Source organism: Littorina saxatilis, linkage group LG10, assembly GCF_037325665.1.
Source record: "Littorina saxatilis isolate snail1 linkage group LG10, US_GU_Lsax_2.0, whole genome shotgun sequence".
Classification (NCBI taxonomy): domain Eukaryota; kingdom Metazoa; phylum Mollusca; class Gastropoda; order Littorinimorpha; family Littorinidae; genus Littorina; species Littorina saxatilis.
Window position 1 is genome coordinate 43,255,894 of NC_090254.1, and position 65,000 is coordinate 43,320,893.

The window sequence follows — 65,000 nt, forward strand, 5'->3', positions numbered from 1 at the left end:
AGTTCCAGAAGATGTAGACGTTCTAAGTATGATTGATGGTTGGAGTCTATTTTGGGGTCATCATGTGTATGGGAATACAATACAATTTAAATAAATACAGTTTACGCAAACGATGTTGTGATCCGTTCATGATATATAAGAGAGAGAGAGAGAGAGAGAGAGAGAGAGAGAGAGAGAGAGAGAGAGAGAGAGAGAGAGAGAGAGAGAGAGAGAGAGAGAGAGAGAGAGAACACCTGAAGATTATTTGCACACTACCAGTTATCTCTGTCTCTCTGTGTCTCACTGTCTGTCTGTCTGTCTGTCTCTCTCTCTCTCTCTCTCTGTCTGTGTCTCTCTGTCTCTGTCTGTCTGTCTGTCTGTCTGTCTGTCTGTCTGTCTCTCTCTCTCTCTCTCTCTCTCTCTCTCTCTCTCCGTCTGTCTCCGTCTGTCTCCCTTTTTGCCTGAATGTGTGTCTTTCTCTCTGACCTATTGCCCGTCTGTCTCCCTACCGGCACGGTTGGCCTAGTGGTAAGGCGTCCGCCCCGTGATCGGGAGGTCGTGGGTTCAAACCCCGGCCGGGTCATACCTAAGACTTTAAAATTGGCAATCTAGTGGCTGCTCCGCCTGGCGTCTGGCATTATGGGGTTAGTGCTAGGACTGGTTGGTCCGGTGTCAGAATAATGTGACTGGGTGAGACATGAAGCCTGTGCTGCGACTTCTGTCTGGTGTGTGGCGCACGTTATATGTCAAAGCAGCACCGCCCTGATATGGCCCTTCGTGGTCGGCTGGGCGTTAAGCAAACAAACAAACAAATCTGTCTGCCTGCCTATCTCTTTCTCTCTAACACCCCCCCCCCCCTCACTCTCCTTCTCCATGCTTTGCCTCTGCCCCTTTCTCTCCTCCTCCTTTTTTTTGACACCCCTATTCCCGCCCCCACCCCCACTCCCTCTCTGCCCAGTTGTAGTTTAGCACACCTCACATAGTCTTGACCTCGCAAAGTAGGGAGGCGCGGACATAAAAATGGCGTATTGTCCACAATCATGTTACGGGACAATCCGGACTGATGAATGCAACTGGAAGCGTCCCTCCGGGAGCTACACCGGCCCCTAGACTGATTGGTACATGACCTTTGGTCCTCATAATGAGGACAGTGGAATATTCCCCTTCCCCGCTTTTAAGATCCCCCCCCTCCCTCCCAAATGCTAGACTCCCTCCGCTTAAAGACCGTGTTTTCTCAGATTTTCTGTTCAAGACCTGTAGACCTAGGGGAAGGGCTCCTAATATGGACCGGCTCCTAATATGGACCACCACCAACTAACGGCGCTAGAGCGCTCAAAAAAGTTTTATTCGCTGTATTCACCCTCTTTGGATAACTTGCACATGTCAAAACAGTTGCAGAAACACAAATCTCAAAACCGTTAGGCTTTTTCTCTTTTTTCACTTTTGGCAGCGTTCACTCTAAATTTGCCGCCTAAAACGGACTCCTTTCTGTCTACAGCCAAAGCTTTTATCAAACAGAAATGGCTATATATGACAGCTAAAACCGTATTTGTTACATTTTAGCAGTGTTGACCCCGAGTTTCTACTGCAAACAAAAAATAATAGCAAAATCTCAAAGTATGTGCGAGTCCCCTAATATGGACCACCTTCAACAAATCGAAGAAAATAAAAGCTAAAGGCTATTTTCATTAATTCATTAAGAAGCTTGCTGGTAATAACCTATAACTAGCCCTCGAGATTTAAAAAAAATGCAACGAAAAGTCTTCTTTTCGTGGAAGTTGATAATTTCACTTATTTTCACTCTGTTTTTGATAAGCTTCTTTAGTTTCCTGGTGTGCTTCAAATAATGCTCTCATCAACCCGAAACAGATAAATCTAGAGCATATTTTAATTAGGCTGACTTGTACACTAAGTTGTATCATGTTATTTTGAAATATAGGGGGCTTTTTACAGTGATTCGTGAAGGCTGCTTCACTGGTCCATATTAGGCGCCCAGGCTCCTAATATGGACCCTTTGTGATTTTTTCTGTATTTAATTTTTGCTGAATGTGTATCAAATCTATTTTACTCTAACGGTTAACCTAAGAAAGAAGGACTACCAAGCACAAAATGAAACTTCTTTGCACGAAAACAAGCTAGTTATCAGCAATAAACAAAAAGTGGTCCATATTAGGGGCCCTTCCCCTACATGGCTTCCTATGTGACACCAGTTTTACACGAGTTGTGTTTTTAAATATTTGAAAACACAACGAGTGTAAAAGTGGTATCATAGAGGAAGCCGTGTAGTATTCTTTATAGCCTACATACAGTACTTGCGTGTCTATTGCTCCAAACGTCCCTCAATCGAAGCGCCCAGATTGAAGACGCTTCAAATGGAACCTGGATCTCTCCGAAAGCCTCGCTCGTTTAATCTTTGATCTCAAAGCGAAGAGAGTTACTCTAAAAAGCATATCGCGATGTGTTCAAAGAATGACGTTTGTGTCGGTGACTCGGTATCACGGGCAGTGGAAAATCAGGTCCCTGCCAAACACGACCTTTTCACATGCACTGTGGAGTGAACGGTATTGTTACGACATGAGTGGTATGTCACACGTATGTGGTATAAGTACATTTACCCCCATTTTAAAGACTTCCTCCGTTTGAAGGCCGTGTTTTCTCAGGTTTCTGTTCAAGACCTAGGTAAATTTACCTTGTTTTCTCAGATTTTCTGTTTTTCGTTCTTCGTTCATGTGCGAAAACTCGCACGTTCACTCATGTTTTTGCACGAGTGAGTTTTTATTTTACGTGCATGGCCGTTTTTCCCCGCAATTCAGGCAGCATACGCCGCTTTCGAGGGAAGCATGCTGGATTATATTTGTGTTTCTCAGTATAACCCACCGAACTATAACATGGATTACAGGATTGTTTTCGTGCGCACTTGGTCTTGTGCTTGCGTGTACACACGAAGGTGGATAATGCACTAGCAGGTCTGCACATAAGTTGATCTGGGATATCGAAACAATCATAGCTCCTCCCTCAACCCACCTGGCGGCTGCGGCCGGTGTAACTCGAGAATATTACTCCCACGAGATTTTTACTCCGGAGTAAACATTTCGTACAAAAAGTTACTCCCTTTACGAAACAAAGCACTCCCCCATTGCACGAGAAAATTACTCCCCAAGACAGGTGAGTTCTGAGTAAACATTTCGTACAAAATTGTTACTCCCCTGACGAATAAATAACGAATAAGTTACTTCACCCCAACACGAGCAATTTAACTTCCCATGACAGGTGTACGAAATTTTTACTCCCTTGTCCCCTGTTAGTCTTGGTGGTGGAAGGGGTGGAAGGAGGGTAGCGCGACATTCGTGTGCGCGAGATCACTTATTGGCATTATCCCTTCGCCCGCATCCCATTTTTGCGTACGAGATTTTTACTGGAAGTAAAAAAAATGGGGAGTAAAAATTTCGTGGAGGAAGTAATTTTGTTTGTGCCTTGGGGAGTTATTTTCTCGTACGAAAAGTGTACTTGGAGTAAGAATTTCGTACGAAATATTTACTCCGGAGGAAATTTTTCGTGGAGTAAAAATTGCGTGTTACACCGGGATTTGAACTCACGACCTTCCGATTATGAGGCCGATGTTTATTCACAAGGCCACTGCGCCCGTCAGATTTTCTGTTCAAAACCTCTGTTCATTTACCCACATGAAGACTCTCTCCTTTCCAAGACATGCTTTTCACAGATTTTTGAGTTCTTAAAGGAGATGGGGGTTTCCTTTTTACCCCAATTGTTCTGGTGACATTCTTCTGATAGTGTGGGAGCTACGCTGTCCCTTTCGCTTTGATTGTATATATTGCTCGCTTCATTGCAGGAACTACGCCACGAAGGTATCCCTGTTCCTTTGATTCTACGTTTTGCTTGCTCTTTTTAATGTTACTAATTTATTCAGATGTGAAACTTGTGCAAAAGTAGAATACCCCATACTCATGTTCCAGCCAATTTTCTTTTTAATCAGGGTTTAACTTTATCTTTTCTTTTCATTTCTCTCCTTAGTAATCATTAAACTTACATAAAAAACATCTTTTGAAAATCTAGTATTTTTTTCAAATACTTTTTGATTCAGGCGTGGAGTGGTGGTATGTTTTCTGTCAAAATCGGTAAGGGTGATGGGGAAGAGGATGCACTACAGTTTTAAAATGTTGCCCGTTAAGTGGTATGCATGTTTTGACTGTGTTTAAAGGCACAGTAAGCCTCCCGTAAACCACCACAGAGCTCACCGAGCGTCTACATACAGTACAGGCCTACTTCCATTTGAACGCTCACCGAACGGGAACATCCTGGCTGCTTTCTGTCGAGCGTGAGAAATTTTCAAAGAATTTATTTTCGTGGACTTGCTCCTCTACAACAATGGCGCCTCGTTTTGGTGCTGGTCGGCTGTTATGAATATTCAACTTACCAGAAATCACGCCCGGACAGTAAGCCTCCCGTAAACCATCACAGATACTGTCAGGCTTTTACACACAGTACAAACACCCTTCCATTTGAACGCTCACCAAACGGGAACATCCTAGGTGCCCTACGTAAAGAGCGAGCAATTTTTAAAGAATTAATTTTGCAGATTGTCTCGAACACTTTTTGGACCCATCCTGAACTCAAGTCAAAAATGAGTTACTTCCCTTCGGGTCTCATTCTATCGATGTAAACTGGCGATAGCCGTGGATCGATGATTATCAGAATGTTTTTGGACCGTGGTGCGTTTTTGCGCTAGACCTAACTTTTAAAATCTAAATAATAAATTGACAGCTTGTTACACAAACATTCTTTAATCATAAAAGAATTCTTTTTTCATCAAGAAAAGATCAGTATAATTCGAAGTGGTGAAAGTTTGAAAAAAGAAAAGCCCGGAAGCAGGGTCACGCAAGGGTCGTAGCAGACGACGGTTTATGCATATCGCCGTTCCTCTCAACAGTCAAAAGCCATCGCTAGAGTTCTTGTGAACCACAGCCGTTTGTTTCGTGCATAAAAACGTGCTATTGTAGATAAGCTCACATCGAGTCGCATTCAAATGACTAACTGACGACTTCATTGTGAAAAAGGGAAACTGGATCACACGGGTTCACGATGGCTCAGGGGTAAGATAAACCACGCAAAAATAAATTCTTTGAAAATTGTTCGCTCTTTACGGAGGGCACCTAGGATGTTCTCAATCGGTGAGTGTTTAAATGAAAGGGTGTTTGTACTGTGTGTAAAAGCCTGACCGTATCTGTGATGGTTTACGGGAGGCTTACTGTGCCTTTAAAATGATACTCAAACGCAGATCAATGGGACAACATTTTTGGAAATTTTGTATCACTCTTAGATCGTCATTTCATGTTTTTCCGTGTTTCATGCTTGGAATTTAGTTTCAAGAGTTGGTACAAAGTTGTCGTTTTTTTTATCTCAAGTTTACGAACAAAGTAACTGTTTTTGAGTGTTTTCTATATTGATTCTCTATCCCTCGTCTTCAGTTGTAATTATCTGAATGCTGTATTCGTTTTCATATCCACGACATAATCTCTGAATAATTTTCTTCCGTAGTGGTTTTGTGGAGTTTCAGCCGTTATCTACGAAATTAGCACATTAAGCTCTGATCTATTTGTTCTTTATGGACGCAGCATTCCTTGAACTTAGAGAAATCCCTTTTAATGAAAGTTTACCACGTTTACAAAGGGGTATTATAGCCTCCAGCCTTAACTAACCTTTCGGGAATTTTCAACCTTGATTTAGGAATGTAGAGCAGCTCGAGTTTAAAGACAATATCACTGACCTTTTAGTTGCTGACGTGCTGGTCGAAGCTTTCAAGTTCTGATCCCAACGTTTGACTTTTCTTGGCTGTGTCAGTGTGTACAGATTTTGTGTGACAATATTCTGTGTAATGGGGGAAGAGGGGAACGGAACGGGGGGGGGGGGGGGGGGGGGTGGGTTACTTTGTGACAATGACCGGGGATATAGAGGATGGAGATGGGAGAGGGGGTGGGGGTGGTGGGCTTGGAGGGGGGGGGTGTTGGTGGGTGGGGGGGGGGGGGGGGGGGTATGTGCTTAAGGACAAATAGGGTCAGCCCACTCACCGGTTTCAATGAAGAGGTAGTGGTTGTGGTGCGGGGGGGAGGGGTGCGGGGCGAGGGGGGAAGGGAGTGGTTTACAAACATTGTTTGGTTGTTTACGAGCAGGCGAACCACACGTTCCCATTCATTGTTTAATGGTATGGACAATAAATGATCTAACATAATATTTTATGTCTTATACCTTATGGTTAGGCAGGTGGGTTGGGGGTGCATGGCGACGAGTTATGGCCATTGAGAAAGGCCGCACGGAGAGTTATCTGTCCTTGACGTCAAGAGTACACATGCATGGACACATTCCTGTATCGAAAGTGTCGTGCCCATTTTCCTTCCGGTGATGGATAAGGGAGGTGTGTATGGATAGTCAATGTGGGCCTGTGTGTGTGTGTGTGTGTGTGTGTGTGTGTGTGTGTGTGTGTGTGTGTGTGTGTGTCTGTGTGTGTGCGTGCGGAGTGCGTGCGTGGGTGCGTGCGTGCATGCGTGCTTGCGTGCGAGCGAGCGTGCGTGCGTGCGTGCTTGCGTACGAGCGTGCGTGCGTGCGTGCGTGCGTGCTTGCGTGTTTGTGGTTTTCGCAATACCTCCTCTTGATACGTCTGCAACCTTTCAATGTCAAACGTTTATCGGTATAATCTGATAACATTGACAGAATCACTTCTCAAGTGACCTTTTATTTAAACCGGCACAAGAATAGTGTAGTTTGCACTTGATAGCTCAAGCCAGCAATGCGATTGAAACTGTCACAGAACAGATTTGAACAGTTTAAATTCAAATAGTTTGTTGTTCAAGTAATGTAATGTCCACCTGTACTTTTTGAATTGTTTGACTGCATCTTAGTTTTAGACAGACACAAAAGGGGGGATAGCAAGGTGGGTAGATACTGTGATAGATATTTACGATGATCTATGGAATGAGAGAAAGAGAGAGAGAGAGAGAGAGAGAGAGAGAGAGAGAGAGAGAGAGAGAGAGAGAGAGAGAGAGAGAGAGAGAGAGAGAGAGAGAGAGAGAGAGAGAGAGAGAGAGAGTGACTGACTGACTATTAGGGTTTAACGTCATCTTAGACCAACTGGTCTATATTGGGACAGGTATTGGTAATACGCTGAGGATATGGTGTGATACTTTGATTCGAACAAGCCCGCTGTGGCCGTCTTCTTCGACACACCAGCATTGGGTTTGTCTCGTCAAAGTATCGAAATACGATCATGAGAGACAGAGAGAGAGAGAAAGAAAGAGAGAGAGTGAGAGAGAGAGAGAGAGCGAGCGTGAGAGAGAGAGTGAGAGAGAGAGAGAGAGAAGGGGGGGGAGAGAGAGAGAGAGAAAGAGAGAGAGAGAGAAAGAGAGAAAGAGAGAAAGAGAGAGAGAGAGAGAGAGAGAAAGAGAGAGAGAGAGAGAGAGAGAGAGAGAGAGAGAGAGAGAGAGAGAGAGAGAGAGAGAGAGATATTTACGATGATCTATGGAATGAGAGAGAGACTGACACTGACACTGACACAGTTTAATTCAATATGGGCCTACAGCCCCTTTCAATGGGGGGGTACACATGAATCCCAGGAAAAAATAGAAAACATGATTTTTAAACGTATAAGCTTTCCTCTATCAATAATCTTGCAAATTAATGCTGCCAAATATATACATACAACCGAACAATAAATACAGCAACAACAAAACCTTCAGCGACAATTAATCCTCATTATTATTTAACATTGACAATCTTAACTGAAATGCAAACAAAAAAAAAACTTTGCTAAATCTACAATTGTGTCTGTGTCTTGTTTTTTAAAAATGGTAATCATACTGCCCAACTGATCACCAACACTTAAAAACTGTGCTAAATACTTTTTTCTTAACTCACAATATGTTTGGCATTCAAACAAAAAGTGGATTTCGGTCTCTAATTTATCTTCACAAAAGGGGCAACACTTGTTTTCTGTTGAATTTTGGAAGCGATATCTGTGGACATTTATCTGTGAGACACCCAATCTAAATTGAGCGATGACATTTCTGTACACCTCTTTCCATAAAATGTCCACATAACGTTCTTTTTTCAAAACAGGCTTTATATTTTCCATACAGTGATAGGCGCTCACTCGAGTCCAAATGATTACGCCAATCATGACAGAAGGAACTGCAGAGCCTCTCCTTCAGTTCTGCAAAAAACACCCTCTCGTTTCCAGAGAGAGAGAGAGAGAGAGAGAGAGAGAGAGAGAGAGAGAGAGAGAGAGAGAGAGAGAGAGAGAGAGAGAGAGAGAGAGAGAGAGAGAGAGAGAGAGAGAGAGCTCACTTTATTCTCAGTTTCTTTCAATGCGAGTTGAATACATCCTCCTTGCCCCCGAAGCATTTAAACAAAATACACTTGCAAGCGATTGCTTGTGCGTCCTCTTTCGTCACACACAAGTAAAACGCCCTTCCCGGCGTAGGAATCTTCGGGTTTCTCATTTGCATTGCTTCATCAATTTTAATCTAATTACTTCTCCTTGCATCTCGTACAGCTACGACATAAAAAGCGATGACATCTTCGAATCTGGAGAAAAAAAAATTAAATTTGTTGGAAAACCAACGGCCAGCGGGTTGAAATCTCGGTTTTAATTCAAATTGAACGAGGAGCTAGGAGAGGTCACACCCTTGTTTGTTTCATTTGATTATAAAAAAAATTCAAAGAAAAAAAAGAAGTTTTCGGTAGATTTATAGAGCAAATGATTATTATGTCTTGATTGTGTTTGCAAAGCATGTTGCTCTTTTGAATCGGACAATGTTTCTTTGAATTGTAAAACCTAGCTACCTCCGCTGTCAGCTAGGAAGCAAAACCATTGCATTGCATTTGTAGTTCTTCAGGGGTGGTAGGGGAGTAACAGGAAGTGAAACAAGTCGCGTAAGGCGAAATTACTACATTTAGTCAAGCTGTCGAACTCACGGAACGAAACTGAACGCACCGTGGTTTTTCCCCAAGACAGTACATCTTCGTCAATCCCCGCGAGAAGGAAATCGCTCACCTTCCACGTGCAAAACGCAGTGACATTAACACGCCAGAATAGCGCTGTAGCGTATTGTGCTAAGCAGGACAACGCGCTTTTCTGTATTCTTGTTAACTTTCGGAGCTTGTTTTGAATACAACCTATCATATCTATATGTTTTTGGAATCAGGAAATGATAAAGAATAAGATGAAATCTTTTTTGGATCGATTTCTTAAATTTTTATCGTAAGACTAATTAATCTATTTTCGTTAATTGTGATCACATTTTAAGAGTAAACATGACATATGTATATATTTTTAGATTTAGAATATGATGAAGAATACGATGCAATCAATTTTAAATCTGTTTGCGAAAAATCGATTTTAATGACAACTTTAATGAGCAAACTCATTAATTAATTTTTAAGCCTCCAAGCTGAAATGCAATACCAAAGTCCGGGCTTTGTCGAAGATTACTTGACCAAAATTTCAACCAATTTGGTTGAAAAATGAGAGCGTGACAGTGCCGCCTCAACTTTCACGAAAAGCCGGATATGACGTCATCAAAGCTATTTATCAAAAAAATGAAAAATATGTCTGGAGATACCGTCACACACATACACACACACATACACACACACACACACACATACACCACGACCCTCGTCTCGATTCCCACTCTATGTTAAAACATTTAGTCAAAACTTAACTAAATGTAACAAGTCGCGCAAGGCGAAAATACAACAATTAGTCAAGCTGTCGAACTCACCAGAATGAAACTCAACGCAATGCAATTTTTCAGCAAGACCGTATACTCGTAGCATCGTCAGTCCACCGCTCGTGGCAAAGGCAGTGAAATTGACAAGAAGAGCGGGGTAGTAGTTGCGCTGAGAAGGATAGCACGCTTTTCTGTACCTCTCTTCGTTTTAACTTTCTGAGCGTGTTTTTAATCCAAACATATCATATCTATATGTTTTTGGAATCAGGAACCGACAAGGAATAAGATGAAAGTGTTTTTAAATTGATGTCGAAAATTTAGTTTTGATCATAATTTTTTAATTTTTAATTTTCAGAGCTTGTTTTTAATCCAAATATAACATATTTATATGCTTTTTGGAATCAGAAAATGATGAAGAATAAGATAAACGTAAATTTGGATCGTTTTATAAAAATATTATTTATTTTTTACAATTTTCAGATTTTTAATGACCAAAGTCATTAATTAATTTTTAAGCCACCAAGCTGAAATGCAATACCGAAGTCCGGCCTTCGTCGAAGATTGCTTGGCCAAAATTTCAATCAATTTGATTTAACAAATGAGGGTGTGACAGTGCCGCCTCAACTTTTACATAAAGCCGGATATGACGTCATCAAAGGTATTTATCGAAAAAAATCACAACAAAATCGGGGATATCATTCCCAGGAACTCTCATGTAAAATTTCATAAAGATCGGTCCAGTAGTTTGGTCTGTGTCGCGCCACACAGACACACATACACACATACACCACGACCCTCGTCTCGATTCCCCCCTCTACGTTAAAACTTTTAGTAAAAACTTGACTAAATGTAAAAAGAAGAGGGGATACGGCTGAGAGAGAGAGAGAGAGAGGGGGGGGGAGAGAAGGGCAGAGAGAGAGAGAGAGAAAGATAGGGAGAGAGAGAGATTGAGAGAGAGAGAGAGAGAGAGAGAGATAGAGAGAGAGGGAGAGAAAATGAGAGAGAGAGACAGACAGACAGACAGACAGACAGACAGACAGACAGACTGACAGACAGACTGACAATAAAACAAAGATAAAGAGAGAGAGAGAGAGAGAGAGAGAGGGAGAAAGAGAGAGAGAGAGAGAGATAGAGAGAGAGAGGGAAAGAAAACGAGAGAGAGAGACAGACAGAGAGAGAGAGAGACAGACAGACAGACAGACAGACTGACAGTAAGACAAAGATAAAGAGAGAGAGAGAAAAAGAGAGAGAGAATGAGAGAGAGAGAATGAGAGAGAGAGAGAGGGGGGGGGAGACAGACAGAGAAAGGCACAGAGCAACACAGAGAGACGCAAAGACACGTACAGAGTCACAGACACAGACACAGAGAGAGCAGGGAGATGACGGGGGGGGGGGGGGGGGGGGGGGGGGGGGGGAGAAGGAGTTAACAAGAAAAAAGGGCAAGGAGCTGAGATATTTTGTTTAAGGCTGCGTACCAAACAGCAGGTGAATAGAAAGCCACAGCAACGCGATGTTGAGACAGATTGAACACTCGCACTTTGTCCACACAGAGGCCTTTCCATCGGATCAATCCACTTGACCTTTTCCTGTCCTGTGAAACGACGCAGTTTAACAGTTTGAGAAAAAATGTGGAACACCTTGGTATCTGAATCCAGCTTAATGTCAGACGTGTAATCAAATATAAAAACGTGCTCGGCCTACGCAGGTGAGATTTCTCGTGGAGGCAACAGCTGGACAAAACGATACAGACAGTCTAAGGAAAAAAATACATTAGTTATTAGAAATTGAACCCAACACAGAGTCATTTTTCATTCATGTGGCGGTAAAAAAACAACACTTGTATACTTTTTGTCTCCTCTGTATTCCTCGGCTTCTTTCTACTTTTGCGTTTTTCCTGACCTATAAATGTCATGTCCAACATCGGGAAAACTGGTGTAATGTAGTATTACTTGGGCAGCACCAGGTAAGCTTTTGATCGAGTTTCTGCCCTAAATGTTTCCTATTTATTGTTTCATGACTGTTACACGACACTTGAGATTGCCACAAGTTCTCAAACGTCGTATAGTTGTGTTCTTTTATTCTACGTCGCCCGTCTTCGCAGCAGCAGAAAACAACTCGTCAAATTGAGTTCGAGGATTTATTTAGCATTCCATACATACAACTGCACATCGTAGCAGAACTCAAATAGAAGCTTTTTAACATTCAAATCGCGCTGGCATATATAGTAAATACTCAATCTCGAGAATATTCCAGACCGAACATGATACAACTACATTATATACGAACCGTCTATGGACTAGAACAGTGACGTTCTCTGTGACGTACATCAAAAGCGCCGACGCACTTAATCCGAACGAACGCCACGAACTCACACTACAAACAGCGTGGTAAACAACTTGTTTTGACAGGACTAGAAAGTTCACCTGCATTCTCGTCCAAGCATAAATATTGTGTTTACAAAATATAATATCGGTACTTTCCCACAAAATACAAACAAGTCAACTACATGCAACACACAAAACTGAACCAAAGCTCAGCAACGGCAGCGTTTCCTAACATTACCCCCAACACCAGAAGAAATTTACCTAATTTCTTTCAATCATTGAAACGCTACCTGTACACATATTATGTATACATAACAGATTGAAATCCAGGTATGTACATTAGTCTGTTGGAGAATGAACACAGTTTTACTCACATACTCGGCTGAGAAAATCTGCTCCAACATTGTCTGAACCCTTGATCGATTCCACTCGCATATCAAAGTTCTGCAAGTACATCACCCACCTCATGATACGATTATTCACAAACTTCGCAGAGTTCAGGTAGGTGAGGGGTTTGTGATCAGTCTGAAGCACGAATTTCACCCCTTGGAGGTAGAGTTCAAATTTCTTGATTCCCCACACGATGGCTAAACACTCTTTCTCCATGGTCGAGTAGTTCTTCTCGGCTCCTGACAGCTTCTTGCTGGCATAGCTGACCGGAAACGGTTTACCTCCATGCTCTTGCATCAGCATGGCGCCGATCCCTTCGTCCGATGCGTCTGTACGCAAGATGAACTCTTTGGCAGTATCAGGAAGGCGTAGCACCGGGTCTCGTGACATCAGGTCGCGCACGGTCTGGTATGCCTTCTCCTGAGCTGGTCCCCAGAGTATTCGGTTGGGGCATCCTTTTCGGGTCATGTCCGACAAAGGCGCCGTTATGGCGGCGAAGTTTGGAATGAACTCTCTGTAGTACCCAGCCAATCCAAGGAAGGATCGCACCTGCTTCTTGGTTTCAGGACGTGGCGCATTGAGGATCTTGGTGACGTTTTCCAACAAAAGCCCCTTTTGACCTTCCTTCAGTGAATGACCTATGAAGTCAACGTTGTCGGTCCCCAAAATGCACTTGCTGGGTCTCACGGTCAGATTGGCTTTTGTCAGGCGGGAAAACAGTTCCCTCAAAGTCTCCAGATGCTCCGCAAAGGTCTCCGTGTGGACTAGCAGATCATCCCAGTAGTACACAACATTCTTCATTCCTTTGAGCATTTTTCGCATTCCCCTCTTCAGGGTAGCACCACTGTTCACCATGCCAAAAGGCATCCGCAGGCACTCATACGTTCCGTCTGGAGTTGCAAAGGCGGTCTTTGGTATGTCCTCTTCGCGCACAGGAATTTGCCAATATCCCTTGCTGAGATCGATCTTTGAGAAGATCTTACTGCCAGTTAACTGTCGGAATAGATCAGTTGCCGTCGGCATTGGTTCAGGGTCAAACACGGTGATCTTATTGACTTTCCTGAAGTCAATGCATACCCTGTTTGTGCCGTCTTTCTTCTTGACCACAACAACGGGAGATGAGTAAGGGGATGATGACTCACGGATGACCCCCATCTTCAACATGTTGTCGATGTCCTTCTTCAAGGATTCCCGAGCCTGAAACGGGATAGGGTATGGTTTTGACCGAACAGGAACGTCAGATGTGAGGTGGACTTCATGTTCGACCAAGGACGTAGAGCCTGGAACATCACAGAACCTATGGGTGAAGTCGCCCATAAAATCATGCAGCTCCTTCTGCTGATCTTCTGTCAGGTCAGGTCCTAGCTTGACGTCATCCACTCCCTCTTTCTTGTGGAGGTCTCCCAACTCCAGTAGTTCCTCACCGTCGAACTCGTCTAGTTCGGCTGGTTCTTCCGCACTTGCTGCGACCTGTACTGCTTCCGGAGGTCTCTCCACATACAGTTTCAGGAGGTTAGCGTGGTAGATCTTGGACTTCTTGCCGACATTCACCTTGTAGTCGTTGATCCCTACCACGGCCTCAACCTCGTATGGGCCTTTCCACTGCATCAGTAGTTTGTTGTGATCAGTGGGGAGCAGTATCAGCACTTTGTTACCTGGTGTAAACTTCCTGTTTACGGCTTTGCGGTCGTAGTAGTGCTTTCCACTATCCTGAGACTTTCTCAAGTTTTCTCTAGCAATCTCGAGAGTCTCCTCCAGTTTCTCTCGCAACTCAAACACGTACTGGTAACTGTTCTTCACTTCAGGTGTGCCCACATCTTTCGTCCACAATTCCTTTAGTATCTGCATCGGGCCTCTCACGGTCCGCCCGTACATCAGCTCGAACGGGGAGAATCCAGTGGACTCTTGTGGCACCTCCCTGTATGCAAACAGCAAGGCATTGATGTAGCGATGCCACTGCCTTGGCTGCTCACTGCATAGTTTCTTCAGCGTGGACTTCAGCGTCGCATTGAATTTTTCTACCAGCCCATTGCACATCGGGTGATAGGGTGTCGTAGTCAAGTGACGAATGCTCAGCAGCCTGTTGACCTCTTCCATGCATTCAGAGACAAACTGTGTCCCCAGGTCTGTGAGGATCTCTTCAGGAACCCCAATTCTGCTGAAAATGTCCACAAGTGCCTCGGCAACAGTCTCGGTGTCAATTTTCTTCAGAGGCACGGCTTCTGGGTACCTGGTTGCATAGTCTACCAGGGTCAGTACCCAACGATGACCCTCTTCACTTGGCGGTTTGATCTCGCCGATGAGGTCAATGGCCACCCTCTTGAAAGGTCGGTCGATCAAAGGCATCTTCTGCAACGGCACTTTCGGGACCCTTCCTCGAGGTATGGTTTTCTGGCAAATATCGCACGATCGGCAGAATCGAGTCACATCTGCATGCAGTCCTGGCCAGTAAAACGCAGCCTGGATTCTGTCCGATGTCTTCTTGACACCCAGGTGACCTCCCATAATAGAGTCGTGGGCCACCTCCATCACCTGGCGCCTAAGTGGTTGAGGCACCAGAACTTGACGTAATGGCTTCCCACCGTTGACTCTCGGGTGCTGGAACACTCTGTACAGGATCTTGGCCTTTACTTCAAAGTGCACAGTGCCTTCGCCCTTAGTCATCTCCTTGACAGGACGACTCCTGTACTTTGTCAAGGTCAAATCAGCTTCCTGTAGCTGAATCAGCCGATCCCTGTCCACGACAGCAGTTGCAGAACTGTTGGTGACCCTGAGTGGCGTAGTTGTTTTGTCCTTCTTCGCCTGGGCTCTGGTCGTCACAGCGCTTACAACCTGCGGCTGGTCGCGGCGATGCACAGTTGCTCTGTCATCTCGTAACAGTTCGCTGATATCTTCACTCGCGAATGGCAGTGGGTCTTCCTCCTCAGCAGCAGGCTGAGCTGAGCCCATTCTCCATTCGACATCAGGGTCATCAGGACGTCTCGCACCCCCAATGTTCCCAATTAATAGATCGTACAAGGGCTTCTTCAGGCAGACGGCCTCAACTTCTGTGAAGTATGGAGTATCGATCTGGATTTTTACCACTGGTGCCTTCACGCATTTGCTGTCAGCCATGAGCGTCCACTTGAAGTCACCAGTGAACTTCTCTGTCGGCACCAGATCCTCTTTGACGATGACCCCATTGCAGCCCGAATCTCTGAGAACAGTCACTTCCTGCTTCTCAACAAATCCCTTCGACACGGGCATGTTCGACACTGACACAGCTGCGCTGGCGACGACAGAGATTGACTTGCCATTGGCGAGTAGAAGCTGGCCATCAGATATACATTCTTCCACGTCCGATGGTGTAGCCACTTGCTCGGCAGCCCTTGGGAGTATGACGCTGCTCGCACATACTTGTTGGTTCGAGCCACTCGTTTGCCTCTTGTTGTCGTAATATCTCCGTCGATGTTCTTGCGCTTTGTCATTGACATGTCCGTTATTTTTCTTTTGGGGACAGTTGGCGACTCGGTGACCCTTGGCATTGCAATGGAAACACGTTATGTTCTGCCCTTCATTGGATGATGGTGCGGACTCAGTTTGTCCTTTGGCAGGTTGGTTTCCCTGGTTCCCGCTCTTCTGGAAAGGTTTCGATGACTTTGACGTCCCCAGGGTCCTTCCATGAGCAATGAGATAACGCTCAGCAGCATCAGTAATGTCCTTCAAACCCCGCAGTTTTTGCTCTTCCAAGCGGGTCGCCAGGTCCTTCGGGCAGGCATTAAGGAACTGCTCCTTCACGATCAAGTCCCGCAGACTCTCGTATGACTGCTCTTCACCTGATAACTCCACCCACTTCTGCAGGTATGACGACAGGCGCTCCACAAACTGGCTCGGTGTCTCTCCAGACAATGGCTGGCATTCGCGGAAGCGTTGACGGTAGCCCCTTTCAGTGAAGTTGTAGCAACGCAACAGAGCTTCCTTCAGTACATCATAGTCTCTGGCGTCATCGTTTGAGAGTCTAGTGTAGACCTCAAGTGCTGCCCCAGTCAAATGTGCGCTGAGTTGAATCGCCCAGTCGTCGCGCTGCCATCTAGCACTCTCAGCGAACCTCTCGAATCTTGCAAGGTAGCAGTCGATCTGGTCCTTCCCGTCAGCGAATGCTGGAAGTTTCGGTGCCCTGTGTAACATTTGCTGCTGGTTATCTCTTTGGCGTGGTGCCTCGTGCTCATTTTGAACACGCACCATTTCTGTCTGAAGCTCTAAACGCTTCATCTCCATTTTTATTTGGAGCTCTAAGCATTTCAGCTCTATTTGCCTTTCTTCACGCTGTGCTTCTCTTTCTCTTTCTTCACGCTGCGCTTGTCTTTCTTCATGCTCACGCTGCGCTTGTCTTTCTTCCCGCTCACGCTGCGCTTGTCTTTCTTTTTCTTCTCGCTCACGCTGCGCTTGTCTTTCTTCACGCTGCGCCAGCAGTCGTGTCTGGGACTCGACGAACTCCGTCAACTGCTTGCCTTTTAGTCCCAGTTCAATTCCTTTTCCCCAGAACTCAGCCATTCTGGTCTTTTCCGGTGCGTTCGTCTGTATTCTTTCACAGCCCCGAACGTAGACGAATGTAGTCTTCTAAAAGAACACAGTCTCTACTGCACCTCCGATGCTTCTCTCGTCGCTGTTCACCTTCGTAGACGCAGGCTGCCACCCTCCTCGTCTAACGTGACGGCGCACTCTGCTCACGATACGTACACGACGTACCTCAGTCGTATTTCGTAGTATTAATGCACTAGCTCCGCGACGAAGTCCGTCTCGTCCAAACGGCAGCTAACCTCTGTAATCCCGATACACTCCGGCGTCGCTCACCGTACCGAGCTGCGGCGATTACCAAACTCTTCACCAGTCACACCGAATCCACGGTTCCGTAGTCTCAATACTGATCCCTCAGGATACACCCGATTGATGGCTACCTCCTGTGACTGTCTTGACACTGGTCTTGTTGCTGGAAAACCCTTGGCGTTAAACGTAGATCCTTGGCTTGGCCCCCAATTGTTACACGACACTTGAGATTGCCACAAGTTCTCAAACGTCGTATAGTTGTGTTCTTTTATTCTACGTCGCCCGTCTTCGCAGCAGCAGAAAACAACTCGTCAAATTGAGTTCGAGGATTTATTTAGCATTCCATACATATAACTGCACATCGTAGCAGAACTCAAATAGAAGCTTTTTAACATTCAAATCGCGCTGGCATATATAGTAAATACTCAATCTCGAGAATATTCCAGACCGAACATGATACAACTACATTATATACGAACCGTCTATGGACTAGAACAGTGACGTTCTCTGTGACGTACATCAAAAGCGCCGACGCACTTAATCCGAACGAACGCCACGAACTCACACTACAAACAGCGTGGTAAACAACTTGTTTTGACAGGACTAGAAAGTTCACCTGCATTCTCGTCCAAGCATAAATATTGTGTTTACAAAATATAATATCGGTACTTTCCCACAAAGTACAAACAAGTCAACCACATGCAACACACAAAACTGAACCAAAGCTCAGCAACGGCAGCGTCTCCTAACAATGACATCTATTTGGAGTAAACACAGTTTGCTCAAACCTATTCACACAGCCAAGTCGGTCAGGTGGCCAATCAGGAGTGAGCGAGTAGGCGAAAGAACGTCTGGCAGTCCTGTCCTTTTTTAACTGTCTTTTTCATTAAAAAGTACCTTTTGATATATATGACGAACCATTTCGGAATTCTTCGTTATTCATTCATTTCATCCACTCAGCTCTTTTCTTCAACATCAGCATTCAGAAGCCCAAGCCTGCAGTAAGAACGGTCACGTCACGAAACCTGAAGAAGATGAACGTGGACAAGTTCAGGGAAGACGTGAGGGTGTTTGCCGCCTCCACTGCTGCCGACACGCCAGACACAGACCTCTTGATGGTCTTCAACACCTGTCTACGTCAGCTGATGGACAGCCACGCCCCCCTTGTCACCAGGCAAGTCACTGATCGTCCCTCAGCCCCATGGATGTCCGAAGATATAAAGGACCACAAACGGCTCGTACGCAAGTGGGAGAGGTTATGGAGAACGTCAGGCCTGACAGTTCACCGTCAGATTTATCGTCAACAGCTTGACGACATCAAAGCTCTCCACACCAGTGCCAAGCAGGAATACTATACATCCCGCCTCGCTGAGTGCAAAGACACCAAGGCTCTGTTTTCTGTAACAGATGAGCTATTCGCGAAGAAGAAAGCCACTGCCCTCCCTAAATTGATTCCCCCATCAGAACTCCCCGAGACTTTCAGCAATTTCTTTTACCAGAAGATCTCTGACATTCGCAAAGGTCTCGACTCATCCAAAACACAAATGTCCTTCGCCGCATTTTCAGGGACCCCCCTTACACGGTTTAGCCCTGTTTCTGAGAAGTTTGTTTTTGAACTTATTTCAAAATGTGCTCCAAAATCCTGCACACTTGACCCCATTCCCACGTCACTCATGAAAACTTGCCTGGATTTTCTTGTTCCTGTTGTAACGAGAATCTTAAACCTTTCTCTTCAGTCTGGGTCTGTGCCTGCACAGTTTAAAGAGGCAGTCATAACACCACTTCTAAAAAAGCCAGGCCTTGACACGGAGTGCTTAAAGAACTATAGACCCATTTCAAACTTACCCTTTCTGACCAAGCTGTTAGAAAAGTGTGTGCTAGCGCAGCTCCAAGAACATCTGCTGAGTAATGATCTTTTGGACGTCCATCAGTCCGCATACAAGAAAAATCATAGCACAGAAACCGCTCTTCTTTACGTAACTGACAAGCTGCCGACCAGTGCTAACAACAAGAAAGTGTCTGTGCTCGCATTCTTGGACCTCTCGGCTGCATTTGACACCATCGACCACGACGTTATCCTGAAGATGCTACAGTTCACGTTTGGAATTGCCGATAAAGCTTTCAAGTGGTTCGTATCATATCTCTCTGAACGCCTTCAAAGGGTACAAATAGGTAAACAAGAATCATCCCCTGTTCCCCTGAAGCACGGAGTACCTCAGGGCTCTGTTCTAGGCCCGGTTCTGTTTACACTATATACACAGGACCTATCTGACGTCATCTCGAGGCATGGCTGCGAACACCACAAGTATGCCGACGACACCCAAATAGAGGATTCTGCTCCCCCCAGTGATTTTCCAAAAGTGGTTAAAAACACTGAGCGCTGCATTGAGTCAGTTAAAGACTGGATGATAGACAATAAACTCAAGCTGAATGACTCAAAAACTGAGGTGATGCTGTCAGGCTCAAGGCATGCTTTAAATCAGATTGACTGTACTTCCCTGACAATAGGCGACACTCAGATTGTCTCCCAAACCGCTGTTAAGGACCTAGGCGTGTACCTGGACTCTGCTCTGACAATGCAAAAACACATTAGTTTTGTTTGTAAATGTGCCTTTTTTTGAGTTGCGCAAGATTTCCTCTGTCAGATCATTCCTGACACTCCAAGCCACTGTTCAACTTGTCTCCTCTCTGATCCTGAGTCGACTTGACTACTGCAACTCATTGCTTGCCGGCCTCCCCACTGAAGAACTTGATCGCTTACAGAGAGTCCAGAACAGTGCTGCAAGGCTCATTCTGCAGAAGTCTAAGAAAGACCATGTCACTCCCCTACTTACCACCCTTCACTGGCTTCCTATGAAGTATAGAATCGAGTACAAGCTGGCTCTGTTAGGGTACCGCTGTTTTGAGAAATCACTTCCCCCCTATTTGTCCCATTCCCTCAGTATCTACGAGCCATCCCGTTCTCTCAGATCCTCCTCTGAAAAACTCCTTCGCATCCCCAAAACCAGGACCAAGACCTTTGGTGAAAGAACCTTTAGGTACCAGATTCCGACCGTCTGGAACTCGCTTCCAAGTTCTATCCGTGATTCCAGCAGCCTTTCCTCCTTCAAAACACAACTCAAAACATACCTGTTTCGAAAAGCCTTTGCTTAGCCTGAGTAGACTCTCCACAACTCTATTCTGTTTTGGAACTCTCTACCCTGTATGTGCTTTATGGTCTCTTTGTCAATGGTATCTTTGTGTGTGCGCGTGCGTGCGTGTGTGTGTGTGTGTGTGTGTGTGTGTGTGTGTGTGTGTGTGTGTGTGTGTGTGTGTGTGTGTGTGTACTTTTAACATTGTACGCTAAGTTTTGCTTAGTGCTTGGGTTCTTGGTGTTATGTCTCAGTTAAATGTATGCTTTGTATGCTTGTTGATTTGTGCTAGTTTATTCTATAATGAATTTGTAAAGCGCCTGGAGCCAATTGATGGGACTCGCGCTATAGAAAAGTTATTTATTATTATTATTATTATTATTGGCGGCCTACATGGCGGGATAAAAACGGAACGTACAAACCCAGTCGTCCACAAAACACGAGTGTACGAGACTCAGCCCATGAACACAGAAGAAGAAGAAGATTTTTGTTTGTTTGTTTGTTTGCTTAACGCCCAGTCGACCACAAAGGGCCATATCAAGGCGGTGCTGCTTTGACATATAACGTGCGCCACACACAAGACAGAAGTCGCAGCACAGGCTTCATGTCTCACCCAGTCACATTATTCTGACACCGGACCAACCAGTCCTAGCACTAACCCCATAATGCCAGACGCCAGGCGGAGCAGCCACTAGATTGCCAATTTTAAAGTCTTAGGTATGACCCGGCCTGGGTTCGAACTCACGACCTCCCGATCACGGGGCGGACGCCTTACCACTGGGCCAACCGTGCCGGTAGAAGAAGAAGAAGAAGAAGAAGAAGTTGAGGAGAACAACAATTCCTTTCATCCATTTGCCCAAAAGTGGCCCATTTGATGGAAATAAACCATGAATCTTCGTCTTACAACGCTTGCCGACTTCCAAATCAACACCCACAACGGTACCTTCCCCTACTTCTGTCTGCAACATTTATCTTTTAATTGCATAATTATACTGTGCCATGCCTCACACTTGCCTAAATCCGGAGCCTAGCTTTTGTCCGTTTCTGTCATTGTATAAACGTACATGAACAGAACTCGCCAACTTAGAATTGCTCCAAGTGGAAACCAAACAGCATACAGATTTGCCAATTTGACGTCAAACGGTTCGTTGTCACACACAGGCAGTACCGGAGAGTGAAGAGCATTCCACTACTGGGCCGGGAAAAAGAGCTACAAAGGGTTCCGTAAATAGACGATTCTCTTCACTTTCTCTGCGGCAAAACGCTGCTATAGCAACCGTCGTTAAATGCGGAATGTTGGGGTGTTTTAGTAGAAACATTCCAGACTGCTTCTTTCTTGGAATCAAATCTCGTGCTACTTTCTCACAATGACCGAGACTTCTTAATGGTGAGTTTTGGACGAGAGTACCCCCGGTCATTACTCGGCTAGCCAAGACGGCTATTGTGCTTGTAGTTCTTATACCCATGTAATAAAGGAAGGGGTAATTGTATTACCGAGTATTCGGAAGAAAATAAAATCGAGTACTTCTTTCCCCTTGAAACAGGACAAACCCTCAATTGATTTGTTCGTACAATTTTGTTTAGAGACTTTTTTAAAAATCGTTCAAGGATTGTTTAAACATTTCGCAGTATACAGACCTCTGAATTATTTGTCAGTACGAAAAAGTCACTGCTTTCAACAGAAACATAAACATCTCGTTAAAGTACAGGTAAATACATGTATCAAAACCTCTTTTTTAATTTTTTTTCTAAACTATCTACTTACTGAGCTCCGCAGTTGCTCCTTCCTGTCACTGTTCAAAACCCGCCTGGTCTGTTCCTGTTCATCCCCCCCCCCCCATGCATTGTACATATATTTTCTTGTAAGTAGGTGTGTTCCGCATGCGCGCGCGCGTATGTGTGTGTGTGTGTGTGTGTGTGTGTGTGTGTGTGTGTGTGTGTGTGTGCGTGCGCGTTTGTGTGTGTGTGTGTGTGTGTGTGTGTGTGAGTGTGTGTGTGTTATAATGTATCATAGCGCAATGTGTTATCAATTGATATGTGTGTGATTGCACTTTTAACGATGGTGTTGTTTTCCCCATAGTGATTGTACAGCGCTTTGAGCAGAGTTTACCCCTGAATATAATATATATATTATTCATTATGATTAAGTAGACCACAAGTGTCCCTCAGTTTTGTTTTTCTTTGTGCAACAGGATATGTGAGGATATAACTTGTTCAAAGCCAGACAGTTCCATTTCACCGAGAAACTGAAAAAATAAAATGAGGCTGAAATGTTAGCAGATGAATTTAAAGATACACACCTCCACAAGTCACGAAACGTGTCAATCACCACAGCTTTGTCCAAGCTTGTACACTGGAACAGAGTTTAACTTCTACTTACATGTAGACCAAATATCTTCAGCCTTGCAGCTTTCTGTGAATAGCGGTGATGTGACGTTGGATTAATGTTTTGTATTGACAGAAGTTTCAGAAACAAAAGTAATTCAGCAGATACACACACGCACACACGCACGCACACGTACACGCTCGCACGCACATGTACACGTACACACACATACACACACACGCATTCACGCACACACACACACATGCACACACACACACACACACACACGCACGCACGCACGCACGCACGCACGCGCACACACTCATACACACACACAAACACACACACACACAAGCACACACACACACACACACACACACACACACACACACACACACACACACATGTTTGCTTTTTGTTGAAGTGAAAGGACGCCCTTGACCCATGTCAAACTTAACGGCCGGTTTCGTGTGCAAACAACACAGTTGGTCAACCGCAGTTGAACGATTGAAATGCAGTAATCTAATGAAAACGGGGTTCATGAAACAGATTTCAGTCGGCCGACTGTGCCTTTTTGCACGGGAAGTTGTATTGCCCGATTATTGTACTGCCTTCCCCCAGCACCGTTTTCGGACAACAGCAATAGAGTGACGAAGCGGCGGTCCGATTGTCAGTGTTTGTTTGTTTGTTTGTTTGTTTGCTTAACGCCCAGCCGACCACGAAGGGCCATATCAGGGCGGTGCTGCGTTGACATATAACGTGCGCCACACACAAGACAGAAGTCGCAGCACAGGCTTCATGTCTCACCCAGTCACATTATTTTGACACCGGACCAACCAGTCCTAGCACTAACCCCATAATGCCAGACGCCAGGCGGAGCAGCCACTAGATTGCCAATTTTAAAGTCTTAGGTATGACCCGGCCGGGGTTCGAACCCACGACCTCCCGATCACGGGGCGGACGCCTTACCACTAGGCCAACCGTGCCGGTTCCGGATTGTCAGTGTAACCACTGCGAGTCCATGGAACCGGCCGCTGGACTGATCTGACATGGTTGTGTAGGAAAGAAGGAATGTAGTTTTAATAAAGAAAGTTTTAGATTAATTTCGTTCAATCTGTAAAAGAGTCGTCAAAATAGGTGTTGAATGACATTTCGGCTAGACTGTTAAAAATGTCAAAGTTTACAAGACGATTTTCTTTGCGGGAATTTCACAATCGTTGTTGTAAACAGCTGCGGCGAGTTGAACAGCTTTGCTTGTGAGATATTGTATGACAATACGAAGAGAAACAAGAAATAGTCATAAGGTAATTGAGTATCATTAATTTGCTGTGTAAAAAGGAAAAAAAGTCAATGATGCTATCACACTTTTCACATGAAAAAACATTATTTTGTTGTTGTTTTGACTGATTGATCAATATCTATTTATCTGCTCGTCCATGCACCACACACCACACACCTGCTCACCTACCTATGTATCCGTCTGCCCGTGCATTCACACAAACACCAACAACCTACTCAAACACCCACCAACCCACCCACCCATCCCAAAGTGGATGGAGCTGATGCGCCTAATTTCAAGGTAGGCTTTCTTTTCTTTATTTGGTGTTTAACGTCGTTTTCAACCGTTCAAGGTTATATCGCGACGGTCAAGGTAGGCTGCCGGACATGTTTTTGTGACATGATGTCTCATAGAGAGGTCAGAGTCAAGGTAGAACCCAAGATCTCTGGCCTTCCCTGAGAATTTGACAGATGCTGAGCCTAACTGAATGGCAGACGGAAGACTGTGACGAGAAGAAGAGGTTGAAGAGACAAACAGAACTGCTTCAGTTGACATTCAAACTATGTTTCATTACCGTCAGATCGGACATGTCAGTAACGTTACCCTCCCCCCCTCCTCCCTTACCATTGATCCATAAAACCATCCATCAATCCATTCATCCATCCACCCTTCGAAATCTGTTTCGCAAACGTGCTTATATTCAGAACAGTCAGAACAGTCATATCCGGCTATATATCTGACCGTTTGGGGCTGGGGGTTCTGGCGAATTTGACGAATCTGGAGAATCTGGGGAATCCACTGTGCCTTTCTCAAGACACACACGGCACAATTTTCTCGAAAACAAACCACAACAAGTATGGTAATTAATGAAATCAAAGTGACTGAATGAGCTTCAAGGCGCTGCTTCTCTCTGGTGTTGGAAACAAAAAGTAGTCGAGAAGCGCCGCCTGGCGGCAAGACTAGTGCCCTCGTTGACGCGGTCGCCTAGTAACAAGCATCACGTGTACAAACACGTGAAATAACTCAGTGGAAGTAGCCTAACTTCAATGGCAGGCAGAGTGCTCTATCTTTGTCTTTTCTACGATATGTAATGAAGCTTTTAAAACACTTCCTTTTGCAAAGTGAAGGCAGTCCTCCTGCTCGGTTTCAATATTCGTAACGCAGAATCTCGCGGTATAACTTTATAAGCGGGTTTTTTTCTTTCAGGTAAAATCTCTTTAACAACGTTTGAAATGTTTGAAAATGTTGTGGCAGGACAGATACGTAGATTTGCACTGCCGGAAATGAAATGTAACTGCTTTAGTAACTTTATGAAAACAATGTATCCTTGTCCGTCGGATTTAAAAAAAAAAAAACTAACCTCAACAAACTGACTTCAAGACGTGCGCATCATACTGAGAACTCAGGACAATCACTCTACCATGATAACAAGTCTCTTGAAAACTCGCATAGGTATCGAACATGGCAGAAAAGTTCATCTTTATTGATGCAGTGTTGTTCCCAGATTCACAGGATAAAAGATCAATAGGATTATGGGTCAAGCCATGGCTCTACCGGAGACATCCTACTAGTCAACACTCTCGGAAGGACGACCGACAAGGAATTAGAATAATGCGCAACTCAAAAATGGTTTACGCCAGTGACCGAAGAACGAAGTCTGGAAACCACATTGCTGATTTTCTATACAGTTCGAGCATCCTGACACTTACCGGAATTTCTTTTTCATAAAGTGAGTCTGTGTACACTTTTCAAAACCGTAGTTTGATAGTGGAAGAAGCATTCAAAGTTTCCTCTATACAGGGAAAAGAAATACAGATGTTTAGGGTAGGGAGCGGAAAGAGGTGGGGGCGGAGTGGTGGTTGGGAAGGGGGGGGGGGGGTGAAATGGCGGTGGTTCGGGGTAGGGGGGGGGGGGGGGGTATATTCTCTACAGAACTCGGATGTCTTGCCTGCTTGCAAAACATTGAGCTAACAAACCAAGTGTGTGTGCCATTTGAAAGACTCTCAGCAACCACTCAACAGCAAGAAATGCTCATCAAGGAAGAACATGTCTATAACATTGTTGAGAGTCAGACAGAAGTATGTACGAAGCTCGAGACATGCCGAAAAAGAAAGAAAGAAAGAAATAGAGGGAGAAAAAAAACGCCACACCAAACAAAAAGAAAAAAAATGAACAAGCTCCTCCCTAAAAACAGCAAATCGAATTCCCCTATGTCATCAGACGGTGTTTGTATCCAACGGAACGATCTCCAGTAATAAAAACGTCCCCCTGTTGCAAAGACCAGTGGCAGAAAATCGCATTTTCGCTTCATCACTCGCTTTTTAAAGCACAACCAGGCTGGCATCCCTTCCCTTCCCCCATCTGGCCAATTCCTCCCAAACGGAAGGTCGCGCGCTTCAGACAAGAGGGAGTGCTTCGTAAAACATTGATTCGCCATTACGAGGAGTAAAGAGCCGCCGTTGAGCAAAATAAACCCTCCCTCTTCCCAGCGTCCTTGCTTGTAGAAACCGCCATTGGATCTTTCATTCTACATACCACTGCGCTGTAGGGGCAGTCATGGATCTGTGATTGCGCGATTCAGGGCTGCTCCCTGCTTCAGAAGCTTTTGTTTTCGCGGGGCGAATTTTTATGTTAAGAAGGAAAAGGGAGGATGTGGGAGGTTTGAGAGGTTCAGGAACCGGATGTTGGTAAGAGACTTGTGTGGGGAGCGTCGGATTGCCTACTTCCGGTGGGATTGTTGTGAGTGCTGGAGTTGGGTTAAGTCCCTTGATGAATTGTCGAGCATGTCTTCAGTCAAACATACGAATGAATGCGCGCTTTGCTGGTCTTCACACTCGCGCTAGTTCACACACACGCTCGTACGCACGCGTGTATGCGCGCATAGACTCAGACAGACGTGACAGAGTCATAATTATTATACAGACAGACAGACGGATAGAGAGAGAGAGAGAGAGAGAGAGAGAGAGAGAGAGAGAGAGAGAGAGAGAGAGAGAGAGAGAGAGAGAGAGAGAGAGAGACAGAGAGAGACAGAGACAGAGACAGAGACAGAGAGACAAAGAAGAGGGAGAGAAAGTTGTGTGTATGTGTGTGTGTGTGTGTGTGTGTGTGTGTGTGTGTGTGTGTGTGTGCGTGTGTGTGTGTGTGTGTGTGTGTGTGTGTGTGTGTGTGTTCGCACGCTAACTTCTGCTTTTATTTTGAGTTCAAACTACAAGGAACAGAACACTTTCGCCGACGTTAGCATTTTTTATATTTTTAAAACTGTATTCTATAGATGGAAAACAATACCAGAGTCTTAGATTTTGAACTTAGCCTGGGCATGGGAGAAATAATGGATACAATTTTATTGATGAATTCATTTATAGTCGCCGTTATGCACGTTTAAACTCGTGCGCGTGTGTTGTATCTACCCTAAATGATTTGCCACATTCTTTGAACAATTCATACAAGAAAAGTTTTGAGCGTAAAGCAAAAAAGAAAAGGAAACAGATTTGTTTATCAGATCAGTTTGATTACGTGTAATCGAGATTGTAAAACGACGCAGGTATCGACGGTTTTATGTGATACAAAAAGTTGCTTTTGTCTCTCTACTTGAGAACACTGGGTGCATGACGTGCCTTGTCAGTTCTTGATCTCTTGCTCCAACTAGTTATTCTAAAGTCAAAAACAACGCCTACACGTACAATGGTGGTACGTTGTGGAAAATAAATCCAAAAACAAAGAAAAACCGTTCCAAAATTCAGAATAAAAACCCAAGAAAGGTAAGTTGTTGGAACGTTTGTTATTAAAGAAACAATACAAAACTATAACGTATTATAGGGTATTATACAGTATTACAATACTGTAACGTATTGTTTTGTCCATAACTAACGTTCACCAACTTACCTTTCTTATTTTGTGATTCTGGTACTCTTTGTATAGATATGTAAGCAACTCAAATCTCCACTATTGGGATCTTTCAAACGTTTATGACTCTTTCTTAGGAGACTGGAGAGTTTTGAGAACTTTACTAATAAAGACAAACCTTTCGTTCAGGAAGGATATCGACCAAATTATCATTATTTAAATAAGTAATATTATGATCTGAATATTTTTAACATCATCGGCAAATATTGTTGAATACAACATTTTAAAAAAACGGGTATAAAAACACTATGCCGACTCCAGTTTCTACAGCAGGGTTGTGAAAACTTTCAGTTACACGTTCACCTGTTTAACACTTTCTACCCCACCTATGTTGACCACGTGGTTTTTTTAGCCGAGACCAGCTGTGCTGCAGCAGGTCACTCAGAATTGTAGAAACAGTGTAGCAACTGTGTAATACTACGCTGGAATGCAGGCGTTAGATCGACGTTACATGAAGCGACTGGAGCTAACAGTCTGAGCGGATATATCCATACCTGATCAGACAGAGCCATATGAGTGGGAACGGATATATCCGTACCTGGAAGATAATGAGTAAAAAAAGACGGACTTAGCTGTTGGATGTACGTTGATGAAAACTATTGATGTAACTATCACCCTAGATTTTCAATGTTTTTGATTAAAATGTGACATTATTAACTTCTCGACAATATATATAGCTTTATAGTTCAGTTTCTCAATCCTTATTTCTGAATTGGAAAGCTGTGACTTATAATTAGTTGGACCAAAAGTACAAATCAGTAACTTTATCGACCTTTCTTGAGTATAGAAAGGAACACTCTGAGAGTTGTAAAAAGCAAGTTGAATTGATAATATTAACACCATGACTTATCAATAGGAACACGAACATGAGTGGAAATGTCAGCTCATTTTGCTATATTATCAATCAATATCAATCAATATGAGGCTTATATCGCGTGTATTCCGTGGGTAGAGTTCTAAGCGCAGGGATTCATTTTTATACTTTTTTATATATTTTTTTTATTTTTTTTAATTGTTTTTAAATATTCTTTAAATTTTTTTATTATGCAATTTATATCGCGCACATATTCAAGGCGCAGGGATTTATTTATGCCGTGTGAGATGGAATTTGTTTTACACAATACATCACGCATTCACATCGGCCAGCAGATCGCAGCCATTTCGGCGCATATCCTACTTTTCACGGCCTATTATTCCAAGTCACACGGGTATTTTGGTGGACATTTTTATCTATGCCTATACAATTTTGCCAGGAAAGACCCTTTTGTCAATCGTGGGATCTTTAACGTGCACATCCCAATGTAGTGTATATTAATAGTCATTACCCTAATTCTTATTGTTAACACGGTGCCACTTCTTCCAGAAATGGTAACAATCCAAAAACAGGTAGACTACCAACGTTCCAAAATTACTTCGCCGCCATTTTGCAAGCGAGGAGCCACACGATCTTGAGATAATTTTCAGTATTTGTTTCATAAGTGTCTGTCTGTCTACTTAAAAAGTCCTTTGGGCCGACGTACTAGTAAATGAAACGTTTTGTTTTGTTAAAAGATAAACGTTCCAATTACTTACCTTTCGTGTTCTTCCAGAAATGGTTTAGGACATATAGCCGAGTGTAAGATGACCTCTTCCCTAATGAATGAAAACCAAAATGGAGGAGAAGAGAAACGGGAAAGGAAAAACACACACACACACACGAACACATACACACATACATGCATACACACACACACACACACACACACACACACACACACACACACACACACACACACACACACACACACACGCACACACACACGAACACATACACACACACACACACACACAAACAAACAAACGCACGCACACACACACACACACCTACAGACACACACATGCTCTCTCTCCAGCCCTTTCTCGCTCTCTGTCTCTCTCTTTATCTGTCTCTGTCTCTGAATGTCTCTCTGTGTATCTCTGTCTTTCTGTGTCTGTCTCTGTCTCTCTCTGTCTCTCTCTCTCTGTCTGTCTGTCTGTCTCTCTCTCTCTGTCTCTGTCTCTGTCTCTCTCTCTCTATGTGTGTTTGTTTCTGTCTGTCTGTCTGTCTACCGTCTGTCTGTCTGTCTGTCTGTCTGTCTGTATGTATGTCTGTCTGTCTGTCTGTCTGTCTCTCTCTTTCTCTCACCCTCTAACTCTGCTTCTCTCTGTCCCCCCCTCCCCCTCCCGCCCCATTTAACTGCTCCTCTCATTCCATCTCCTCCTACTCTTCTGTCATTCTCGAGTTGTAGCAATATACATGCTTCTTTTCGTCCATCTCTCCTTTACTTTGCTATTTCTCTGTTGTTTCCATCTCTTGCTGCAGCATTCACTTTACACGCGAAACTGGTTTTTCTTGCCGTTCCGGTAATTAGGTACGTCTTTTTCACGGTAACACACACACCACACACGCACCCAAACTCCAAGCCAGCCGAGATCTCCTTCAGTTTCCGACTCATTAGGTCAGTTCGACTGCGAGAAGACATCCGACCGCAAATTGTCCGTAAAGTATCTCGTTTATTTCACAAACACAAAGTACGAGTGTATATACTCACGAGAAAGACACGTGAAGTTAACTCAAGCTAATAACCCTCAGCTCTTTAGAAAGCGGAAGCAGCGTGTGGAGATGTCTTTGCATTACGCTGCGCTGTAAAGACCTCTCACGTTTACGGAATATGGAAGTGATGTTTTAAAAATGTCAGACAGCGGTCCACCCTACTCGTGTGGGTGTTTTCTCACCAGACATTCAGGGAGTTTTCTGGGAAAAGGATTTTGAAGTATGAGTTCAGTCAGACTAAGACGGCAAAATGTGTGGTTTACTGTTTCTGCATAGCCGCCTTTCTAACGGATAAGGGTTCATATAAGTTTGAAAATCAGCGCTCTTTGTGTGTGTCTCTGTTTCTCTCTATTTGTTGCCTGTAATTGGGTGTGTGTGTGTGTGTGTGTATGTATGTACGTGTGTGTGCGTGCGTGCGACGGTATGTGCGTGCGTGCGTATGTGCGTGCGTACGTCTGTCTGTCTGTAAATCTGTCTCTTGCTCTCCTTTTTGTCTTTGTCAGTATGTTCACTTTGTCTTTCTGCCTCTGTCTCTGTCTTCGTTCTCTCAATGTCTCTCTCTCTGTCCCTCTGTCTCTCCGTCTGTCTGTCTGTCTGTCTGTCTGTCTGTCTGTCTGTCTGTCTCTCTTTCTATCTCCTCTCTCTCTCTTTCTCTCTCTTCCTCTCACTCTCTCTCTATCTATCTCTCTCTCTCGCTGTCTCTCTCTCTCTCTCCCCCCCCCTCTCTCTTTCTTTCCCGCGCCATCTTTTCAATTCCCGGATCAATCTGGCAGAAGGGGACGCGTGTGACGTAGCACGGTGGGCAGCCAATCAAATCAAGGCTAACAAGCGGCGAACGGAGGACCCAGGCAAGATATATAATGGCGTCGCCAACCTACCGTCTTTCTCTTGCACGCTCAACGCTATCGCCCCATTGGTTCCAGCGAGACGTCTTCTTGCTTTGCCATTCTGCTTCCATTGCGCGCACTTCTCTCGCTCAACTTGCTACCCGATTGAGTTATCAAAACCCACCAGGCTATCTTGATTTTCTCGAGCAACAACTTCTCTCTTTTTCCTTGTCATCTTCTTCTTCGAAGCATTAAGACAGTTTCTTAACCTGCAAACAACCAGTTTTGATTGAAGTTTCGCCTGAACTTTCGAGACCAAACACAGCCATGAATTCCAGCGTTTGTCAGTGGGTCCTTCTTGTTGTCTGTGCGTTCGTCGGTCTGTCCGCCGGCGCCAGTGTGAGAGAGGAAGAAGGGGGAACAATGTTGGCTCAGAGGTTACAACCTTTCCAGGTAAGATTGTGTTTTTGTTTTTCTTGATCTGAGTGTTATAGTGAAACTGTGCAATTGTCTCTGCGATTATTTTCTCAGGATTTTTATTTGTGTTTGTTCTTTGAATATATCGTTTTCATGCAAATGATTGCGCATTGTCTTTTGGACGGAGAATAGATACTTTAGATGACGTTAATGTACTGTTCTTTTATATTTTTGTTTTGTTTGGTGTTGTTTCATTTTGGTGTATTAATTTTGTCTTTTGTTGTTATTTGTTTGTAAAAGTTCGTTTTACTGTATTTGTTGCTGTCTCTTTTGTCTTGTTTTTGATCAGTTGATTGATTGATTTTGTTGGTTGATTGATTTTGTTGTCATTTTAGCAAATTATGATGTATACATAATTTGACGTCCGATTAGGTAATACCTATTATTAGCGGGTGTATTTGTTTGTGTGAATGTATTTGGAATGGGTAGGAGATAGGGATGGGGATGGCGTGTGTGTGTGTGTGTGTGTGTGTGTGTGTGTGTGTGTGTGTGTGTGTGTGTGTGTGTGTGTGTGTGTGTGTGTGTGTGTGTGTGTGTGTGTGTATGTATGTGCATGTGTACGTGTGCGCAAGTGTTTGTTTGTGTGTACATACGGGCGTGCGTGCGAGCGTACCTAATTGCATGCGCGTGTGTGTATGTATGTGTATGAGTGCTTGCTTGCGTGCGTGCGTGCGTGCTGTGTGTGTATGTGTGTGTGTGTGCGTGCTATGTGTGTGTGTGTGTGTGTGTGTGTGTGTGCGTGCTATGTGTGTGTGTGTGTGTGTGTGTGTGTGTGTGTATGAGTGATTGCTTGCTTGCGTGCGTGCGTGCGTGCTGTGTGTGTATGTGTGTGTGTGTGTGTGTGTGTGTGTGTGTGTCCCAAGCTTTGCGACTGTACCTTGGGCTGACACACTTTATTAATTTCACAATGCAATTTACCGAGCACACGAGGTTTGACGTCGGCTGCAGCGTAACCAACTTGGACTTAAAGGAACTGTGTTCGGAACTAAATAGTCCTATTACAGAACAGAATTTAAAGCGGGCAAGCTGGACAGACTTTGGGTCAATTTTATGGACCGGGAGGCTTGAAAACAGCTTGAAAAACATTTTTTTCCGGATCTAAGCCCGCACCAGCAGCGTGTATGCAGTTTTTTTCATACAGTTTTAAATCCGGAAGTGACCATTCTTATAGGGGCAGGCAACTCTTAAAACTCTGCCGATCGAGAATGAAGTCCCTTCCGTTGCCGTCAGATAATTGGCTGTGAAATGCAGAGAACAAATAATACGTTATAACGACCACTTCTGAGGGCCCCAAAGGGTTTAAAACCGTGATCGTGATTGGCGTTTTTTGACCTTTCTGTGACCGTGATTGCCGAAATTTCCATTTCTGTGATCGTGATGGGACTTTGCCCGTGATCCGTGATGACAAAAAAATCAAGTCTCGTGATCGTGATCGTCATTTGTTTTCGTGATCGTGATGGGCATTATTGCAAAGCATTTTATTTTCAACGTACATTTTTTCACAGCTGTATTACACTCTATGATCCTCTAGTCTATTCGGTAAGGAGCCAACCCCGATTGAAAGGGAAGCAACAACACATTCAGAAATATGATTTTGAGAGCGATTGCTTCCCTTTAAAAGAACCCATTACACACTGACAAAAAGAGATCCAATCAGAAGGCAAATTGCAAAAGTCTACCAAACTTCATCCAATGGATGGGCTTCGTGCAAAAGTTTTGAGTGACATTCGAATTCGAAGATCAAAAATGGCGTGCAGCGGTACTGTCATCGAACTTCTGTTATATTTTGTGGATTCAAGCCAGACCAAAGCAGGCGGCGAGAATGCCTTCCTTGGTGGAAAGGTCAGGCTACGGGTCGGTCTTTCTGAAGACGAAATACCAAGGTATGTTGATCTATGTTGCTCTATGACTGTTCTGAATGTAGGCAAAGATCTTGAAATTTGTTCAAGATCTTTGAGTTTGAGTGAGATCATTGACATTGTCGACATTGCCACGTCCGGCTGTCACTCGCTCAGTGTGACCTCGACTGGCTCGAGATCGAGTCTGCGTTTAGCCAAAACCGAAACTAGAAATGTGTTTTTCATCCCAGCAACGTGGACACGCTTGGCATAGATTCTAATTGTCGCTTCTTTGCATTAAGCTTGGATTTATTTTAGCGCCTGTAAACTTTAAAATCAACAATGGGTTAAATTCAGAAACAATGGCGGGGAAACGCGCCAGTTTGGGTCACTTGATCCTCATGTCAAAGACGATCAAAGTCATGTTCGTTGGGGATTTTGTCAGGCATGCTACTTTTCCGGTAATTGCCGGAAATCCGATAAAGCCGTTTTCAAAATCCGGTAAAGTCAAATTTTTTCCGGTGAAGTTGAAAAATTTCCGCAAAAACGATCCGTGTGAATATCGCGCAACGCGACCGGGCGCCGGTCTCAATGAAGCCAGCGCACAGTAGTGTTGTTTTCACCAGTTTGGAGGTGTGTTGAATGGTGGTGGGGGGAGGCTAAAATGAGATTTTTAACAAGATCACAACACTATTACAACCCCTAAAATGATGCCCAGAATGCACCAGATTGCACAGATTTTAACCGTTTTTTGAAAAAATGTCCGGGGGGCATGCCCCCGGACCCCCCTAGTTGGCTCGCCTGCTTCGCAGGCTCAGGCTTGTGGCTTCGCTACTGGTACTGCGCGCTTCTTTCAGGTAAAACCGTTTTTGGCCTGTAGCATTCCTGTTTTTTATTCAAGGCCATGGAACCAGGCGATGGTGTACCTCAAATTGTACGGCAAAGTTGAAAATAAAAAACCCATCACACATACATGTACTTTAATTTCAATCCACCCAATAGTTTTTGAGAAAATGGGTTTACAAGATTTAGCTCTGGAAATGTGAAATTGTGCAAGTATATATTCATGTGTGTGAGTGAGGGTGTGTGAGGGTGTGGGGGTTGAATGTGTATGAGTGTAGAGAGAGAGAGAGAGAGAGAGAGAGAGAGAGAGAGAGAGAGAGAGAGAGAGAGAGAGAGAGAGAGAGAGAGAGAGAGAACGAGAGAGAGAGAGAGAGAGAGAGAGAGAGAGAGAGAGAGAGAGAGAGAGAGAGAGAGAGAGAGAAAACCCAATGAAAACAACATTCTTGTTACTGATTACAAATCATGATATGTATTTCTATGTGTGTATGAAAGAGAATTCAAAAAATAATTATAAAAAAGTGCAACAGTTGTCACTTTGTGTTGAATAAACAATATATCCAGAGGAGCGAATTACTGTGTGGTTGTGTTTACTTTGACACGTGCTTTCTGTACATGCAACTTTTACCGTGACCGTGATTTGCCACTGGTGTTCGTGATCGTGAAAACAAAAATCAAGGTAACTGTGATCGTGAAAGCGAAAATTTCCCTTCCCGTGATCGTGATGATACCCCCCCTTTGGGGCCCTCACTTCTGGGTTAGTTAGGGACTAGATTTTGTATTGTTAACTGTTGTCAAGCCTCTTAGTTCACAATAATGAGTTAAACTGTGTCAAGGTCGCCACTTGAAAGTTTGAAGCAATCAATCAGATCAATGCTGAAATACGAGCTTTTTGTCAGTGTACTCATAAACATTGACGTTTTCGACCGCTCATGCGATCAACACCTGCATCGGTAGAAATAACACAACACAAGAAATACGAAAATATCTAAACAAAATAACCCGGGGGAAAAGTTTCATGTAGCTTTGCAAATAGAAATATATCTATATACATTTGTTTAATCGAATCTGTTTATTTACATAACTTGTTTATTGTCTATTATATTTTATTATTATTTGAAAGAGGGGGGTGGGGGGGGGGGGGGCGGTCAGTTGCTTGCACAGATTCCTGCATAATGGTATCAGTTTTTAGCACTGTTGCAGGTATACTTTTTACATTTTACAAGTTTTGACTACATGTTTTAACGTTTTTTTTTTTTTGTTTTTTTTTTGTTTTTGCCTCAGTTGCATGCAGTCCGCTTCAAGCTGAAAAATAAATAAAAAGAATGAAACCCTAAGTTGTTGTTTTTTTTCTCTTCCTTTTCTCTTCTTTCTTTCTTTCTCTCTACAGCTGAGCGTCCTTCTTCATTGGCGTTTTATAAATTTATCAATTGTATGTGGTTTTCTACAATGGACAAAATCTTGCATCTTTAATGTTGGTTATTGTCTTACATATGTCTGTGTTTGGGTTGACTTAAGTGTTGTTTGTGGCGGTGTCATGATGGAGTTAACATAGTAACAATCACAATAAGTAAGAGGAAAAGCAAATTGTAAGCGTGCTAAAGTTTTCTTAGTAACAGTTCTCTTTTCATACAAGTGGTGTTAAGTGTAACAATGTAAGTTCCGCCTTTACCCCGGTACCGTTCTCCTTTTAGCGAAACGAAAGAAAGAGGGGGCGGTGAGGGAAGCCAGAAAAGAAGTATATATGATACACTATTCTACGTTTCGTATTTGTTTCTCTTTGTCAAACATTATTATAATATCAGTGGGAGTTCCGTATCTATATTTGCTTATGCACATCTTTCCTATCAAAATCAAGTGATTTATATATTTGCATTTTATTGAGTCAGCACCATTAATATAACCACACAAAATATGTTCTATTCCAAAGACTATTCTTATTTTATATTTCTCATAAATAATTTGTTCAACGTATCTCCATAGCACTTTTATTTTCTTACAATTAACAAAAAAATGTTCAACGTAATCTATTTCGGTTGGACAGAAGGGGCATCTCTCACTATCTCGTATTCCAATTTTATACAGAAGAACATTTGTTGGATAAATCGTGTGTAATATTTTCCAGTGCAGCTCTCTTAATCTGGATTCTTGGGTTACATTTTTGGCCAGGTTCCAATGTGACTGGTCGACATTAATGCCAATTCCGTGAATATGTTGAAGTACACTACCCGAGATCTATCAACTTTTGGCATTAATGTTTTAACGTTGACCGGGATTCGAGATGAGGGTCTGGTGTATGTATGTTTGTATGTATGTATGTATGGATGTATGTATGTATGTATGTATGTATGTATGTATGTATGTATGTGTGTTATGTATGTATGTATGTATGTATGTATGTATGTATGTATGTATGTATGTATGTATGTATGTATGTTTGTATGTATGTATGTATGTATGTATGTATGTATGTATGTATGTATGTATGTATGTATGTATGTATGTATGTATGTATGTATGTTTGTATGTATGTATGTATGTATGTATGTATGTATGTATGTATGTATGTATGTATGTATGTATGTATGTATGTATGTATGTATGGATGTATGTATGTATGTATGTATACATGTATGTATAGATGTATGTATGGATGTATGTATGTGTGTGTGTGTAGAGTGATTCAGAGAAAACTACTGGACCGATTTTCATGAAACTTTACATGAGAGTTCCTGGGTATTATATCCCCAGACTTCTTTTTTTGGGGGATCAATATCTTTGATGACGTCATATCCGGCTGTTTATGAAAGTTAAGGCGGCACTGTCACGCTCTCATTTTCCAAATAATTTTGTTGAAATTTTGGTCAAGTAATTTTTGACGAAGGCCGGACTTTGGTATTGCATTTCAGCTTGGATGCTTTAAGATTAATGAATGAGTTTGCTCATTAAAGTTGTCATGAAAATTAATTTTTCTCAAACAGATTCAAAATTGATCCCATCGTATCCCTCATCAAATTCTAAATCTAAAAATATATACATATGTTATGTTTACTCTAGAAATGTGATCACAATTAACGATCAAATGTTAATTAGGTACTACGATTAAAATGTAAGAAATCGGTCCAAAAAAGATTTCATCTCATCCTTTATCATTTCCTGATTTAAAAAAACGTATAGATATGTTATGTCTGTTTAAAAACAAGCTCAGACAATTAATAAGAATACTGCTACCGCTACTTATGTTCAAATATGCTTTATGATCGTGTGTTTGTGTTATTAGAAATGCGATGTGGTGTTAGAAGATAAATGTCCATGTTTATGTAAAATGAAAATGGTTCTCGAATAATCCCAGGCAGTATTTCAATACAGCCATAAAAGTCCAACAAATGGTGTACTCACCTTTGGCTAGTGATTCTGCAAATTTACTAGCCAAAGAGAAAACTTTACTAGCCAAACCACCAATTTGTTTCAGCAACTTTACTGGCATTTGGCGAGTAGATGAACATTTCTACTCGCCAGTTACATGTTTTTAGTCACCATGGCGAGTAAAATACTGGCCACTTTCAGGCCTGCAATACATAGAGTTCTGCTGAACATCTTATATCTGGCCAGGCTGTTACATGGTACTGTGCTATCACCCATTCTTTTTACGTTCTACACAAATGATTGTTGAGGCACTGACTTAACCCCACTTGTAAAATATTCTGACGACTCCGCAAATTGAGCGAGTGGATGAGTACAAGTACTTCGGTACAGTGATTGACCACAAACTGAGTTTTAATGAAAACACCGAATCTGTCCACAGCCACGGCTGTATTGCGTACAGAAGCTGAGATCTCTTATCTTAATGTGAACTCAAACATTTTACAAACTTTTTACAGAAGTGTTATTGAGTCTGTCGTGCTTACTTTTGGGTTTGTCTGTTGGTTTGGTGGTCTGAGCAACCGTGATGTTCTTAACAGAGTGGTGCAAATGTGCAGTAAGATTGTGGGAGAGAGACAGTTGAGTTTGACTGAGCTGTATGAGTATGAAAGAAAAGTCGCGCGGAAGGCTGGCGTGATTGCGAATGATGAAACGCATGTGCTTGCTCAGTACTTCGGCAGACGGTCCCGTGTACTAAAGGTGAAAACTGGTACTACGTTAGAGCCAGTAAAAGTGTTATACCTTCCTCAATTGTGACCCTCCACCACGGAATGAGTCGCATGTCACCTTTTCATGATTTTCATATTTTTACATTTTCTGAAAGAGTTTTTTATTCTCTATCTAGTGGTGAAAACCGTTTTAGAAAAGAGTGAACACTTTTCGAGTTATAAGCCTGTGAATATGGGGACCCTCACACTGTTAGTAGTGACCCCCCGGGCTTATATTTTGCCTAGCGCAGAACCGCGCGAGGTGACATGCGACTCATTTCGTGGTGGAGGGTCACAATTATGATTTTGAACAAACAGTACCATGTTGATTTATGAATAATTGTTTACATCTAAATGCGTTTAACATATTGGTCAAACGTTATTTGGCTCAGTTCGAACTATGGAATTGCAATTTAGCTTGACATCCTAAAGATTAATTCATTGGCATAGGGAGCACTTGTGGAGACATGCCCCTCGTTTATCATTGGCCTATACTGTCACGTGGGAGAACTTGCCTCACTATTTTCAAGAGAAACAACTTTTTTACAACCTTAGGGTGGTTGTATATTGAAATATCAAACAACCCCCTTTTGCTCACCTGAGCGTCTGATGATTGTTCTTGCCAGTTGGTGACCCTGAAAAAGAAAAACATGCAATGAACAGAAAACTGTATGTAAATTAGGCAAACATACCTCAACTATATAGTCATGCTTGTGTCATTACATTCACATTTTTGCGATTTGGCACTTATTTGGATTGCAAATGTCTTTCATAGTGGTGAAGTGACTTAAACGAGGGTACCCTCCTAAGTGGACCGGACAAAAACCTAAATGATATTGACAAAAGCAACAAGAAAAGGAGATAATACTTCAGACTAGGCCACTTTCAACACATTTTGCATAAAGAAAAAGTGGCATAAATACTATAGATATGCAGAGTATGTTATTGTGAATCGCGGGGATATAGCTCAGTTGGTAGCGCGCTGGATTTGTATTCAGTTGGCCGCTGTCAGCGTGAGTTCGATCCCAGGTTCGGCGGAAATTTATTTCAGAGTCAACTTTGTGTGCAGACTCTCTTCGGTGTCCGAACTCCCCCCCGTGTACACTACATTGGGTGTGCACGCTAAAGATCCCACGATTGACAAAAAGGTCTTTCCTGGCAAAATTGCTGTGGCACAGTTAATAATTGTCTACCTATACCCGTGTGACTTGGAATAATAGGCCGTGAAAGGTAAATATCCGCCGAAATGGCTGCAATTACTGGCCGTATAAAATTTCATCTCACACGGCATCACTGCTGAGCGCCTAGAACTGTACCCACGGAATATGCGCGATAAAAGCCTCATTGATTGATTGATTGATCTTGCGCAGGATTCATGGACTAAGACATGTGTCAAACGCATTAGATGTGAGATTGTCCGTGCCAAGGTTTCATGCAGCGAGCTTCGTGAAGTCGACTTCGTCCATCATTATGAGGCTTCCAACAGACTTTTAACAGATTCAATTCTCTCATAAAATTCAACTCAACATGCCTGGCGATAAGCATACACGTTTTCATCGTTGGCCGAAGTCGGTTTACAGATGAGGTTATACAGTCAAAATACTTTTCTCGTTCAATACACGTTTTAAAGGAACTGTACAAGACAAACTGATCACTATTTTCCAAGTGATCCCACCATCCTTGGCGAACACAATCAATCAGTCTCACTCTTAGCACTTTCAAAAATAAAAGCCCGTTCGTGTCCACACCCATAAAACCAGACTTGACCAAAGCCAAAACGACACAAAAGCATTCTTATTAATATTTTGGATACCCAGGTGTTTTTACCCTTGCCATCGAGGGATAATAGTGCTCGATAAGCTTTCTTGGGAAACATGTTATCAGGTTATTTAAGGAGTCTGAACCAATATTTAATACTCTTGTCATTGCCAAATATATACAGGGGGTAACGGCCAAGTTCACCATAAACACAATCATTAGGAGTTTTTACAGAAACATTACAAAAAATCTATTAGAGGGTGGTGTTTGTATCCCCGTATCACAGAGGAATACGGCAATATCGGCACCACTTGGGCATCGACAAATTTAAAGAACACAGTGGGAGAGTAACAACTAATTCTTCTCAGAGTAATGCGTATCTCAATCACACATCGTTTGGCTTTCACTGCTATGTCCTCTAGTGCACTGCGGAAACTCAAACGGGTTGAAAACGTCAGACCACGGTATGTATAATTATGTGTTTACCACTTCAAGTTGGTGGAAACCATAGCACCATTTTTCGTGTTTGGAAAGAAACCCACCCTTCGGAAAGACAATCACTTTCGATTTTTTTTTTAGATTAACAACCTATTTCAAACGTTGCGCAGAATCGTATAGGGCGTAGAACTGTGACTGCAGTCCAACCACTGTTGAGGATAGCAAGGTTAAATCATCAGCAGAAAGGAAAAAAACCAATATCGATCTCTTCACTCGAAAAGGTGGCCCCATGCATGTCTCCCACGCAATATGATATAATTTGCCAGCTCGTGAATTAAGATTGAAAACAAGATGAGACTAGCCAACTAAGCTTGTTTCAGGCCTTGAAAACATTCAAACTACTGGGTATATAGAAGATTGTTTCTGACACAGGCCTGGATTTTCTTGTTCATGGCCGGCCTTTAACATATTTAACATTGTGCCCTGAACTCCTGTCTTAAATAATACCTGCCACAGCACAGAGTGGTTAACTTTGTCGAAAGCCTTGTGAAATTCGATGAATGCAACGTACAGTTTAGATTGACCACATACATACTTTTCAACTAGAGCATTCAACGTGTAAATGTGGTCGACATTCGACCTGTCCTTACGAAAACCATTCGGAGTATCATTAAGCACAGACTTGTCCTTGGTCTAGAGAGTAAGTCTGCGATTCAATACAGATGTAAACAGTTTACTCAAAACATTTCACATGGATATACCTCGATAATTGTCTGGTAAGTTCTTATCGCCTTTCTTGAGAATTGGAATAATCATTGCTTTGGCCCACTCTTCAGGGTATATGCCTTTTTGAAACAAGTTATTAAACAACCAACCAACAAGGGAAGAATAACTTCACAAGCACACTGTAACATTTCATTCATAATCCCATCAGGTCCAGCAGCCTTACCTTTACTGAGATTTTTAATTGCATGTCTGATCTCATCAAAAATAATTTCCCCATCCAGAAACTCATCCGAAAATGAAGTCACACGTTCTGCAGTTAAAACCTCACTTCCGTCATCAAAATCACCAGTGAGGTGTTTCAGAACTTCTTCTCGACAACACGGATGGTCGTTTTCACTGAACGATAGACATTGAAGTGATCAGAATTTCAGAGAATTTTTGTTGTTGTTTAAACAGTATTTTATTCGTAAACAGACACATGATAATATAACAACATCATTAAGAAGGAGCACAACAAGTTTAAAACTTATGATAAGTGCTCACATAAACATGCCTGAAATTTCATGGCGGAATATGATCAATGCGACACATGTTTTGAAAAAAAAGGAGAAAAAAAGGAGAAAAACAACAAGGAAAACTTAGTTTGAATTATCGAACACAATCTGTGTCAATACCGAAAACGAAAACAAATACAAAACGAGAACGAAAGACACAACAAAATATCAAAAAGTAGATGGGCCCCAAGTAATATATTTAAAAAAAACCACCAACATCATCGAGCTGAGGTGTCCCAAAGCGGTTTGATTTCTCAATACAGCTTTGGACAACAACAAAAATAACACTATTTTCAAATATGAAATGTTCGAATCACCTTTCGGGAGTATGTCAATATTAACACATTCTGGAGATAATGTAACGATTGTTGCTGTTTTTACATCATGAAATAGGGGACATGATAACAAATAATGTGGAACAGTTTCAGCAAAATAACCACAAGAACATTATAAGATGTTTGATGGGTTTGAAGGCCGCGGTCAATAAATATGAAACAAAAGTCGATATGCCCCCCTCGGACCGACAAAAAAGCTGGTCTGTCAACAAACCACCAAACATCGTATTTGTCATCATTTTGGTAGTGAGAAAATAAGTGCACAATCAACCCAGGAAGCCATGCTTTGAAACACGGGTTCCGTGCTGATAACCACACGAGTCCCGGTTTGATAACCACTGGCAATCAAAGCTGGCGTGTGAAAGCAACCTCCTGTGTTTTTGAGTTCATTAAATGTTGGGATGAATATGTCAGGTTTGAGGATGCACAGTTCTGTAGGTTCATCTCGGTATTCCACCCCATCGGCTTTCTGTTGTAAATATTAAGCTGAGTGATAGAATGTGGAAGCTACGTTTGGTCAAAGGTCACAGAAGATTTGCGTCGTGCAGCGAAGGAAAGAATCGCGATCTTGTTTCCGACTCAGTACCTCTTTGTTTTTCATTTCACCTGTCATTCTGCTTGCTCGGCTTTGTTAGATATTTGCATATCTTGTTGCTATTTTCTTTGCTTTTGTTATTGTTTCTTATTTGTGCTTCGTTTATCGATACAACGTCTTGTGCACGGGTCAAAATGTGTGTGTCAGGGGTCGTTTTACTTGAACTTGACGTTCGTGTTTCTCCGAACGTCTGTGTATCAAAACACAGATACACGCACTCCATGACTCTGTAAGAAGACAAAACATATCGCTAGGTTTCATTTGTTTTTGATGAATGTATGACCTTTCATGAAGTAGTTTTGTTTTTTGTTTACTTTTGCCAGTTTGCCAGTTCGTTTTTAGAACTTTGCAAAGCAGTGTCGTGTCGTCTGTTTAGGTCTGGGGAAACACCAATGAAAAGAGCCGAAGAATCCCCGAGCGTTTCTATTGGGTTTGCTTTTGATTATCCATGTATAACCTGCTTCATGCAACTATGTTAACCGGGGATTTATTGCCTGGGGAACATGAGATTTATTTCCCAGGTGCTTGTGAATGAAAACTCGTGAATGTTTACTAGGTGGCGATTAAACATATCATATTGTAAATCACTCATTCCAAGTCTTAAACTGCAATGCAAAACTTCAGTTTTGCGATTTGGGGAATAGTAATAATTATGGTGGAATTGAAATATCAAAAGCTGTGAAATGTCGCTTGAACAGACCAACAGAATCACATTGTTGTATATTTTCAGGCAACTTATTCCAGAGACTAGTTGCAGAAGAAATAAAAGATGACTTGTACAAATCTGATTTACACTGGGGAGATTCAGAGAATTGTCTTTTGCTTTCACAGAACTGTCCCTGCTGAAAGACTTGCGATTATTTAACAATGCGCGAGTCGCAATGATCAAGGTAGGAATTATGCAAAGTGAATGTGATCTCTTCCAGTCTCTCCCTTTCATTCCCTCCGTTGTTTTCATCGAGTCGTCAGGTCAGTTACGTTTTAATCTCAGGGCTGGTGCGGTGTAAACCATTGTGCCTGCAGTTGTGCCTGCACACACTTTTGCTTCTATCTCGCTAGGGGGTGAAATCTCTTTCAAATTGTAGTGAAAGTTATCCAGTTCTCACAAGTGTCTGCTGCTTGTGTCACTTGTTGTTTTTCTGCTAAATTGCCATTCAATGCAACCCCCGTCAGTAAGACTTCAGATCCAATTTCTAGGACCCATGATTGGGCATGTTTTTCTCTTTTTTGACGATTTGCCTTTTCGCTTGTTGTGTACTCAATTCTTCATCAAAGAATGTTTATGGGAAATATCTCGCTCCACTATTTTTGAAGTGACCGTCTAAAGATGGCGCCCATAAGTGATTAGTCACTTCCTGCGAGATATCACTTGGCTATGACGACTTCCTGCGATATATCAATTGATATAGGGTGCATGTTTGACCAATGGTTAGTTACAGTTTCGTCATGTGACCCGTAAAAACGCAATAAATATATATAAATCCTTTCAGGGAGAAAACAAGATCAATACGACTGCCCACAGTACTTACTGTTTCAATTCGTGAAGGATACCGGAGCAAAGTTAAGTTGTATGCAGCACCAACTTGAAATAAAGATTCTCATATGTAACGGACCCACATATACAGACACAGTAAAACCCAATTAAAGCATTCTCAATTAAGTTTATCGAGTTATGATAGCTTCTGTTCATTATACATCTCTTTTCAGTTTTCTAAAGTTATAAGAGTGAGTGATTACATACAAAATAAATAAAGAATTGTATTGTAATAGAGTTAGTTGAAAGTGTTCGTGATACAATTAAAACGAATATGTCAAGTCACAAAAAATATCTTTGAAGAGAAGTAGGAGAAGAAATGAGAGAAACAAAAGGAAAAGTTATACTTGCAACAGTGCTTGTAGATACGGTTATGCAGGATTCATTGGACACCCCCCCCCCCCCCCCCCCCCGCCAGCCCCACGCCTCCCAACAGAAATAAAATCATAAATCAAATAAACTCATTTAAAAAATGTAATGCTACAACAAAGTACTCAGCTCATTGGACACATTTATGCAAGAGAAAAAAAACACAAGTAATAAGAAAGATATATAAAATGAGAGATATATAAAGAGAGAGAGGGAGAGCGAGAGAGAGAGAGAAAGAGAGAGAGAGAGACAGAGAGACAGAGAGAGAGAGAGCGAGAGAGAGAGAGAGAGATAGAGAGAGCGAGACAGAGAGAGAGAGAGAGAGCGAGAGAGAGAGAGAGAGACAGAGAGAGAGAGATCGAGACAGAGAGAGAGAGAGAGAGAGCGAGAGAGAGAGAGAGCGAGAGAGAGACAGAGAGAGACAGAGGCAGAAAGAGAGAGACAGAGGCAGAGAGAAAGAGAGAGACAGAGAGAAAGAGAGAGAGACAGAGAGAAAGAGAAAGAGACAGAGAGAAAGAGAACGAACGAACGAACGAACGAACGAACTTTATTACTCAAGGATGGAGAGAGAGACAGAGAGACAAGACAAAGAGAATGAGAGAGAAAGAGAGAGAGAGAGAGAGAGAGAGAGAGAGAATTGAATTGAATTGAATTGAACTTTATTTAACAAGGATTAAGATGTAAGGCTACGCCTTTTCTTACAATCTGTCCTTGGGACACCCCCACCCCCACACCCCCACACCCACCACCAACAACAACCGAAACTAAACCAAACCAAACCAAACTGTACAAAACAAAACAAAAATAAAACGAACGATATCCTAGTTCTTCCTCTGCTTCTTGTTCTTCTGCTTCTTCTTCTTCCTTTTAATATTTTTTTTCTTAATTTAAAACATGCCCCACTTACCTGTGGTTTGACGTCATCGTCGTAAGTGTAAAGATATTCGTCATCACCAGCAGCAGGCCTACAGTCCACCATCTGCAGTGCTATGAGGAAGGGAACCACCAGTAGCACCACCGTCACCCATTGCGTCATACATGTAGCCATGGCAACAGCAAACAATACCACGTCACTGCCCACAAAACGTCACAGATGGTACACGTCACAATAGCGGCATCTTGAAGAAAATCTTATGATTCGATACAAAGGTTATTGTCAATAGGAAACTTCTTTTTAATCAAAAGTTTAAAGTATCCACGCAATTTTCTGCTAATCAGTCAGTTAACAAAAGCAGAGGTTCCGACATTTATAATATATGAGATGCGCCCCTGCAAACACATACTTCTGCAGTTCGATTTTCTTCTTTCCACCACTGGTTTATCAGCGGGATATCACCCAAGTTAAACAAATGCGATCGTTTGTATCTTGTTGTTGGTTATCTTGTACAAACTCCTCTCAGATAAGAAGTTCATTAGCGAAAGTTCAGATAACCCTGAAAGTTGAATGACAAATACTTCGAGTGAATACTAGCTTTAGGCGTTGGAATGTTTGCCCTCTGCAAGCGTTCGCTTATACTTCAGGCAAAATCAGTGATTTTTTTTTCAAACTATCAAGAAAGTGAGCAAAAATTTAAACAGATTATGATTTAATTTTAAGAGTTTTCCTTTTTTTTTTTTTTTACCAAAAAGCAAATTGTATTTTAAGTACCAACCTTAACCTTCTTCGGTTTTTGTGCAATGTTCCTTCAATTTTAAAATGTTGTTTTCGGTTTCTGATGTTAGTTTGCAAAGGATAGAACAAACCAATCACTGTAACTTCCGCGTTCTTTTGTTAGTGAAACTACAGTCACAACAAATAGTACAATCCATTTGGTGTTTCACTCTTTCACAGACGACACTCCATATTTTCTTTCCTGTTTTCTCTCCTTTCTTGTTGAAAGCGAGTGCCGCCAACCGCGAGGTACACAGTATGCACGGGTGGCGACTACACGCTTGTACCACCGAAACTGGCGACTAAATTTAGACGTGCTCCGGAGGTCGTCTAAATGGTTTACACGCCGACTTCAGCGAACAGAATGGCCATTTTTCATGGTTTTCCGCCATCAAAGTCGACGAATTTTGCGCCGTAATTGTTTTAGACAGAACCCAATAGTTGGAAGTGCTGGACTAAAAAGATTTTTTTTTTGCGAGATTCACTTCCCTTGTCATATTATTTTAGAACCAACACCGATAAGATTAGCGAAGACATCTTTGATTCGTTTCAGCGCAAAGTAGCACTGACCCATATTTCACTGCTCTCCGTCTCTGAATAGTCGAACTCCCGTGCGAGGAAGCGGGAGGATGTTATCGAATGACCCTAGCGCATGCGCAAAGGAAGGAATTCCTCGTTATAAAAATAGATTGACTGGTGACCTTGCTTCACACGGCAATTTGAAAGTCGGCGGTCTGGTCGTCACCCGTGCATACCGACTGAGCGCCTGCGGTAGGTCACGCGACTTTCAAGTCATGACTTCGCTGAAGTCGGCGTGTACTTTACACGGCACTCATGCATAACTCCCCAGTACCTTTATGAATATATATATACAATTTAAAATACGTATTCAGCAGCGGTGTCGAGTGAGGCGTTATATATATACACTGAACACAATAAGTTAAGGAGTTTTTTTCAATATACATATACCAGATGTTAAACAGCAGTGTTTTGGTCAGAAATATAATTATAACCATATGAATATCTGCCTTTGTTCTGCTCAATAATGTGTTTATTGGATTTGAGCAATATTTGCGCATGACGTCACAGGTCCTGAAAAGAAACTAACAATAGTACACACAAGCACACGAATTCTGTCTCTGAAGACAAACACAGAAACCAAGAAACAAACTACGAAACAAACCAAGAAACATATCAAGGAAACAAACTAAATAGTTAAGTAACTAATTTACTAATTAACTTACCTACCAATCAACCAACAAACAAACCAGCCAACCAAACAACCAACCAACCAATCTAACAACAAGCCAACTCACTCACTCACTCACGGACTCACTCACTCACGCACTCACTCACTCACTCACTCACTCACTCACTCACTCACTCACTCACTAACCAACCAACCAACCAACCAACCAACCAACCAAACAACAAAACAACAACTTAACACACAAAGCAAACACAAACAAAAACACACCACACTGTACAGTACATCAATTCTTCCCCTTGTCTGTCTGGCAGCGTCCCATGACGTCAGAGCGGGAGATGATGAACCGCGTGTTGTCTCGTATCCTGGACGTGACGTACGAGATGTACAAGGAGATGGGAGCGAGCCCTCAGGACCTGAAGGAACTTCACCACAAGAGGGGAGTCATCCAGACCTGCTACTTCCAGGCCATCTCATGCTTCTAGTTCAAGCGTCTCATCTCAGAAAGAAAAATATTAACAGAAAATTATATTTTTAAGTGACAGTAACAATTATGTTGAGTTGAATTGTCAATGCAATGTTTTGTACTTAAATTTATGTTTGAGATTTGTTTCATTACTTTAGGGTGGTTTGTTTTCACGAGTGGCGTATCAGTTTCGTGTCATTTCACTTTTAGGTGTTTCGTTTTTGCTTATGAAGCTGGAAGTGGTAGTTTGGTATCGTACAACTTTAAGATTATTTGGATCATTATGTTTTTGTTATGAAACAGCTTGAAAACAAATTAGAACTCAATGATTAAGTTGTCTTGGATTTTGTTTTCAAGATCTGTTGTTTCTTTTTTCAAAAATTGAATCTCAAAGATTTAGCGGTTTTGATTTGTGTGCGTGTGTTCAGATTTAAGTCGTATTTGTTAGTTATGTCATTAAACAATGCAGTGACAAAAACGAGGCTTTTAAGATAAACAACAAAACAATTGTGTTACAAATTTGGCAGTTGAAAAGCACCCAACTTCTGTTGGTGAAATGATAACGTTTTCTCGTCTTAAATTCGCGCTATTCACTACGTCGGCTTCAGAAAATGTTAATTGCCAAATAGGTATAGTTCTGACTGTCTCCAGTTTTTAAGAACAAAGAGAACATTTTGAACCGCCCTGATATGGCCCTTCGTGGTCGGCTGGGCGTTAAGCAAACAAACAAAAAAGAACATTTTGATTGAACGGCTTTTTGGCTGAGTGAGCGTTCTTTTGGGTGATTTTTGTGTGGTCTCGTTTGTGTTTGTTTGCGGGTTTATTTGCTCTTGTTAAAGTATAGATTCAGTTAGCCTTTTTCCCTTTTCGCCTTTATATCTGCACTGGTAAAGTTCGCTTTGACATTCAAGTAGAAATAATTGTATGCAGTATAAGAATGACATCCATCCATCCTACTGACTGATGTCAAACAGGCTGTGTTTTACGTGATAACAATTCCGTGTAGCATTTTCGATTTTGTTACTATTTGTATTTAACTGATACATTGCATTCAATCAAATTATAAACTGAATTAGTTCATTCCATCAATTTAGTTTAACCTAATATACTGATGCAATCAGTCTTATAATCTTGCTGAACAAGGCTGTTCTTGGGCAAACTCTGCTTGAACCCAACACAACCCGATTTTTCCTGTAACTAGTAAATTTTAAGGGGCTTATTGTCCGTCAGGTCTTAATTGCCTATATTGGACATGAATTGGTTTATACGATTCGAGTTTTACGCCCTCACGGCTTTTGATGTGTGCGTGTTTAGGTGGTATCAGCCATCTGCACTTATGGTAGAATGACCAAGATCTTTAACGTGCCATTGTGGTGACACGGGGGTGGGAGATGGATACCGTCTCTGGGTCTGCACATAAAGTTGACCCGTGTCCGTCCCGGCCCGGATTCGAACTAGCGACCTCTCGATCACAAGTCCAGTGCTCTACCACCTGAGCTACCCGGGCCCCTCCTGTAACTGTTTAAGAAGAGACCATTTATATTCGGACCTGTGCCGTATATCTTCGAACCCGAACCATAATACGTGCACACACAGTTAAATATGGTGCCCTCGGACCCTGTCGAAGAACAAATGCAATGAAAACCTGCAAACAAATACATGTGAATAAATCATAAAAACCAAGACCGAATACACTTGTGTGCATTTCATGTGAGACAGTCCAATTCAGGGATTCATGTCAGCGAAAAATGTAGCCTATATAGGTGCTGTTTTGATTTGTCAGAATTCTTTGATTATTTTCATTTTGACTGTTGGCATTGATTGTGGTAGGTCTGGTCAGGAAATAAATTCAGTTTATACTAACCTTTATACATTCTGTGTGATTTGTAGCCCATTGATGGTTGTTTCTTGTTCTACCCTCCCCCCTCCCTCTGAGCTTTTCTTTTCTCCCTCCCTCCCACTCTTACAATGATACAAGCATGTGTGCGTGGGTGTTCGTGTTAAGTGTGTGTGTGTGTGTGTGTGTGTGTGTGTGTGTGTGTGTGTGTGTGTGTGTATGTCTGTGTGTGTCTGTGTGCGTGGGTGTGTATGTATGTGTGTGTGTGTGTATGTGCAGGGGCGGATCAGTTGCTTTGTAAGGGGGTTGCACTTTGAATCGAAAGTGAATGTGATGGGCGCGAAGCGCCCGAATTTGCTAGGGGGTCCGGGGGCATGCCCCCCCGGAAATTTTTTTTGCCCAAAGAAGCAAAATGGTGCCATCTGGTGCCGTTTGAAATTCGAAATGGTCATAGAATCAGCTTTCCAATTTTTTTTTTTTTTTTTTGCTGGAGGGGGGGGGGGGTGCACCTGCACCCTGTGCACCCCCCCTCGTCCGCCCCTGATGTGTGTATGTGTGTGTGTGCATGTGTGTGTGTGTGTGTGTGTATGTGTGTGTGTGTGTGTGTGTGTGTGTGTGTGTGTACATACAGGCGGGTGTGTGTGTTTGTTTGTTTGTTTGTGTGTGCGTGCGTATGTGTAAGTGCGCATGCGCAATTGTAAACAAATGTCCGTGCGTCCATACGTGTGTGTGCGTAACTGCGTGTCCACGTGCCTGTGGAAGCCCTTGCATTTGTGTTCACGTGCATGCGCGCAGCTTGTCACTTTAAACGTTTCAATCCATGCCGACACGAACACGCTGTCTGTCGCAGCGTCATCGATATTTTAAAGATCGAAGTTCGATTCAAAGTGTGAACTGCATAAATTCTCCCCTCTGCCTTTATTGTAGAGGGTGTAAATAACGAAAGCAGAGAACAGTGAGAACGCAGGCGGACTAATGACTATAATGACTATAATGACTAATGACCGAAAGCCGGACAGATCAGAGCAGACCCCAGCAAGAGCAAGACGAGCTGAGAACTTCACGTTTGTGTTATTTGTGCATGAGAACTAACTAACTAAGTAACTTTATCCCCGAGTACGCTAGTACTTGGGCTCAGCAGACTTTAATTGTGTGTGTCTGTCTGTCTGTGTATCTGTGTGTCTGTCTCGACTTAACAGCTTATTGCTGGGAAACTACTGGGCGCAGTTCGTTCAAAAGTTGATACACTAACTTGATAATAGGTCCGATTGATCGTATTAAAACTTCATAATGTTACCTGGGACCTAAATGCGAAATAAACCACAATAATAAAAAAAATTGGCGGTGGGAGGAATTCGCGGAGCAACAGCCAGCCAATAGAACTGATAGAACAGCCAGCCAGCGACACCAGGCTTTGCGTGCGTGTGCCACTTCGCGTGCTGCGCGACCTAATTTTATGAACGAGCGAAGTTAGCAGTGTAGGCATTTGAGTTCACTTGCAGAATTGTCAGAGTTGGTGGCTTGGTGGTAAGCACGTCCGCCTATGGCCAAAGTGATCCGGGTTCGATTCCCGGCATGGGCGGTCTATGTTTTTTTGTTGTGGTTTTGTTGTGTTAAATTACTATTGTTTATTATGAACGTGTTAATGTTTTATTTTACTCTAATAATTGTTTTATTGTGTAAAATAAATAAATAAATAAATATATATATATATTTTTTTTTAATCCACGTGCACAAGACAAAAACGTTCATACTGGGGGAGCGAGCCAGTCTGAAGAGTACTCGGGTCCAGCGCGAGCGTATTTAATCCTACGTACGCGTGACATACCACTCATGTCATAACAATATCGTTCACTCCACAGTGCATGTGAAGAGGTCGTGTCTGGCAGGAACGTACACGTCACGATTTGCTTTCTAGAGTAACGTCTCTTTGCTTCGACGTCAGAGATTACACGAGGCTTTCCGAGAGATCTATATAGGTTCCATTTTAAGCGTCTCCAATTTTGGCGCTTCGACTGAGGGACGTTTGGAGCAATAGACACGCAAGTACAGTATGTTCGATAAACAGAATACTACATGGCTTCCTGTTAGATACCAGTTTTACACTCGTTGCGTTTTCAAATATTGAAAAGCTCGCTTTTGCTCGCAGTTGACTATATAAAAACTCGTGTAAAACTTGTATCACATAGGAAGCCATGTAGTATTCTCTATAAGTAACTAAATAACTAATCACTCACTCCCTAACTCCCTCCTTCATTCACTATCAAAGCAGTGGATTAAAGCAGTACCTCTCAGGGCAAGCGCTGGTTACGATAACAAGTTCGTTTTTATGCTTTTACCACAACCCTCGTAACATAAAAAATTAATGTGATTTGATTTTGGTTTGTTTAACTCGCTCACTCATTTACTGATCAACTCACCTGCCAACTAAGCAACCTGACCAATCAAACAAACACATGTCAGTGTGACCAGCCAGGGCCGGACTACCGGGGGGGTTATGGGGGTTGCGCAACCCCCCCACCCCCCTAGCCTAAACATGTACCTCACTTATTTAAAACATTTTTTATTATTGTTTATTTTATGCCGTTTCATGCAAGGAGCGACCATTTTCCTATCTCAGAATATGACCTACCCATCAGCTTCAGGGGGCTTTGCCCCCTGACCCCCACAAGGGGCTCTGCCCCTTGACCCTGCCAGGGGGAACATCCCCCTGGACCACCACTGGCAACCCCCCCCCCCCCCCTCCTCTTAGCCTAGTCCGGCCCTGCCAGCTGACCAGCTGATTAAAGCCAGCATGTCGCTCATAATAGCAAAAGTCATCCGTGTCTGTGTAATCTAAAGGCACACAAAACGACAGACTAAGATAATCTATAGGTTCAGGCTTAGCTACATCATGTTGAATGTTACGGTCAAATTCAATCAATTTTCAACACAAGCAGCGACATCTTCAGCAATATTATCCTCGCCGACAGCCGGCCGGAAACTTGAACATTGATCACACTTTGTCATGCGCTCTCCTGCTCCTACAGCGTCACAATTCAAAATGGCGACAGTCACGCGGTTATGACCTTCGAGACTTCTTAAACTGTGATAGATGGCAAAGTTATCATTAGAACTTTTCTTCTTCTCTCCGTTTCTTCACCTTTCATTACAGCACAAAACTCTCGTGATATAAACGTGGATGATAAGCTAAACGCGGACGCGGTTTTCGAAAACAGAAACGAGAATCTGGTGGCGGAACCCAACGAACCGGCAAAGATGGCAGCTAAGACGCCGAAGAAGCCAAGTCAGAGGCAGAGAGAGAAGAACTAGCGAGGGCAATAATTTAGTCACCCTTCCGTTCCTCATACAATCTCGGACAGTCCTCCATAGAACAGAGTTTTGCTCGCTATGTCTGATCCGGCCAGGCTTTTGAATGGGATAAGTTGAACCCTGCACTTGTCAACAGGAATGTTATGAACACATTTCTTTTCACACACACACACACACACACACACACACACGCACACACACACACACACACACACACACATTCACACACACACACACACACACACATTCTCACACACACACACATTCTCACACACACAGACACACACACACTCACACACACACACACACACACACACACACACACACACACACACACACACACACACACACACACTCACACACACACATGCGCACGCACGCACATAAACTCAGTTTTTCATTTTACCGACTTTTGTCTTGCATCATTTTATTGCATAACATTCACTAAAGATGAATCAAAAAAGAAGAAAGGTAAGTTGTTGGAACGTTTATTTTTGACCAAATACGTTACAGTCCCAGATTGTTCGACCCAGCGGTCTTTCAAGTGCACAGACAAACACACTATTATAAAACAAAAAAGACTTAGCTCGCAAAGTTGGCAGACTCTTTGTTTTGGGATTCACTTAAGATGTACATAGGTGATTCATAAGAAAGGGTAAACGACCCACATATTATTTGCAATTTGGCATAGAGAGCAAGACAAACAAAAGTGATGCTCATCTATACAACAACAAAAGTAAATGCTATCTCTTGCCGCAGGGTGGTGCATCTCTCTAGCCAGGTGGTGCATCTCTCTTGCCGGGTGATGCATCTCTCTTGTCAGGTGGTACATCTCTCTTGCCGGGTGGTCCGAGTGGTCCATCTCTCTTGCCAAGGGATGCATCTCTCTTGCCAAGTGGTGCAGCTCTCTTGCCGGGTGGTCCGAGTGGTCCATCTCTCTTGCCAGGTGGTGCATCTCTCTTGCCGGGTGGTCCATCTCTCTTGCCAGGTGGTGCATCTCTCTTGCCAGGTGGTCCGAGTGGTCCATCTCTCTTGCCAAGGGATGCATCTCTTTTGCCGGGTGGTGCATCTCTCTTGCCGGGTGGTCCATCTCTCTTGCCGGGTGATGCATCTCTCTGGCCAGGTGATGTATCTCTCTTGCCGGGTGGTCCATCTCTCTTGCCAGGTGGTCCATCTCTCTTGCCAGGTGATGCATCTCTCTTGCCAGGTGGTCCATCTCTCTTGCCAGGTGATACATCTCTCTTGCCGGGTGGTCCATCTCTCTTGCCAGGTGATGTGTCTCTCTTGCCGGGTGGTCCATCTCTCTTGCCAGGTGGTCCATCTCTCTTGCCAGGTGATGCATCTCTCTTGCCAGGTGGTCCATCTCTCTTGCCAGGTGATGCATCTCTCTTGCCGGGTGGTCCATCTCTCTTGCCAGGTGGTCCATCTCTCTTGCCAGGTGATGCATCTCTCTTGCCAGGTGGTCCATCTCTCTTGCCAGGTGATGCATCTCTCTTGCCGGGTGGTCCATCTCTCTTGCCAGGTGATGCATCTCTCTTGCCGGGTGGTCCATCTCTCTTGCCAGGTGGTCCATCTCTCTTGCCAGGTGATGCATCTCTCTTGCCGGGTGGTCCATCTCTCTTGCCAGGTGGTCCATCTCTCTTGCCAGGTGATGCATCTCTCTTGCCAGGTGGTGCATCTCTCTTCCCGGGTGGTCCGAGTGGTCCATCTCTCTTGCCAAGGGATGCATCTCTCTTGCTAGGTTGTGCATCTCTCTTGCCAGGTGGTGCATCTCTCTTCCCGGGTGGTCCGAGTGGTCCATCTCTCTTGCCAAGGGATGTATCTCTCTTGCCAGGTGGTGCATCTCTCTTGCCGGGTGGTCCGGATGGTACATCTCTCTTGCCAGGTGATGCATCTCTCTTGCCAGGTGGTGCATCTCTCTTCCCGGGTGGTCCGAGTGGTCCATCTCTCTTGCCAAGGGATGTATCTCTCTTGCCAGGTGGTGCATCTCTCTTGCCGGGTGGTCCGGATGGTACATCTCTCTTGCCAGGTGATGCATCTCTCTTGCCAGGTGGTGCATCTCTCTTCCCGGGTGGTCCGAGTGGTCCATCTCTCTTGCCAAGGGATGCATCTCTCTTGCCAGGTGGTGCATCTCTCTTGCCGGGTGGTCCGGATGGTCCATCTCTCTTGCCAGGTGATGCATCTCTCTTCCCGGGTGGTCCGAGTGGTCCATCTCTCTTGCCAAGGGATGTATCTCTCTTGCCAGGTGGTGCATCTCTCTTGCCAGGTGATGCATCTCTCTTGCCAGGTGGTCCGAGTGGTCCATCTCTCTTGCCAAGGGATGCATCTCTTTTGCCGGTTGGTGCATCTCTCTTGCCGGGTGGTCCATCTCTCTTGCCGGGTGGTCCATCTCTCTTGCCGGGTGGTCCATCTCTCTTGCCAGGTGATGTATCTCTCTTGCCGGGTGGTCCATCACTCTTGCCAGGTGGTCCATCTCTCTTGCCAGGTGATGCATCTCTCTTGCCAGGTGGTCCATCTCTCTTGCCAGGTGATGCATCTCTCTTGCCGGGTGGTCCATCTCTCTTGCCAGGTGGTCCATCTCTCTTGCCAGGTGATGCATCTCTCTTGCCAGGCGGTCCATCTCTCTTGCCAGGTGATGCATCTCTCTTGCCGGGTGGTGTATCTCTCTTGCCAGGTGGTCCATCTCTCTTGCCAGGTGATGCATCTCTCTTGCCAGGTGGTCCATCTCTCTTGCCAGGTGATGCATCTCTCTTGCCGGGTGGTCCATCTCTCTTGCCGGGTGGTCCATCTCTCTTGCCAGGTGATGCATCTCTCTTGCCAGGTGATGTATCTCTCTTGCCGGGTGGTCCATCTCTCTTGCCAGGTGGTCCATCTCTCTTGCCAGGTGATGCATCTCTCTTGCCAGGTGGTCCATCTCTCTTGCCAGGTGATGCATCTCTCTTGCCGGGTGGTGTATCTCTCTTGCCAGGTGGTCCATCTCTCTTGCCAGGTGATGCATCTCTCTTGCCAGGTGGTCCATCTCTCTTGCCAGGTGATGCATCTCTCTTGCCAGGTGGTCCATCTCTCTTGCCAGGTGATGCATCTCTCTTGCCGGGTGGTCCATCTCTCTTGCCATGTTGTCCATCTCTCTTGCCAGGTGATGCATCTCTCTTGCCAGGTGGTCCATCTCTCTTGCCAGGTGATGCATCTCTCTTGCCGGGTGGTGTATCTCTCTTGCCAGGTGGTCCATCTCTCTTGCCAGGTGATGCATCTCTCTTGCCAGGTGGTCCATCTCTCTTGCCAGGTGATGCATCTCTCTTGCCGGGTGGTCCATCTCTCTTGCCAGGTGATGCATCTCTCTTGCCGGGTGGTCCATCTCTCTTGCCAGGTGGTCCATCTCTCTTGCCAGGTGATGCATCTCTCTTGCCGGGTGGTCCATCTCTCTTGCCAGGTGGTCCATCTCTTTTGCCAGGTGATGCATCTCTCTTGCCAGGTGGTGCATCTCTCTTGCCGGGTGGTCCGAGTGGTCCATCTCTCTTGCCAAGGGATGCATCTCTCTTGCCAGGTGGTGCATCTCTCTTGCCGGGTGGTCCGGATGGTCCATCTCTCTTGCCAGGTGATGCATCTCTCTTGCCGGGTGGGGCATCTCTCTTGCCAGGTGGTGCATCTCTCTTGCCGGGTGGTCCGAGTGGTCCATCTCTCTTGCCAAGGGATGTATCTCTCTTGCCAGGTGGTGCATCTCTCTTGCCGGGTGGTCCGGATGGTCCATCTCTCTTGCCAGGTGATGCATCTCTCTTGCCGGGGGTTCCATCTCTCTTGCCAGGTGGTGCATCTTTCTTGCCAGGTGGTGCATCTCTCTTGCCAGGTGGTGCATCTCTCTTGGCGGGTGGGGCATCTCTCTTACCGGGTAGCGAGCAGGCTGGCGAGCAATCGACGTGAATAATAATGATGGATGTTATTGACAGGGTGCACGTTGCGAAATAATATAACAGACCAGCTTTTGTGTTGGTCCTCATGGACCTTACCGCCTTCGGTTTTCATATGTATCAACCGCGGGCTTTGGCGTTGGTCGTTAAAGATGAAACCGAAGAGATGAAACCTTCGGACCAACAACAAAGCTGGTCTGTCCACAAGACACCAAACATAGTTGTTGTTATCATTTTAGATGACCAAAGGTACGCACAATAATACATAGGGATTCCTATTTTGAACGTAATTTTTATAATGCCAATTTAGGGCCCCATGGCGTCAGAAGTTCGAGATAACACTTCATACTTGTCTGTGACGTCAAACGTAACTTGTTTGTCGCTTGTCTTCAAGTCTGAAGTTTACAGAGCTGCCATCTTATTCAGTAAGTTTTGAGTATATTCCTTTTCTTTTAAGTGTTTTATGAATTTTCGTTGTGGATAATGCGATCAGAGAGATAAGTTGCAAATTGACCATGAGTCGCAATCATCAACATTGATTGGGTCTTTGAGAGTTAATGCTTACAGTCGTTGTCCTCGGAAACACGATTCCAAAGCCGCTATGGTTCCACACATCAAATATTCAGCCTCATTGACTCTTACTTTGACAATCCACGTTTCACCTGAAAGCTCAAACCCATTCACCACCTCGATTTATTGCATGGGGAATATTAGATTTATTTCCCAGGTGTTTGTGAATGAAAACTCGTGAAAATGATGACAATGGTCGTTATTACCCACTCTGCTTCGATGGGGTGTGTATTTTCGATAATCACACAGCAACCCCAAAATAACCCCCCTGCAACCAGTCACAAAACAGTTCTGAACGCTCAAATGTACGATATATATATATATCTCAGGAGCAGACAACACACACAATCCGCATTTAAAGTAACAGCTGCAGGATTGAACACACGCAACGTAAAGCCCCACTCCGCCTAACAGGATGCTTACAGAATGAGTCAAACTTTTAACGAAAAAGGTCATAGAAACCCGACGAAACTCACTTTGTGGGGCCTTCAACATCATTGTACGACTAAGACCGGTGTCAGGAACTGAAAACTCTGCCTGAACAATCCCTCTCAATGCGGTCAATGCGCATGCGCTAACATGGGGAGATTAATCAGGAACAACCTAACCATAACACTAACCCTAACCCTAACCATAATCCTAACCCTAACCCTAACCCATGGTTCGTTCGGTCAAAGGGTTGCATTTTTTAAGCCCAAGATTGGCGCATGCGCATTGACCGCAATGAGAGGGATTGTTCAGGCAGAGTTTTCAGTTCCTGACACCGGTCTTAGTCGAACAATGATGTTGAAGGCCCCACAAAGTGAGTTTCGTCGGGTTTTTATGACTTTTTCGTTAAAAGTTTGACTTATTCTGTAAGCATCCTGTTAGGCGGAGTGGGGCTTTACGTTGCGTGTGTTCAATCCTGCAGCTGTTACTTTAAATGCGGATTGTGTGTGTTGTCTGCTCCTGAGATGTATATATCGTACATTTGAGCGTTCGGAACTGTTTTGAGAGGGATTGTTCAGCAGTTTTCAGTTCGTGACACCCCGGTCTTTTGTGTGGCTAATTAGCATATCGAAACCATACAGGGGCTCCAATGGTTTATTCCAGGCTCTAGTCGTAGTGCTTACCTTTGGCTTTAAAAGAACTGCAGCAATTTTCTCCATCTTAGAAGGAATCTGGTGTTTTTGTAGGAATTTGGATACGAACAACAGAGCAGACATAAAGGGGAACAACTCCACGTGGGGCTTTACCTATCCAGTTGAAGTGAGTTAAGCCTCTATACAGCATGACTTCCCTTCTTTGTCTCTGTTAATCTAGGGAGAAAATATCCAGCGATATTTCTCCGTAGGCCTAAAGTTCGGCCATGACCTAGGCAAAATAACTTGCGCAGCCGCAGAAACAAGAAAATGGAAATCTTATGAAGCCGTCATCAACACGAACACAATGATTGCAGAAGCAAACTCTGTACCTACACGACCGAGACACAAGACGCAAGACTGATTATTTCACAGCTGCAAAGGGTAAGCTTACTCACGTCAGGTCTTCACTGACAAGCTAGGAACAGACGGAAAATTTCAAACAAAAGTAAATGACGTCAAAGTCTCTTTCGCTTTGCGTGTAACTTTGTCATGACGTCTTTTTGTGACGACAGTATACGCGACAATTTGTTCGCTTCCGGTGTCAATTTAGACTGAAAAGCAACTCAAAAGAAGGAGCTAAGCCTCTGTCTTGAAACAGCTGAAACACTCTTTTGGATTGCCGTTTCAATGTTAACCAAAAAGTTAAAGAAAAAAACAAGGTTCAGTTGCGAACTGACAGCGGATTGAGCATTTATTCCTGTTGATGAAGGTACGATTGAAGCTTTATTCTCTCCGTCAACCAACAAGACTAGATTTGTAGCAGACGAAAAACAAAGTGTGCGTTTTTCCTGTCTTGTGAAGGCGATTATGTCGTTATAAGTTATCTGTACGTTGTAATGACATTTCAAAACAAAATTTAGCTTTGATGCGTCACGGGATAATAATTTAGCTTATACGTTTTCATCCATGGAATTGTTTTTTTCGTCTCGGCAGGGTGAATGAATTCATCATGTCTTTTCCGGAACTGGACAAAATTGGCCTTGCCAAGACTGAAACAAAATATAGTTCTACAACTTCTAGGCTTGGGTTGATTGCCCATGGTGAATTTCCAATGATTTGTTGCCACATCCCATGACAAATTCTCTTTACTTTGGTCATGCCACATATACGTTACAGCTCCGTCCATCCATGGTATCGCGTGATATTTTGTCTTGACGGGGTGAAAGAATATAATGACGTCACTCTCGGCAGAGCCTCGAGTGACGTCATCATATTCATTGACCCAGTCTCGACAAAATATCAGGCGATACCATGGATGGACGGAGCTGTAACTTATACTGATCACGATACAACGTCTGTACAAACGGCCCGCGGCAGAAATGCCGTTAATATTTGAATGCTGTTCGTTACTCAGTATTCAACGCTCCAAACACATCACGTAAGTTAATATCACAAATGTCCCTCTGTTCTGGCCTATTATCCGACTTCGTGCATTCGACATAATTATCAAAACTTCCGTAAAGTGTCATGCTGAGTGAATATTAAAATTTATGGTCGAAGATAGCGGATCATGACAAATTTGAGCTTCATATTCACTGAGACGAGGTGTGTTTGACCAACTCCGGCACAAAATCATTCTTTTTACATTTAGTCAAGTTTTGACTAAATGTTTTAACATAGAGAGGGAATCGAAACGAGGGTCGTGGTGTATGTAAGGTATGTCTGTGTGTGTGTGTGTGTGTGTATGTGTGTGTGTGTGTGTGTCTGTGTGTGTGTGTGTGTGTAGAGCGATTCAGAGTAAACTACTGGACCGATCTTTTTGACATTTTTCATGTGAGTTCCTGGGTATGATATTCCCAGATAATTTTTTTCATTTTTTGGATAAATGTCTTTGATGACGTCATATCCGGCTTTCTGTAAAAGTTGAGGCGGCACTGTCACACCCTCATTTTTCAATAAAATTGATTAAAGTTTTGGCCAAGCAATCTTCGACGAAGGCCGGACTTTGATATTGCTTTTCGGCTTGGAGGCTTAAAAATTAATTAATGACTTTGGTCATTAAAAATCTGAAAATTGTAATTAAAACTATTTTTTTTATAAAACGATCCAAAATTACGTTTATCGTATTCTTCATCATTTTCTGATTCCAAAAACATATAAATATGTTATATTTGGATTAAAAACAAGCTCTGAAAATTAAACATAAAAATTATGATTAAAATAAAATTTCCGAAATCGATTTAAAAACATTTTCATCTTATTTCTTGTCCGTTCCTGATTCCAAAAACATATAGATATGATATGTTTGGATTAAAAACACGTTCAGAAAGTTAAAAAGAATAGAGATATAGAAAAGCGTGCTATCCTCCTCAGCGCAACCGCTACCGCGCTTTTCTGGATTGTCAATTTCACTGCCTTTGCCATGAGCGGTGGACAGACGATGCTACGAGTGTACGGTCTTGGGGAAAAAAATGCAGTGCGTTCAGTTTCATTCTGTGAGTTCGACTGAGCTTGACTAAATGTTGTATTTTCGCCTTACGCGACTTGTTTCTTTTTTATCCCAAGAAAACTATAAAACAAAAGTTAAATAAAAAAGTTAAATGAAATACAACAACAAACACAGACAAATTATTATCAAACCTTGGGGGCCAGTCGGAGTCAGTGCAGGATTCTGTTCGCTGCCTGAGAAAAAAATATAGAAAGGAGAATGCACTTAATCAGAATTTATCATGAGAGAGAAAGGGATTGTTAAAATAGAATAAATAAAGATAAGATAAGATAAGAGATGACATAAAAATAAGATAAGAAAAGATAAGATATAATACGACAAGACAAGACAAGACAAGACAAGACAAGACAAGACAAGACAAGGCAAGACAAGATAAGATAACTAATAACGACATATGAAGGTTTAGAAGTTAAATCGTAGGTTGTGGGAAACAATTCATCCGTCTCTTGCACAGATTGCGAAAGCAAAAAGCGAAGAAAACACATGAGAGAGAGAGAGAGAGAGAGAGAGAGAGAGAGAGAGAGAGAGAGAGAGAGAGAGAGAGAGAGAGAGAGAGAGAGAGAGAGAAAGAGAGAGATAAAGAGGGAGAGAGATTGAGCGTGAGAGAGACGTAAGACGTAAGACATTTTATTGATTAAACACACAAGGTTAATTTCAACGGGGTGTGGGGAGGGGGGGCAGTAATACATGCCATGTGTTTGTATTCATGGACAATCACATGGTTTTCTCTCTTTCTCTCTAACAAACACTCACACAAACGTACGCACGTTCTCACTCTCTCTCTCTCTCACTCTCTCTCTCTCTCTCTCTCTCTCTCTCTCTCTCTCTCTCTCTCTCTCATTCTCTCAAACCTAAAAACATATCCAGCGCATGAATTAATAATATGGATATGTGCAACGATAAACAAGTTTACAGTACTAACATACATTATCGGCTATCAATCCTGCTCTATCGTTCCACGGCACAAACTATGTATAAACAGATCAACAAGTAAATCACGAAATTGAGGCATTATTGGGTCTCATTTTCTCTCTGTCTCTCTCTCTGTCTGTCTCTCTCTCTCTCTCTCTCTCTCTCTCTCTCTCTCTCTCTCTCTCTCTCTCTCTCTCTCTCTCTCTCTCGTTTTGCTGAGCTAATGTATTGTTGGGTTACTTTCCGTTTATCTTCATTGCTTTACACCCAATTTTGAACACTACCTTATGATCTACAATGCTTCTACATAATGCGCTTCATGTACATAAACTTATATGTTCTACCATTAATGTTTTTATGTAACTTTTTTTCTTTTTTACATTTAGTCAAGTTTTGACTAAATGTTTTAACGTAGAGGGGGGAATCGAGACGAGGGTCGTGGTGTATGTGCGTGTGTCTGTCTGTGTGTGTGTGTGTGTGTGTGTGTGTGTGTAGAGCGATTCAGACTAAACTACTGGACCGATCTTTATGAAATTTGACATGAGAGTTCCTGGGTATGAAATCCCCGTACGTTTTTTCATTTTTTTGATAAATGTCTTTGATGACGTCATATCCGGCTTTTCGTGAAAGTTGAGGCGGCACTGTCACGCTCTCATTTTTCAACCAAATTGGTTGAAATTTTGGTCAAGTAATCTCCGACGAAGCCCGGACTTCGGTATTGCATTTCCGCTTGGTGGCTTAAACAGTAATTGATGACTTTGGTCATTAAAATCTGAAAATTGTAAAAAAAAATAAAAATTTATAAAACGATCCAAATTTACGTTTATCTTATTTTCCATCATTTGCTGATTCCAAAAACATATAAATATGTTATATTCGGATTAAAAACAAGCTCTGAAAATTAAATATATAAAAATTATTATCAAAATTAAATTTTCCAAATCAATTTAAAAACACTTTCATCTTATTCCTTGTCGGTTCCTGATTCCAAAAACATATAGATATGATATGTTTGGATTAAAAACACGCTCAGAAAGTTAAAACGAAGAGAGGTACAGAAAAGCGTGCTATCGTTCTCAGCGCAACGTACTACCCCGCTCTTCTTGTCAATTTCACTGCCTTTGCCGTGAGCGGTGGACTGACGATGCTACGAGTATACGGTCTTGCTGCGTTGCATTGCGTTCAGTTTCATTCTGTGAGTTCGACAGCTACTTGACTAAATGTTGTATTTTCGCCTTACGCGACTTGTTTATATTTTATTTTATTTTTTTCCCCCTAGTCATAGTTCAATCAATCAATCAATATGAGGCTTATATCGCGCGTATTCCGTGGGTACAGTTCTAAGCGCAGGGATTTATTTATTTTTTTATTTTTATTTTTTGCAATTTATATCGCGCACATATTCAAGGCGCAGGGATTTATTTATGCCGTGTGAGATGGATTTTTTTTTTACACAATACATCACGCATTCACATCGGCCAGCAGATCGCAGCCATTTCGACGCATATCCTACTTTTCACGGCCTATTATTCCAAGTCACACGGGTATTTTGGTGGACATTTTTATCTATACCTAAACAATTTTGCCAGGAAAGACCCTTTTGTCAATCGTGGGATCTTTAACGTGCACACCCCAATGTAGTGTACACGAAGGGACCTCGGTTTTTCGTCTCATCCGAAAGACTAGCACTTGAACCCACCACCTAGGTTAGGAAAGGGGGGAGAAAATTGCTAACGCCCTGGCCCAGGGTCGAACTCGCAACCTCTCGCTTCCGAGCACAAGTGCGTTACCACTCGGCCACCCAGTCAAGAGTTATAGTAAAATAGTTTAGTCCCTCTTTAGGGCGAGGGCCAGATGCAAAAAAGCATATCTATGCTTATTCTTGTCACCCTCGAAAAATAAAGATTTGTCATTGTCACTGTCATTGTCATTGTCTCTCGCTCTCTCGCTCTCTCTCTCTCTCTCTCTCTCTCTCTCTCTCTCTCTCTCTCTCTCTCTCTCTCTCTCTCTCTCTCTCTCTCTATCTCTATCTATCTATCTTTCTAACATATAGAAACATTTCCAGCACATAAATCAACAATTTAAATCGGTACAACAACAACACAAGTGTACTACATCAGCATACATTATTTGCTATCAAACCTGCTCTAACAGAGCGTGTGTGAGAGAGAGAGATAGAGAGAGAGAGAGAGAGAGAGAGAGAGAGAGAGAGAGAGAGAGACAGACAGACAGACAGACAGTCAGACAGTCAGACAGACAGACAGACAGACAGACAGACAGACAGACAGAAACACATACACACACACGTGCGCTCGCGCAAACACACATGCATAGATCAATAGAGAAAGTCTACATGTAGAAGAAAGTTTATATCACTGAGCAAACAAGTGCACCAATTAACCAACAGTTACTGCGGGCGGCTGTACATTTGAATATCAAACAACCTTCTTTTGCTTACCCGGGTGTTTGATGGGGAGTTCGTCCACTGGATCAACCTTACAAAAGAAACAAAGAAGAATAAGAAACGCAATTACCTGCAAGCTGCATACATATACACAGGGCACACCATTTTGTTCGTTATAATTTTGTCGTTTTATTTTAAACTTTCAATAGACAAAAATCGACGCATATTTTTGCAAGTTGGCATGGTAAGGATTGAACATTTCTTGCTTATGATGGCATGAGAGACATTA

General features: G+C 43.1%; 1 protein-coding gene and 1 long non-coding RNA gene across 2 annotated transcripts; one reads left to right on the plus strand and one right to left on the minus strand.

The window, feature by feature from the left end:
- Nucleotides 1–31,338: 31,338 nt before the first annotated feature.
- On the plus strand, nucleotides 31,339–50,067 carry LOC138978883 (uncharacterized). Its single transcript, XR_011459834.1, has 2 exons — nucleotides 31,339–31,733; nucleotides 48,047–50,067. It is a non-coding gene; the product is annotated as an uncharacterized lncRNA (long non-coding RNA).
- Nucleotides 50,068–54,120: 4,053 nt separating this feature from the next.
- On the minus strand, nucleotides 54,121–58,317 carry LOC138977872 (collagen alpha-1(I) chain-like). The gene is made up of 2 exons (XM_070350478.1): nucleotides 58,299–58,317; nucleotides 54,121–57,245 (listed from the first exon to the last, which is right to left on the minus strand). The coding sequence occupies exons 1-2, from the start codon at nucleotides 58,315–58,317 to the stop codon at nucleotides 54,121–54,123; spliced, it is 3,144 nt and encodes a 1,047-aa protein (XP_070206579.1).
- Between the last annotated feature and the right edge of the window lie 6,683 nt (nucleotides 58,318–65,000).